This window comes from Chiloscyllium punctatum, chromosome 9, assembly GCF_047496795.1.
Source record: "Chiloscyllium punctatum isolate Juve2018m chromosome 9, sChiPun1.3, whole genome shotgun sequence".
NCBI lineage: Eukaryota > Metazoa > Chordata > Chondrichthyes > Orectolobiformes > Hemiscylliidae > Chiloscyllium > Chiloscyllium punctatum.
Window position 1 is genome coordinate 92,882,924 of NC_092747.1, and position 72,089 is coordinate 92,955,012.

At 39.6% G+C, this 72,089-nt stretch overlaps 1 long non-coding RNA gene across 1 annotated transcript; it reads left to right on the plus strand.

Annotated features, from left to right (window-relative positions):
- The first annotated feature begins 19,415 nt into the window (after positions 1-19,415).
- LOC140481020 (uncharacterized) lies at positions 19,416-37,585 on the plus strand. Its single transcript, XR_011961455.1, has 3 exons — positions 19,416-19,493; positions 28,006-28,174; positions 37,383-37,585. It is a non-coding gene; the product is annotated as an uncharacterized lncRNA (long non-coding RNA).
- The last annotated feature ends 34,504 nt before the right edge of the window (positions 37,586-72,089 follow it).

The following is a 72,089-nucleotide window of genomic DNA, read 5'->3' on the forward strand; positions in this document are numbered from 1 at the left end:
ATCTTTAGAATGTCCAGTCTGATTACAATTGAAGCATTTTTTTAACAATAGGCTCAGAATGTTTGCATGATACATTCATAAGATAGTTCTGTCCTTTAGTAACCTCTGCAATTGCTAAGATAATAGCCACTTATTTTCAACCTTACTTGCATTGAGCATTGATGTATTCATGATATGTATTATTAATTTGATAGAGGGTGAATCCCAGTGAATAGCTTTCCATTCATAACAAAGGTATATTTCATTGTTTTTCAATATAAATTATGCTTCAAAGTCACAACAACAATTTTTGAAAAGGGTAAAAATTATTTTCCCATTTTTTAGTTTTTGACCAATCAAGCAGTAATTACCTGTTAAAACACATTTCTGGTAGTGGATTTGCCTGGTAGCATGTCAATCTTGAGTGCAAAAGTGATCTTGCTTTGTTCTGACTGAGACTGTAACACTGTAAAATCTTCAGCAGTGTGATAAATTGGTGTGAAGGAATATCGACTGAAACTGATGGGATAGATGTATGAAATAACTTATAAGTTACCTTTCAGTGAATCACACAAGCAAGCTGTATTCTTTGAAGGACAAAATGCCCAGGAATAACATTGTCAACTCCTTCCTGAACAATGTAAAATTGTTGATAAAAGCCACAATCCTTAGGCACCCTTATGGCACTAGCACATTCTATAAACAAAAATCATGACCAAAGGGTCAAAGTATGCCAGAGTTCTTCAAAAGGTTTATACTGCTGTCAGAAACACACAGATAAAACATTGCTATGATATGGCTGTCATTATCTGATGCTTAGCACTTCAAAATTTGAGCACAGTCAGTCCGGTACTTCTGTGCAGTGCTGAGGGAGTGCTGCATCATTAGAGGTTGGGAAAGAATTCCTATGGAACCTTTTTTGAAAAAGAGTTTTCCCAATGTCACAGTCAAATTTCACGCATCATCAATTTCTCAAAATGTTAGTTCTTCCATTATTTTGTTCCCTGTTGGACCTTGCTTTGCATGAGTCATCTGCCATTTTTTTCCCTTATGGTAGGGAGTTCCAAAATTAGAGGGCATACATTTAAGGTGAGAGGGCAAAGAGCAATCTTTTCACGCAGAGGGTGGCGCATATTTGGAGTGTGCTGCCAGAGGAAGTGTTGGAGGTGATTACAATTACAACATTAGGAATGTTTGAGAGGTGTATGGGCCAAATGCTGGGCAAATGTGATGAGATTAATTTAGGCTATCTGGTAGGCATGGACAAGTTGGAGTGTAGGGTCTGTTTCCGTAATGTGCAACTCTATGATTCTATTTCTTTTTAGTGAAAGAGATTGCAAACTGTCAATAGGTTAGAAAAGTAGAATACATTCAAGGGTTTTGTTTTTACTATTTCAGACAAAGTGACCAATGTTAGTAAGATTCGGATTTATTGCTCATTCCTAATTGTCCTTGAGAAGCGATTGTGAGTCATCTTATTTTATCATTGCAGTCCAAGGGGAGCATGGGTGCAACCATGGCAATTTCAGAAAAGATATTTCAGAATTCAGACACAGTATTGCTGAAGGAGCAGAGATGGTTCCAAGGCAGTATGGTATGTGAGTTCCAGAATCTCTCGTGTTACCATGCAGCTGCTGCTGCTGACCTTTTGAGTGGAAGAGGACATAGGATTGGCAGGTGCTATCAAACGAGTACAAGTTTATATTTTACTACAATATGTTTTTATTAATATAAATGATGGTATTGTTTTTGTAGTGTTCTTCTAAATATAACTGATCAAATTTAGTTGGAACTGTCTGGTCCACTCCCAACCACGTCTAATGATCACAAATCCATAGAATCATTGAGTCATGCAGCACAGAAATAGACCTTTTGGTCCAACTTGTCTGCACCAACCAGTTATCCCAAACTGATCTCATCTTATTTGCCAGCATTTGACTCATATCCCGCTAAATTCTTCTTATTCATGAACCAGATGCATTTCAAAAGTTGTAGTTATACCTGGTCCCACCATCTCCTCTGGAAGCTCATTCCATACATATACTATCCTCTGCATGTCAAAGTTATCCCTCAGGTACCTTTTAAATTTTCCGTCTCATCTTAAACCTATGCCATCTACTTTTGGACTCCCATATGCTGGGGGAAAAGACCTTGGCTATTCACCTATCCATGCCCCTCATGATTTTATAAATCTCTCTAATTTCACCCCTCAGCCTCCGATGTCCCCGGGAATAAAGCCCCAGCCAATTCAGCCTTTCCTTATAGCTCAAACCCTCCAATTCCAAGAACATGCTTGTAGAGCTTTCTTACAGCCTTTCCAGCTTACAACATCTTGCTCAAAACAGGGAGACCTGAACTGAATGCGGTATTCTAAAAGTCGTCCCACCAGTGTCCTATACAGCTGCAACATGACATCCCAACTCCTATACTCAATGCACTAACATGTTGTTTCTACTCTAAGTTTCATTGATCCATAACTTGCTTGAAATTTGAAATGAAAATGGTGAATTGAGGCCAACAGGGACATTAATGAACGGTGAAACCACAGGCTGTCTCTTTTAGCAATGAGATTTAAATATTGAAGAAAGTTGAGAAATGCAAGAGAAAGAGGTGAAATAAAATGAAGCTCATATAGAGAAAGAAAAACTAGTAGAGGGGGAAATGAAACAAGAAACACAAATAAGAAAATAAAGATATATCGAAATATAAAATTTGTTATTTGAAACATAACTAATAAAAGTTTACCACCGAGGAGTGGAACTCCACAGTTCAATTTCTAATCCAAAGAGATTGGTTGCTATTTTATTGTAATGCATTTGAGTGAACAATGTTAATGACCAGACTTGACATAAATTTAAAGTGAAGGGTGGAAGGTATAAGGGAGATGTCAGGGGTAGGTTCTTTACCCAGAGAGTGGTGGGGGCATGGAATGCACTGCCTGTGGGAGTGGCAGAGTCAGAATCATTGGCGACCTTTAAGCGGCAATTGGATAGGTACATGGATGGATGCTTAAGCTAGGACAAATATTCGGCACAACATCGTGGGCTGAAGGGCCTGTTCTGTGCTGTATTGTTCTATGTCTATGTTCTCTGACCTTCTGTGGTGACTTATGGGCAATTCATATGCAGATCCATCAAGCTGTTAAAAATAAAGGAAACTAAGGGCAAGATGCATTTAGTCTAAAACAAGAGGAGTACAGTAAATTGAGGAAGCCTGGAGAATTACAAATCAAGGCACCTCTTTTATACCCATGAAAATTGTGGCTGATTTGCACATGAATAGTAGCAATGTAGACAGATTGGGTCCAATATTTTTATTTTCCTTCACTGAATTTTATTGCTCTCCAAAGCAAAGAATACCAATGTTGTAAAGTGGAAAATATGTTTAATTGTTTGTTATTTGATTGTGTGTGCATCTGTTGTCTACTCACTGTGCTGTGTGCTGTGGTTACAGTGAAACAGGAAAACAACAGTAAGCATTAAACTGGAGACATTTTAAAACAGTTGCAGTAATTGTCCTGTGTGTATACAGAATCTGATGAGAGGCATCTCTCCCTACCCGTAACGTATGAAACAATACAAACATTTTTTTCAATTCTATTATTGCCAGCTTAACTCAAGCACAACCAGGTAGAAAGGAAACTTAACTTAGTCATTTCAACAATAGGTTTTAATATTATCCTCAGAAGAACATCCCTCTCAAGAAATTGCCAACTCCGTTCCAATTTATCTGCGCCAAGGTGGTAGCGGAATTTAAGGAAATTAGTTAGCCTAGCCCAAATTAATTTCTGTAGAAACTTATTGTCAAGAGGAAGAAGTTCATCTTAGGGCCTCTGGAAAAACAGAATGCTAATCTGAAATTTAATGAAAGTGGCAGTCACATGGAGAAGGTTCAAGGCACTTTATGGGCTCCTCCTATTTCTGTGGGTTGCATTTTCCTATTGTTTAAAAAGTGTTCTTGTATTGAGTGAGATTCTCAGTGTCTGTACAACTATGACACATGGCAACTTTTCTCACAGTCTTCTACTCTTCATCTCATCAATTATGCAACTGCTTCATCAATGCTGTCTCGTTGAATTGTGCAGCAGGTGAGGAGGAAGTGCTCGCCATTACCAGGACTTTCTGTTATCACCATTAGTTCTTCCATTATTTTGTCGTCTATTGGACCTTGCTTTGTATGAGTTGTCTGCCATGTTTACCTCTACCTATGGCCACATTGAAGAAAGTAAATATTGGACCCGATCTGTTGGGATGCTATTGCAAGTTTTTATTTTATTCTTTTTTCTCCACAATGCCATATGTCAAGCTCATTTTAAAAAAGTCAAGTGGTTTATATTGTTATTGGATATTTAAGTTTGATTTATCACAACCAATAAATGAGGATACGGGTGATTTAAATGTGCCATTTCAGCTATTTCAGAGTAAATTAATTAGATTTTTGCTCATTAACTGCCAAAGAGTGATTTTACGCCAGAAAATAAGTTTGATAATGATTTATGAACTAATAACACTGAGGCACCTTTGCTAATTTTCAATTAGGCCAGTAGGCCCAATAAGGGATTTGGGGACACTGCAAGAAAATGATGTTGAACAGTCAAATCTGACCTGATCTTGTGGAGGTTCAGGTTCTTGTGGATTGGAGGTTCAAAAAGTCTAAATGGGTGACTACTTTTCCTGTTTCTTAGGTTTCTGTGTATCTGCGCAGTTATGCTTCAACTACCTCCTCTGGTGGATACAAAAATAATCCATATTTTGAAGAAGGGAGCATTCTCCCCCCCACCCCCTTTTCTTAGTTGGCTAATAGTTAACCTTAAGTGACAATTTCAAAGTAGAAGATTTGTACATTATCACTTTGCTATTTGTGGAATCTTGCTGTGCACGATTTGGCTGCTGTGGACCACGATCTGCGGCAGTTATTGCATTTCATTACCACTTCACTCCTTGGAGTCTGTGTTCAGGATGATCTATGGTTGTAGAAGACACATTAAGTTTCTTTTCTAAAATCTGGCTCAAAGTAGTTAAGTCATGAGCTACTGGCTGGCAGAAAGATGATTGTAGGCATGGAAAGTGTGTTCAGACTGCAGCCTGTTAGAGTGCTAATTAGATTGGAAATTCTTCCAATTCTTCACAATATTATCCAAGATCAATTTGCAGTGATATATGAAAACAAAACAAAATCAAACCCCAACTAATCAAACATTTTTCTGTGTTATTAGATTTGTCATTTTTCAGTATTAATAATATTAATACTAACAGCCATTTAATCCTCTTCTATTTCACACATATGCACTTTGTAAGTAATTTTCTGTCTTTGTGTCTCTCTGTGTTATCCCCATTCATCCTTTCTATAGTCTGTACTTTTCAAAATGCTGTTCATTTTTAATATCTTTTTATCCTGTTTTGATTGAGGATTCAGCAGATATGTTAAAATGCTTTGTCTCTCTGCAAGTTGTGCTAAATAGGGATGTTTCTCAAGATCGAATGGATTGGGTAAGTATAAACTGACATATTTTGAGTGAAAGAACATGCCATTGTAGTGCTTGCTTAGGCTAAGAGATGAGTGAGGTAACTGAGGAGGCACGTGTAAATCAAATCAAAGGTAAGCATTTTGAAAGTCTATATTCATTGTTAAGGCCAGGACCAGATTTGAGAAGGGCGATAAGAGGAGCACCAGTCTGAGGCATGATCACAACTGGAGAGAGAGCAATATCAGATACAAATGATGAAGATTAAAGGAAAGGTGGAGAAAATAAAGCGGGGAGAGATGACATGAGTCAGCAGTGACTGATTTGTAGATGACTATTACACAATGTTTGTCTCCCTAAGTTTGCGTGATTGAACAGGTTTGGTACTAGGTACCTGTGAAGGCAATGAAAGTGACAATAAGTTAGACAGCCATAATACACAAGGCTCTAGGATTCAGAAGTCTGCCCAAGGCAGAGAAGACCAGAATAGAAACATGATAGTGGTGGAGATAAACTACAGGAAGATAGCATCTGGTGCAACCAGAAGCAAAAAGGCCCTTACAAATTTGGCTGTTCAGGTACCTGTGTGAACGATATCTATTTTCAGCTGTGAGTAGGCTGTTAATCCAGTTGTTTTTATTTGTGTCTATAACTGTCCTATTACTGGTGCCATCTCCCATAAAAACCATGCCCTGTTTCCCATAGTAGCCCTTTTCCCAGGTGCTACGTCTCCAGTTCTGTTTACTTCTATGCCAATTTGCACATAAATCAGACATTGATATAACAAGGACAGAACGCCCCTGGTGCTCATCTTCCACCCTACCAACCTTCGCATAAACTAAATCATCCGCCGACATTTCCGCCACCTCCAAACAGACCCCACCACCAGGGATATATTTCCCTCCCACCGCTTTCCACCTTCCGCAAAGACCGTTCCCTCCGTGACTACCTGGTCAGGTCCACGTCCCCCTACAACCCACCCTCCCATCCAGGTACCTTCCCCTGCCACTGCAGGAATTGCAACACCCGCGCCCACACCTCCTCCCTCTCCTTCATCCAAGGCCCTAAAGGAGCCTTCCACATCCATCAAAGTTTTACCTGCACATCCACCAATATCATTTATTGTATCCGTTGCTCCCGATATGGTCTCCTCTATATTGGGGAGACTGGACACCTCCTAGCAGAGCGCTTTAGGGAACATCTCCTGGACACCCGCACCAATCAACCACACTGCTCTGTGGCCCAACATTTCAACTCCCCCTCCCACTCTGCCGAGGACATGAGGTCCTGGGCCTCCTTCACCGCCGCTCCATCACCACCAGACGCCTGGAGGAAGAAAGCCTCATCTTCCGCCTCGGAACACTTCAACCCCAGGGCATCAATGTGGACTTCAACAGTTTCCTCATTTCCCCTTCCCCCACCTCACCCTAGTTCCAAACTTCCAGCTCAGCACTTCCCCCATGACTTGTCCTACCTGCCTATCTTCTTTTCCACCTATCCACTCCACCCTCCCCCCGACCTATCACCTTCATCCCCTCCCCCACTCATCTATTATACTCTATGCTACTTTCTCCCCACCCCCATCCTCCTCTCACTTATCTCTCCACCCTTCAGGCTCTCTGCCTGTATTCCTGATGAAGGACTTTTGCCCGAAACGTCAATTTTACCGCTCCTCGGATGCTGCCTGAACTGCTGTGCTCTTCCAGAAATTGATATAAAAATTGTTACTTTTGTGATTCTGTATTTTACACAGCCATAGCTTATGCGCAGAATGCAGAATCTCAAAGGTAACAACATCTATATGAATGTCTGATTATGTGCAAATTGGCATAGAAGTAAACAGAACTGGAGACTTAGAACCTGGCAAAAGAGCTGCTATGGGAAATTGGGAGATGGTGCCAGTTATAGGACAGTTTGGAGTGGTACCATGTGAATGGACTCCAATGAACTGCATGAGATCTGTTCAAGCAGAACGATTGAATACAGTGGTAGTAAAGACTTTAAATTATTAAAATGAAGGCTGAATGTACAGGGCACAAAATCAGTCTAAATAGAAGTGATAAAGCGTAGAACTACATGAATTGAGCATGGATTTATGTGGCAAAAGTGAGGGCTGCAGATGCTGGAGATTAGAGTCGAGATTGTGGTGCTGGAAATGCACAGCAGGTCAGGCAGCATCCGAGGAGCAGGAAAAGTGACGTTTCAGGCAAAATGTGATCAGGGAATAATAAGAATTATAGATTGAGATTCTAAATATATGGATAAAAATAAAGTAAGAGAAATTGCAATTAAAAATTAGTTCAAATACATGTACATCACTGCACACAGTGTTCATCAGTCTGAAAATTCCTGTACAAGGAGCCACACCTAACCAGAGATTTTGAAACCTGGCTGCAGAACAATTGGTTCTGAGAATTAAACACTGCTATATAAAAATTAAGTGAAAAAGCTTTACTTAACAGGGAAAACATAGACAACAGCAGGAGAGAATGATGTTATGAATAGAAAGATAGGAATAGAATGTAGGAAACAATAAAAGACAATGAAGGATCACTCACATGAAGAGGAATAGTCTGAACAGCACTTAATAACAGATGTATGGAGTAAGATACATGCAAACAAATTAAGGAAATGAGTAATATACAAAAAAATATAATCATGGGTGATTTCTGCTACCCTGATATTAAATGGTCTGAAGAGATAGTTAGAGGGAATAAAAGAACAGATTTGAAAATAAAAATACTGGAGATCACAGCGGGTCAGGCAGCATCAATGGAGAGAGAGCAAGCTAATGTTTCAAGTCTAGATGACCTTATGACTGAAAAGTCATATAGACTTGAAATGTTCGTTTGTTTTCCTACTATGGATGATATCTGATTCACTGTGGTCTCCAGCACTTTTGTTTTCAATACAGATTCCAACATCCGCAGTAATTCACTGCAAAAGAATAGAGTTCCTGCAATGTATATAAGACTTTTCTTATCTAACAGATAAGAAGCCCAACAGGAAAATCTCAAATGTGGGAATAAACTGGAGATGACAGAAAATCAAAAATAGAGGAACTTTACATCAATAGTGATACTTTAAGGTAATCATTGAATATGTGTGACTGAAAGCAGGGTACAAGTTTGGAGTAAAGCCAGTTTTGGGGGGCTGATTGTAAAACTTGGGAAAATAAAATGGACAGAAGTGTTGGAAAAGAGTGATATAGAATAATGATGAAAATATTTGAAATGGTGTTTAACAGAGAAAAAAGGAACTTGCATTTATATAGCATTTATTATGGTCACTGGCCGTCTCAAAGCAGTTTTCAGACAATGAGCCCTGTTGTAATGTAGGAATTGTGTCACCAATTGTTAATAGTAACTTTCTACGAACAGCCATGTGGTAATGACCAGATGATCTGTTTTGAGATGCTGATTGAGTGATCGATATTACCAGCTCACTGGGGATAGCTCCACAACTCTTTCAAAACATTGCTGCTGGATCCTTTACACCCACCAAAGCAGGCAAGTGGGAGTTTGTCTGAACATCTCAACCAAAAGACAACACTCCCTCTGTACTGCATAAAAATGTTAGTCTCAATAACTGCGCCCTGGAATAAGAGTTGAGCTCAAGAACATAATGATTCAAAGGTCAGAATTCTACAAACTGAGCCATAGATTAGAGACACATTCCACTGAAACAAGACAAGAATAAGTTAAAGACTGATGACTCACTGTGGATGAAAAGGTCACAAGGTTAGACATGATGGTGAGGAAAGAGTCATTCAATAAGCCACGAACAGCACCGGCATACATGAAAAGGAGGAATATGTAGAAATCAGAAGCAAGTTTTTTTTAAAGAAGAGATCAGGCGTGCAAAGGGCAACAATGAAATTAAATTCTCAAGGAACATAAAACAAAATAGTAAAACGTTTTACAGAGTTCATAAATTTTTAAAAACACAGTCAATAAGGGAATAAGGCCACGTAATGATGCACAAAATAATATCATAGGCAATAATAGAGAAATGACAGATATCTTAAATAATCATTTCAACATTTATAGGGGAAACAGGACAGTTGGGCATGAAATTGGAGGAAAGTATTTGAAATTAGATATTTGAACTTGAAGTAAAGCAGCGTGGCATATTAATAAACCAATCTACCTTGACAAGTATAAAACCCTTGCTCTGGAAAGATTATATCTGCACATTTTAAAAGAATCAAGGAAACAGCACAGATATTGTTTCAAATTTTTAATCCATTACTGAAAGATGGAAGAAAACAGGAGGATAGCTAGTGTTATATCTCTATTTAAGGATTGAGATACCAAGCTGATTTGTCCCCAAGTATTGATAGCAGTGAAAATAATAGAATTCCAACAATTAAAACTAGAATAAAAGAAGAGATGGTCATCCAGGAACTAAAGATTAACATCTGTACAGGGAACGCACAGAACTGAGTACAAATGACATGACCTTCTCTCACTAGTATCCTTACATTCAGAGAAGGAAGGACACCACTTCGACTGGGACAGCACATCCATTCTAAGACAAGCCAAACAGAGACACATATGAGAATTCCTAGAAGCATGACATTCCAACTGGAAATTTATCAACAAACACATTGACTTGGACCCCACTTACACCCCCTGAGAAAAAGAACAGGAAATGGCATCACCATAGGAAATGACATAATTAACCCAAGGAAACCGAAACATGTAAATAGAAAGCAGGAAACACTATCAATGCTTCTAGCTGAGCCAAACTTGCTGAGTATATTAAAAATGCAATGATAATTTGGAAATTTGGTAATTCAGTCTGGATGGGATAAAGATATTGCTTTCATTTTTTGTGTTACCTCCTGTAACATTTTTTTCTTTAGTCCTGACTTTAAGACGTTGTCACACATAATTTTACTAAATCATTAATGTTTTAGTTAATCAAATAAACAAATATAGTTACTTACACATAGATGACCGGTGTCCTGCCTTATAAGCAGCCTGTGGGAATTTGTGGAGGGCATTATGTGATATATATGTCATATATGTGATAAACGTTTCAAGCTTGAATAAAGTTAACTCAGAGTTGTTGAGTTTGAGACTAAATTGTTGCATATGACTTTGAGAGATATAATTTTGGAAAACTTGATATGCAGATTGTCCAAATACCCAGGTGTCTTCATATGATCAAAGGCCAGGGTCTTTGTATTGTAGCATCCAGGGGAAAATGTTTTGAGATTATTTTCTGTACTTGCTTAACTATAAATAAAACCACCAGATATATTTGAGTAACTAGAATCTATGTATCTTATTTGAGTTACATTCAAACATACAATGCAGCTTACATTAGTGATGGTTCTCTTTTAAGTAAAAAGACAAGATAAAGAAGGTAACAATATGAGGTTGAAGACCAAGATTAAAAGAAGCAAACATGGTACAATAGCAATCCAGGAACCAGAAAACTATAAGATGTAGTGGCAAAAATTGGCCATTCAGCCTATCGAGTCTGCTTGACCATTCAATGATAGACAATAGACAATAGACAATAGATGCAGGAGTAGGCCATTCTGCCCTTCGAGCCTGCACCGCCATTCAATATGATCATGGCTGATCATTCCTAATCAGTATCCTGTTCCAGCCTTATCTCCATACCCCTTGACTCCACTATCTTTCAGAGCTCTATCCAATTCTTTCTTAAATGAATCCAGAGACTGGGCCTCCACTGCCCTCTGGGGCAGAGCATTCCACACAGCCACCACTCTCTGGGTGAAGTAGTTTCTCCTCATCTCTGTCCTAAATGGTCTACCCCGTATTTTTAAGTTGTGTCCTCTGGTTCGGCACTCCCCCATCAACGGAAATATGTTCCCTCCTGCCAGAGTGTCCAGTCCTTTCATAATCCTATACATTTCAATGATATCTTGGCTAATCTGATAATGCTCAAATCTACTTTCCAGCCTTTGTCTGCATAACCCTGTCAGTTTCCTGACTGATTAAAAATCTTTTTATCTCAGCCATGAATATATCTAACAATCCAGTCATGTCAGCCCTCTGTTGTAACGAATTTCACAGATTCACAACCTTCTATCCTGAATGGGCAACCCTTTATTTTGAGATTATGCCTTCTAGTCTGAGCCTCTCCCACAAGGAGCCCGTCAAGGCTCCTAAAAACATTATATTTCAATAAGGCTACCTCTCATTCTTCTAAATTCCAATTAGTATTGTAGTGATTGGAACAATGTCAGCTTGGTGGACCTCATAGATTGGGGCTGTTAAACTGATCCAGTCAGAGGGTCCTGGCTGACAGATACAAATAGGAGTGTCAGAGATTCTGTTCTCTCAAGGAGCCAGCTCTGTGTTAGCTTGGTCTGTGTCCTGTACCACACATATGTGAATAAGGGATGACTTGGTGATGGAATACCAGCCTTCTCAGAATTATTTCAAATAAAGGTCCAACCTGCTCAACCTCTCTTCCTAAGGAAATCCCAGAATCACCGTTGTGAACCTTGTGTGGACTATCTCTAATGCTGGTATTTCTTTTCCTCAGATAGGTAAACCAAAACTGTTCATATTATTCCAGAGTCCCAACAGCTCAGAAAATAGAATAAATTGAATACAGGAAATAGAAGCATTCAATTTGCAAACTGTCAGTATATTGAGGTGGACAGACAGCTAGCTTAAAACCACATTACCCAAGTTCTCCATTTTTTCAGCCAGAAATAGAAATGAAAGGATAAGTGCATTGCTGAAGGCACGTTAAGTACTGCACAAACTAAAATATAAAAGTAAAAGTAACATAGAGCACAGCAAAAAGAAAACTGTTGGAAGTGCATCCAAAGTTTACCTACAGTAATACAATTGCTGAAATGTTTCAGCATGTTAATCATGTCTAAAGAAGACAAAAGAATGAAAGAAAGCATAAGGACTAGGATAGCAACGCACAATCCAAACTCAAGATTTTAAAACAAAGAATGGAGCTGTATTTCATAGATCGAGTACCCATTAAACAAGCTGCAAAAGTACTGACAGAAGTTGTTAACAAGGATTACACAGGATCAGTTCCTTGAAATTTTCTGAGGATAACCAAAAAGATCCCACAAAGATATGGAAGGTACTTGAATCTCAAGTGCATTTAACAGTCATTTTTAGAATTCATCTTTTAGTGTTAACTTCTTTCAGGCAAAAGTCGTGGCAATCAATAAATCAGTTTGTTAGTATATGTTGGATCCAAGGTAATTGATGTGAACTGTCAGAGTTCGTGATTGCCTCAATCAAATACATCAAAATATTTTTTTTGTTTAGTGGAATAAGGTCTCTCAGAAGTAGACGAGAATGTGGAATTCAGAACATAAACAGATCAGCCATGATTGTATTAAATGGCGGAATGGGCTAGAGGGGCTGAATTGCCTCCTCCTGTTCCAAGTTCTTACGTTAAATAAGTTATTTAGGTAAGGTCATGGATGATCTCAACTCAGCACCAACTCCACTTTTCTGCCCATTTTCCTTAACATTTAAGCCAATCAGTTTCCTCCTTAAAACTTACTCAGTGTTCTGACATCTACCACACTCTGAGGCAATGAATTCTATAGATTTACAACATTTTGAGAAAGGTAATTTCTCCTTATCTCTGTTTTGACACTATCACGCATTCTCCTAAACTATGACCTCCCATTCTAAGTTGCCCAAATGAGGAAACATACTCTTTGATATCTGCTTTATCAATCATCTTTAGTATCTTGTATACCTCAATTAGGTCTCCGCTTATTCTTCTAAACCTCAGAAAGTATAGGCCTGAGCTGTTCAATCTTTCTTCATAAGACTGGAGGTTGGCTAACATAGTGCCACTGTTTAATAAGGGTGGTAAGGACAAGCCAAGGAAATATAGACCAGTGAGCCTGACCTCGGTGGTGGGCAAGTTGTTGGAGGGGACAGGATGTACATTTATTTGGAAAGGCAAAGACTGATTCGGGATAGTAAACATTGCCTTGTGCATGGGAAATCAGGTCTCACAAACTTGATTGAGTTTTTTTAAGAAATAACAAAGGAGATTGATGAGGCCAGAGCAATAGATGGAATCTATATGGACTTCAGTAAGGCGTTCGACAAGGTTCCCCATGGGAGACTGGTTAGCAAGGTTAGATCTCACGGAATACAGGGAGAACTCGCCATTTGGATTCAGAACTGGCTCAAAGGTAGAAGACAGAGGGTGGTGGTGGTGGTGGAGGGTTGTTTTTTAGTCTGGAGGTCTGTGCCCAGTGGAGTGTCACAAGGATTGGTGCTAGGTCCTCTACATTTTGTTAGTTACATAAATGATTTGGATGCGAGCAAAAGACGTACAGTTAGTAAGTTTACAGATGACACCAAAATTGGAGGTGTAGTGGACAGAGAAGAAGGTTACCTCAGATTAAAACAGGATCTTGATCAGATGGGCCAATGGGCTGAGAAGTGGCAGATGGAGTTTAATTCAGATAAATGCGAGGTGCTGCATTTTGGGAAAGCAAATCTTAGCAGGATTTATACACTTCATGGTAAGGTCCTAGGGAGTGTTGCTGAACAAAGAGACCTTGGAGTGCAGGTCCACAGCTCCTTGAAAGTGGAGTCTCAGGTAGATAGGATAGTGAAGAAGGCATTTGGTATGCTTTCTTTTAATTGTCAGAGTGATGAGTACAGGATTTGAGAGGTCATGTTACGGTTGTACAGGACATTGGTTCGGCCACTGTTGGAATATTGCGTGCAAATCTGGTCTTCTTCCTATCAAAAAGATGTTGTGAAACTTGAAAGGGTTCAGAAAAGATTTACAAGGATGTTGCCAGGGTTGGAGGATTTGAGCTATAGGGAGAGGCTGAACAGGCTGGGGCTGTTTTCCCTGGAGCATTGGAGGCTGAGGGGTGACCTTGTAGAGGTTTACAAAATTATGAGGGGCATGGATAGGATAAATAGACAAAGACTTTTTCCCTGGGGTCAGGGAGTCCAGAACTAGAGGGCATAGGTCTAGGGTGAAAGGTGAAAGATATAAAAGAGACCTTCAGGGCAATTTTTTCACACAGAGGGTGGTACGTGTATGGAATGAGCTGCCGGTGGACTTAGTGGAGGCTGGTACAATTGCAACATTTAAAGGCATTTGGATGGGTGTATGAGTAGGAAGGATGTGGAGGGATATGGGCCAGGTGCTGGCAGGTGGGATTAGATTGGGTTGGAATATCTGGTCGGCATGGACGGGTTGGACCAAAGGGTCTGTTTCCATGCTATCCATCTCTATGACTCTAAGTCAAACCCCTCACCTCTGTGATTAATATCATGAACCTCCTCTGAACTTCCTCCAATGCAACTGCATCCCTCTTCAAATAAGTTGACCAAATAATCCAGGTCGGCAATCTGACTAATGACTTATCTAATTACAGCGAAAAAATCCTATTTTTTTTCTAATCCTTTAGGAATAAATGCCAAAATTCAATTGGCCGTCCTTGTTACTTACTGTTCCTGCACACTAGTTTCTGTAATTCATGCACGAGGATACCCAAATCATTCTGCACTGAAGCACCCTGAAGTTCTTCTCCATTTTGATAATAAGTTGCCTTTCCATTCTTCTGAACAAAATGGATTACCTCACACTTATCTGCATCAAATCCATCTGCCAAATGTTGGCCCATTCATCTAATCTATTCCTATCCATTTGTAAATTTCCTATTTCTGTATTACTTCCCCACTTATTTCAGTGTCTTCCACAAACTTACTTTAACACCTGCTATCTCTGCATCTAATTAATTAACATAGATTGGAAATAGTAAATTATTGGAGCCCCAAGAGCCAAACCCTGTGGCTACATCTTGCCAACAAGTAAAATACCCATTTATCTTGACTTTCTGCTTTCTACTGGTTAGTCAATCCTTTATCCAAAATAATAAATTAATCCTAATCCTGTGTAATCTTACCTTGTATGTTAAAATTCTATCCAATGCCTTCTGAAACTCCAGATATACTACGTCTACAGGATCCTCATTATCCACTTGGCATGTCACACCTTTGAAGAACACAAGCAAATTAGTCAAACATGATTTATTCTTCATAAAACAATGCTGACTCTGATGGATTGTGTTTTGACTTTTCAAATGACATGTTAATACTTCCTTAATAATATATTCTAACAACTTCCCAATGACAATTGTTAAACCTGCTCGTCTGTACTTTCCTACTTTCTGCCTCCCTGTCTTTTTGAATAAGGGTCTTATTTTAGCATTTTTTCAATCCTCTGGAACCTGCCCCACATTTGAGGAATTTTGGAATATTATAAACAATGGATCCACTATCTCTGCTGCCACTTTTTTTTGAGACTCTAGGATATAGGCCATCAGCCCTTAGGGATCCATCGGCCTTCCATCACAACAGTTTGCTCAGTATTTTTGCCCTCATAATGATGATTATTCTAAGTTCCTCCATTTCAATAACCTCTGTAATACCTGTTACGATGAGGACAGAATTAATGACTTGCACTGTGAAAACTGAAGAAAATGTTGATTTAGCGTCTCTCTTATTTCTGTGTTTCCCATTATTAACGCCCCAGTCTTATCCTCCAAAGCACCAACAGTCACTTCAGCTACCTTTTTCACTTTTATCTATTTCAAGAAACTTTTGCTATCCATTTTTATACTTTGTGCTAGTTGTCTACCACCGTTTACATTTGTTCTTGTTATTACTCTTTTTTTTGTGACCCTTTGTTGATCTTTAAAAGTTTCCCAATCTTCCAGCCTGCCAGTGGGTGTTTACAATATGGCATGGCTTAGTTTGTTTCTACCTTTATGTTCTCTTTAACTTCCTTGCTTAGCCATGAATTTTTTTAACTCCTTCTTCCAATCATCTTCTATGGAATATGTTTTAGTTGGTGGAATTGAATAACTTCTTAAACATCTGCTACTGCTTATCAACTGTCTAACATTTTATTCTTCCTGTCAATCCAGAAGGGCCAAATCTGTCCTCATAGTTATGCAATTTCTGTTGTTTAACTTCAGAACACTACTGTGGGACTCCATATGTCATTCTCAAAATGAATTCAAAATTCTAGCATGCTACGAGCACACATCTCGCAAGGAGATGATTAGTGGTTTCAAATCAACCTTTTCAAAGATGTTATTATATACCTCTAGAGCAGAAAAAAAGCTTGGACCTCCTGGCTGAGAAAGATCACTACCACTTTGCCACAAGCACTCCCTAGAAGATCCTTTACAATGACGTTATTAATTAATCCTACATCATTGCACAATACCAATCTAGAACAGCCTGCTCCCTCGTTTATTTCCCAACATACTGCTTCAAGAAATAATCTCTAAGTTCATTCAATGAACTCTTCCTTGAGGTGACCCTTGCCAATTTGATTATTCCAGTCTATATAAAAATCACCCACGATTATTGACAAGCTCTTTAGGTCATTGGAACAAAACACTCACAACTGACTTTGTTAATTGATAGCCTATCGTTTGCATTGGCACTCTACTAATACAAAGGAGCAGCACCTATTTGATGTGGAAATTAGAAATATTTCATCTGGTAAATATGAGTGGACTACCAGTGTCAGGACTACTTCTGTTTATGGATCTCAACATTATGTCTATTCATGAGATCACTAAAGTAGCCATGCCTGGACCGCGGGTGCTGGTTTTCCCTTGTTTGTCATGCATGGAGCACCCAGAAGGAACAACGATGGGTAGCTTCAAACTGACAGTGCTTACCCAGATGCACAACAGGCTTTTTCAATTGGAGTGGGTGCATGTGATGCCAATGTTTCAGCAGACATCTGCTCAGTGGAGAGTTTTTCCAGAACCACAGAGTTTTTAGGTCATGTGGAAATCATACATGAGAAACACATGGGGCAGGGTAACAGTGATGTGAGATATGGTGAGAAAATGGCAAGATCTTGTGGCGAAAACACATCCAAAAAGCTCAATGCAACTCAGACTTAACTGAAACAATATGTAAGATTCTGCTTTGGGAACATTCCACGTTAATTGTTTAATATGCTGTGTAGGTTGAATTACAGCTTTTAATTATATTAACTTGTTTTATCATTCTTGAAGCAGTTTAAAATTATTCAAATTCATTTTTACAATTCTAATTAAATATTCAATTAATTAATTATTGTTTACTTAGCATTAATATTATATATACACACAAGTCCTTAATAGCAAATAATTGCCCAGCTATCTCTAAAGAGTTGTCATAGAGAATGTGGGCTAAAGTAATCGTCAGCCAGTTTTATTGCTTATTTTGAATGTAGTGCTAGTTGGAAATTATTGAAAATCCATTTCAAAGGTTTCAGATCACAATGCAATGTGATATATCTGAATTGAACCTGAAAAATTGGCATAAAATCTGTACAACATATTTTGTGTTTAAAGTATTGGAAATGCTTCCAAAAATAAATTGCTTTGGACAACATAAACAATTATATTAAATTCCAAAATGCCAGAAAAAGCATCGTAAAAGTAATATATCTTCATGGAATTGTGCTCTGCTCAAAATTCCCAAAAATAAAATGTCACTTTTCTTATTTCCTCATTTACACAATTCAATTGGTTTTCTTCCCTTGCTTATGCAAATAATAATCTTTTTGATATCCCAGTGGTTTATCTTAAATTTACATTGTGATACTCTCCTAGCCAAATAACTGATCTTGTGCTCTATGAAGTTTGAATTTAAGCTCCGACTTTCCAGGGATTTATAACTGTTTTCTTTCAACTATTTGTTGTCTTCAGCTAATTTTCTGGTTTGGAATATTTAAGTCCTAAAAGATACAGGTAATTTTGAGATGTACTGCTAATTTTGAAATGCCAATTAGCTTTACATATTTTTAATCAGATTAAGAAGTGCAATATTTCTTAGAGTCATGGAACTGAAGCAAAGATAATACAGGAGAATCAAATGGCTGAATGATCCTGTATTTCATCAAAGAGTGATGAATATTTGGAATTTTATTTACTGTAGAAGGCTGTGGACACTCATTTATTAGTTATTTACAAAACAAATGTCAACAAGTTTCTATGTATTAAAGGTATCATAGAATATTGGAGTTGTATAGGAAAATGGTGTTGATGTAGACAATTAGCCACCATTTAGTTGAACATTGGAACAGGCTTGAGAGGACAGACTGTCTACTCTTGCTGATATTTCTATATTCCTAGTACAGAAGGAAGCATAATTTGTATAATTGAACAGTATTTGCTGAGCAACTGTGAATGTGTTAAGAAATTCACAACTAATCAATTTACGATGACAAGTCAAGATCACAATAATATGCCTCATTTGTTAGATGTTACCTAGATTTATATGCAGGGGAAAGGAATGTGTATAAGCACCACACCATCTCTAAGTTAAACAAAAACCTATGAAACAATGATTCCTGAATGCATTCTCCAAAGCATTAACCAATTAGAGTCAACTTGTCAACCAATCTGCATTCTTTTCTTGTGCAATTTAAAGTGGGTCCATTTGAAATTTGCCATTTTTGAGTCTGTTCTGATGAAAAGCTTTAACAGTCTGCTTTTTATAAGCGCAGCTGTTATCTACCTTTCATTATGATTGATGAAAATATAAACTAAGGCACATATTTTTAAGGTGCAAGGAGAAATTTTGAAAGAGGACACAAGGCAAAATGTTTTTACATGAGGAGTGATTTGTGTGTGGAATGAACTGCCAGTGGTGGAAGCAGGCACAGTTACAACATTTAAAAGCCTTTAAGGTACGTACATGAATAGGAAAGGTTTGGAGGGATACAGGCCAAACTCAGGCAAGTGGGACTAGTTTAGTTTGGGAACACGGTCAGTGTGGATTAGTTGGAGTAGTCAGGCAGTATCAGGAAGAAAGAGAAAAAGCAAAGTTAGCAATTCATGTTGATTAACACTACATCAGAAACTTTGGTTGTATATAAAATAATAGATATCAAGTCTTACTTCCAGTTAGTGATTGGTCAATAATTGAATCTGAGCATCTGGTTCAGTGTGACTTAATAAACAATTGTTTAATTTTCAGCTTGGTTTTTCTCCTACTTAAGTGGACTGGTGCAAAGTGCAACTTTCCAGGTAAGAAGAATGAAAAAGGTTTCAAAATTGTTGCAATGTTAAGAAGAGCTAAAAATGTCCTTGCTCCTGTAAAAATATTTTTAACTGATGTAAAGCTTGTGAAACAGTGTCAGAAGATTAACAATGAACAGCTTTTCATAATGATAGCTGTGTACTGCAGAACATAAATAGTTCTCTGAAGAAAAGCTGTGACTGTTAACAATTCAGTGATGTACACTATAACTTTGACACTGCATTCAGGACAATCTTTTTATTGCAATGGAAACAATAACCAAAAATTAGAAATGTTAGAAATCTGTATGATTTTAAAAACACAGGTATCAATGATGTTATTGGCAATTCACTGAGAAATAGCTTAGATCAAGACACTGACAGAAAATGAAAAGTGGGAGTAGCAAATGGATCGAGTAACATATTCAACCCCTCAAAATTGTTCTGCCATTCAATTAGACATAGCTGATCTGTACCTTACTCCAACTTGATTTCCCTCAACCCTTAATAGTCTGTCTAATTAATGTTTTTCAATCTCAGATTTCTCCCTTCGTTTGACAATGTGTGTACCTTCCGTTGAATTTTATAGGGCAGGAATAAAAGAGACTGGATAATGGTTGGAGGCATATCATCTACCTGGAGGTCTTAAAACACATAAAAATAAACAAATCCCAGGACCTGGTCAAGTGTGCCCTAGGACATTGAGTGAATTAGGGAAGAAATTGCAGGGCTGCAGCAAAGATATTTGTACCATTGATATCCATGGATCAGGTGCCGGAAGACTCGAGGATGGCTAACGTAGTATCAATACTTAAGAAAGCTGAAAGGAAAAGCCAGAGAACTACAAACTGGTGAGCCTGAGATCAGTTGTTGGAGGGGATTCTGTGAAACAGGAGCTACATGCATTTAGAAAGGCAAGAACTGATTAGGGCTAGTCAGCATGGCTTTCTGTCTAGGAAACCATGTCTTACAAACTTGATTGAGTTTAATGAAGAGGTGACCAAGAAGGTGGATGAGGGAAGAATGGTAGATGTTGTCAACATGGACTTTAGCAAGGCCTTCAGTAAGGTTCTGCATGGTAGGCTGGTTAGTAGGGTTAGATTACATGGGATCCAGGGAGAGCTAGCCAATTGGATACAAAAGTTGGTTTGATAGTAGGAGACAGTGTGTGGTGGTAGAGGGTTGTTATTCAAACTGGAGGCCTGTGACCAGCAGTTTTGCAGCAAGGATCAGTGCTGGATCCACTGTTGTTTGTCATTTATATAAACAATTTAATTGAGAATATAGGAGGCATGGTTAGTAAGTTTGTAAATGACATCAAAATTGTGGTATAGTAGACAGTGAAGAAGGCTATCTAAGAGTACAACAGGATCTTGATCAACTTGGCCAGTGGGATGAGGAATGTCAAATGGAGTTTAATTTAGATAAATGTGTGGTGTTCCATTTTGGTAAGACAAACCAGCGCAGGACTCACACATTAATGGTAGGGCCATGGGAGGTGCTATTGAACAGAGAGACCTAGGAATACAGGTATATAGTTGTTTGACAATGTTGTCACAGCTTGACAGGGTTATGAAGAAGGCAGTTGACAAACTTACCTTTATCAGTTAGAGTATGAATACAGGAGTGAGATGCCATGTTATGGCTACACAAGACATTGGTAAGGCCATATTTGGAGTACTGCATACAATTCTGCTCACCTTCCTATAGGAAGAATGCTATTAAACTGGAAAGGCTACAAGAAAGATCTAAAAGAAGATTGCTGGGGCCGGGGGTGGGAGGGGGGGGGGGGGGGGGGGGGGGGGTTGAGTTATAAGGAGAGGGTGGATAGGCTGGGAATTTTTATTTGCTGAAGCATAGGAGGTTGAGGGGTTGCCTCACAGATGTTTACAAAATCATTAGGATCATAGATAAAATGAATTTTTCCCCAGAATAACTAAAGGGCATTGGTTTAAGCTGGGAGGGGAAAGATTTAAAAGGAACATGAGCAGTAAATTTTTCATACAAAGTGGTGTATATAAGATTGAGCTGCGAGAATCATGGAGTCATACAAAATGGAAACAGAACCTAGTCCACACTGACCACAGTCCCAAACTAAAGGAGTCCCACTTGTCAGAATTTGGCCATGTTCTGCCAAACCTTTCCAATTCATGTACCTATCCAAATGTCTTTTAAATGTTGTAACTGTACCTGCATCCATCACTCCCTCTGGAAATTCATTCAACACGGTCTGTGGAAAAAATGTGCCCGCATGTATTTTTTTTCAACTTTCTCATCTAACCTTTAAAATATGCCCCTAGTTTGGAAATCTCCCACCCTAGGCCTTGATATTCATCTTATTTATGTCCCTCATGATTTTGTAAATCTCTCTGAAGTCTTGTATAGTCCAGTGAAAAAAAAGTCCCAGCCTATCAAGCCTCTCCTTATAACTCAAACCCTTCATTCTTGACAACATCCTAGTATATCCTTTCTGAACCTTTTCCAATTTAATAATATCCTTCTTATAAAATCAGAACTGCGAACAATACTCCACAAGAGGCCTCACTGACATCCTACACAACCTCAACATGACCTCCCAAATCCTATACTCAAAGATCTGACCAATGAAAGCAAGTGTACTAAACACATTCTTAACCAGCCTGTGTACTTATGATGCATATTTCAAAGAACCTGAACCCTTAAGTCTCACTGTTCAACACACTACCCAGGACCCTACCTTTAATTGTATAAAGTCCTACCCTTGTGGAAGTGGTAGGGGGGAGTATAATTACAATTTTTAAAAGATACTTGGATAAATACATGAATAGGAAAGGTTCAGATGGATGTGGGCAGAATGCAGGGAAATAGTTTATGAAATCTAGTCGGCATGGATGAGTTGGGTCAAAAGGTCTGTTTCCAAGCTATATGACTCTATGATTCTGTGACTGTGTGCTGCCAGCATGCTAGTTATTCACTTCCATGATATGTTGAGAATGGTTGCATACCCACTACTCATCGAGGATTGGCAACTTTTCTGGCTTTGATATATCACTGCATTTAGTTGTGGTCTCTCCAAAGCCAAAAGTATGCAACTAATGGCAAATTTTAAGTGGGATCAGCTGTGATCTTTGAACAGGGAGAAAGTGAAGACTGAAGTTGCTGGAGAGTCAGTCAAAAAGTGTGGTGCTGGAAAAGGCACAGCATGGAACATAGAACAGTACAGCACAGTACAGACCCTTCACCCCTTGATGTTGTGCCAACCTTTTATCCTACTCTACGATTAAACTAACTACATACTCTTCATTGCACTATCTTCCATGTGCCTATCCTCCATGTGCCTATCCAAGAGCTGCTTAAATGTCCTTAATATATCTGACTCTACCACCACGGGCAATACATTCCACGCACCCACCACTGTCTGTGTAAAGAACCGACTTCTGACATCTCCCCTAAACTTTCTCTGATCACCTTAAAATTATGCCCCCTTGTGATAGCCATTTATGCTCTGGCTATCCACTATATCTGTGCCTCTCATCATCATGTACACCTCAATCAAGTCACCTCTCATCCTTCTTCGCTCCAAAGAGAAAAGCCCTAGCTCCCTCAACCTCTTTTCATAAGACATACCCTCCAGTCCAGGAAGCATTCTGGTAAACCTCCTTTCACATTCTGAAACTTTCACATCCTTTCTCCAATGACGTGACCAGAATGGAACACAATGTCAAGCTGCATCCAAGGAGCAGGAGAGTCGATATTTCGTGCATAAGCCCTTCATCAGGAATGTGGAGGGTACAAGGGGCTGAGACATAAGTAAGCAGTGGAGGTGGGGCTATGGGGAAAGGTAGATGGGATATCGATAGGTGAATACAAGTAGGAGATAATTGTGAAAGATCAGTGCGGAGCAGATGATTGTGAAGGAAGTTGGACATTTAGCACAGGCAAAAGGGGAGCATTGTGTTGGAAGGTTGGATCTGGGATGAAGTGGGAGGGGTAGGGAGATTTGGAAACTGTTGAAGTCAAGGTTGATGCCACGTTGTTGTAGAGTCCCAAGGCAGAAGATGAGGCATTCTTCCTCCAGTTGGCGGGTGGTTTTGATTTGATGGTGGAGGATGTCCAGGTCTTGCATGTCATTGGGGGATTGTGAGGGGGAATTGAAGTTGGTTGGCCACAGGGTGGTGGAGTTGTTTGGTGCGTGTGTCCTGGAGTTATTCCCTGAAGTGCTCCATAAGTTAGTGCTCCGTATCCCCAATGTAGAGGAGATCACATCGAGAGTGACAGATGCAGTAAATGAGATGGGTGGATGTGCAGGAATTCTTTGCTGGATTTGAAATAGTCTTTTAGGGCCTTGGATGGAGTTGAGGGGGGAGGTGTGGGCACAGGTTTTGTTCCTCCTGCGGTGGCAGGGGAAAGTGCCAGTTGTAGAGAATGGGTTGGTGGGGAGCGTGGATGTAAGCTAGAATGGCCTTTGCGAAATTCAGATAGGGGTGGGGAGGGAAATATATTTTTGGAGGTGGGGTCTGACTGTTGGTAATGATCCAGAGATTCTTGGGGTGGAATGTGACGACCTGGCGAGTTCTACCCTTTCTGAGGTTGGGGCAAGTGGTTTTTGGGGGCGGGGGTATGGGAAGTGAAGGAGATGTGATGGAGGTCATTTTTGATCACATGGGAGTGGAACTTGCAGTTCTTGAAATAGGAGGACATCTGGGATGTCCTGGAGTAGAATTTCTGCCCCTGGGAACAGATATGGCAGTGGCAGAGGAATTGGAATTAGGGGATCGCGTTTTTACAGGAGAGAGTGTGGGAGGAGGTGTAGTCAAGGTAGCTGTGGGAGTTAGTGGGTTTAAAATAGATGTCCATGTTGAGTTGGTCACCAGAGACAGCCATGTGGAAATTCTACTTACTTTTCTCTGCTCAGAGAGAATGTAATGTATCCCATCTACCCCATGCTTCCACCCTCCCCCTTGGCATTAAGAGCTTCACTCACATGCTTTGGATGACAATGTCTGGCAAGCTGGGATGTTGCCTGCTCCAGCCTGGAAAGATCCCTACTGTAAGAAGTTCATGAACATTGTCGCAATACACAGACATTCAATACACAGTTCTCATCCAATCCAGAGGCTGCAGCTCGGCCTGTAACAGCCAGCAGGTTTCAGTAAGCATGCCTTTCATACAACTGAAGAAGCTGCTTTCCCTATTTAAGGCAAAAGGAATCTTCCCAGAATACCTGAGGTGGCTAAAACCTCCAACTGATAGCCTTCTCCTATGTTACCTCTTCTCCATCTCCCTCTCACAGTGCAGGACAAGGTGACAGATAACTACAGCACTTGTGACTGGGAGCAAATGGCTGAACATAAACCCTTGAAGATAGAAACAAAGGCCATGCCATATGCCTGTTGATGTTAGCATCTTTAAATAATACTTGGGGAAAAAAAAAATTCATACCCTCTCTCAGAACTCAGAACCAGTGGAAAGCAAAAAGCACCTCACTAGAAATGCAATGATGGTGGGTTAAACTAGACAAGTGTTGGGATGGGGGCTTGTAGGTGAGTTGCACAGTTCCTGTTGCTGAATGTTGAATGACCAGCTTGCTTTTCATACTTCCTACACATGCTCCCATTGCCCACCTTAGCACTCTTTACTGTCTGGTGTGGGTCATCCAATGTAGACCCTGTTTTGGGATCAACTTAGTCATACAATCATACAATCCCTATACTGTAAAACAGGCCATTCAGCCCATTGAGTTCATTCTGACCCTCTGAACAGCAGCCAATCCAGATCCTCTCCCCACTTCATAACCCTGCATTTCTTCGGAAGATTCAAATGAGTAAAATTATTGCATTATTTATGAATATCATGTCTATGAAAGGCAGCAAGACTTATTTCGACTATTGCTCGCAAATTCAGTAAATGCAATTTTTGAAATAATTAGTATCGTAAAATGGGTGGAAGGAAAAGTTCAGGAGCTCCTTTTTTGATTCTAATCACCCTCATTTCACCTGGTGACAATCCAGGTCATCAAATGCTCAGAGGGGCACTGTTAAACTGCTTGAGCACTTTATAAATGAAGGCAGTGCTTTTTTTTTTGTTCCCTTAATTGAAAGTGTTCCCTCGATCTCAACATGATTCAGCCTGGGAATTGAGCTTTACGTACTTGCCTTTCCCATGGTAGAGCAGCAGTGTTTGCAGCCCTAGGCAACGTGCAGTGTAATTCTTTTACTGTCAACTATCAATGCGTCTTTAAGATAGCAGTCTAATTTCTACTTTTGGTCTCTTAGAGATACAAAGTATAACTAAGAAAATTAAAGGAGCAGACATTTGGTGATCACGATAGAGGGTGGTGTGTGTGTGTGTTGGCAGTGCTGATTTAGATAATGTAACATTCTAAGTGCTTCAGCAATTGTATACCACTTGAAAGGTATGACTCAGAGGTGACATTACAGAAAAATGGACACTTAACGGACTGGTTGAACTACACAATCTGTCATCCTGACTACTGCAGATCGTACATCAAATAGGAAGAAAAAAGGACAGTAATCAAAAATCTGCTGATAGAATTCAAGTGTTGCTCAGATGGATACAAACACTGTCATTTGCAATGCCTCTAAGGAGTTTTTATGCCTCGTAAGACACAACAAAATAGAAAAGTAATCTCCCCTTATTCTTGAATTCCTGAAAGATGCACATAAAGAGAATAGGGTTGACAAGATAAATTGTCATGTAGATTCTGACGTTCAAAACATTTTCTATATTTAAAAAAGGTCAAAAACAATTTTTAAGTGGAACTGTGTTTCAACTATGTTTTTTTTTCTCACCTATCCCCCTTTGTTATTTTTCCATCGCAGAAGATGTTACTATAGGAACCAGGAGGTGAAAATTTTAAAATAATTTTTCATCCATGAAATAGTCATAAATTCATTTCCCAGGGTCTGTTACATCACAGTTCACCATATACGATGACATTCTCCGTAATTTATATTCTTACTAGCATTTTAAGTCCACAGCATGTTCTTTCATTGTATGAGTAAACTAAACACACATAAGTAGAAAGCATTGACAAGATACCCATTTTCCTTTTGGCAGACACAAGCTGTTTACTGTCAGTCAGGGCAATCAACTGAGGATTTTAAAAATCACATCTAATTTTTAATTGATAAATACCCTCACTAAATGAGCATTAATTCATACAGAGCAGAAAACATCTCAGTTCTAATAAATAAGCACTACCACTGTTTGGCGATTGTGTGTGTCTGCGGGGGTGGGGGAAGGGGGTGGAGAGAGAGAGAAAGTGGAAACATTCCAGTTCTTTGCAAGAACAATCCAGATCGACAACACTGCTTTGTACTCCTCCCACAAACTTGCATCTTCCTTTTATTTAGAAGCTTATTTAAAATATTATTATAATTTCAAATACTTATTTAATTTTCTCATAAACAGTGAGATAGAATCCACCTAACCCCTCCCAACTCTCATAATGAGAATTTAAAATTAATGGCCCCCTTTTCCAATCACTATCAAAATCTTTATTACATCACCTAACTCCAATGGAAATAGTCTTAGTATCTGAAGCATCTTCCCGTTATGTTGGCTCCCATGTCTTATGTTCTTTCCCTGAATCAGCAATACAATCTTAATGAAATAAATGTTGTTTCTTTAAGAAAGCACCCAAAATGCTCTCAACTCACGGTTGCCTCTTCAAGATTTATATGTTGCCTTTCTTTACATTTCATGTCCCCACTTAGAAAGCCTAAAGCCCTTGACCATGTTTATCAGTGGAAGAGCAAGGCCAAATTCACAACTAAAGTATTGCATGCAGTTCTGGAATCTACATTATCATATTTTCACTCAAAGGATGGAAATCTGGAACCCACTGCCTGTAATGAGGCAGAGACACTCATAACATTTTATAAGTATTTTGATATGCACTTGTGATGCCAAGGCATGCAAGGCTATGAGCCTAGTGCTGGATGGAAAGTGGGATTAAAATAGTTATGTGGTTATTTAAGACCAGTACAGAGCCGTTTTCCGTGCTGTTGGCCTGTAGGACTCTGTAAAGTGCATCCTGTGCATAAAAGGCAGGATAAATCCAAACTAACTAATTAATGCTATATTTAGGATATTCTCTATCATCAGCCAAAATGATGGAAGGTGCCATCTTTTTTCCCTTCATTCACATTTTTTCTTCTTTCACTGCTTTTTTTTTCTTAATTTAATCTCCTATCGAGGTGAGGTTTGAGTTTGTGTGCATGCAGGAGATGGTCAAGGAGGAGATTAAACCACTACAGGGCAGGCGAGCACAATATGGCGGCGAGAGAGGACCCCATTACTAATGGCAGTCATTCCGAGTAGCGAGTTACCTTTGTACACAAGATGGCACTAGAAGTGGTAATTTGTAAACTTTCCACTTTAAATGTGAATATATTTGACAATAAACCTAATTCAATTAGACAGTGCTATCAAGGGGCACTTTCTCTTCAATAATATGATCAATAGCTTCATTTTTGGTTCCACCAGGTTCATTCAGTTCTTCTTTATGTCATTACAGCCTGGAGCAAACAAGGAACAGAGAAGCTGAAATCCTGTGGTGAGGAGAGAGTGACTGCTCTTACCATCAAGATGCCCAAATAAAGTTGTAATCAATGGGAATCATGGGGTCTCTTTCTACTCATTGGATTCATACCTAGCACAAAAGAAGGTCGTTGTGGTTGTTGAAGGTCAGTCATTCCAATCGCAGGACATTTTTGCAGGAATTCCTCAGGGTACAGTACTGGGCCTAACCATTTTCAGTTGTTTCATCAATGACAGTTCCTCCATCATATGTTCAGAATAGGGATATTCATTGATGGGTGTGCACTGTTGACCATTATTTGCCACTCCTCAGGCACTGAAGCAGCCCTTATCCAGATGTAGAAATACTGGGAATGCAGCCAGTCCTGGGTTAATAAGTAGTAAGGCACATTTACTCTACTCTAATGCGAGTCCATTGTTATCTCAAACAAGAGAGAATCTAACCATCAGGTCAGGACTGTCAATAGCATCATAATCACTAAATCCCAGAGTAATGTAGGCTCCTCATTGCATTGGGATTGTCTGTAGTTGAAGCAGTGGCTGCCACTAATGGCACTGCTGGAATTACAAAGCCTCTATCCATTCCCTTGACAATCTATTTTCTAAAGTGGGCTTTAATCTGAAAAAGTGACTTAATGAATTAAGTTATTCACACCTGGCTCAGTTCTGAAGAAGAATTAAATCAGGCTGGAACTGTTGACTCTGTTTCTCTCCTCAGATGCTGCCAGACCTGCTGACTTTCTCCAGCACTCTGTGTTTGTATCAAGTTGATCAAGTTCACTTGTTTGGGTCTCAGCAGCAATTTTGAGATCCCCTCTTCATCTCGTCACATTGGTGCTGTAGTCTTTGTAATCACCATTATGTGTTTTGACTGTACTTTAACCATCTTTCTTCTGTCAATTTGGTTCCAATTACCAAAATTTATCACCTCACACATATTAGGTCTCACCAAATCTCCTGTTTTCTTAAGACCTGACCTTTCCAAACTCCAATGACTTCTCTTGAGGATTATTGTCCTTGCAATAAATCACTCGATGATCTCATTCCACACAAATTGTTAAGTGCTTCTGAGTTTAAATCCTTACATACTCATGCAATATCAGTTTTCTTTTATCATTGTTTATGGAATCATTATGGAATCATCTTTGTTAAAAAGAAATATTGCATTTGGCTAATTTTACATTAATACGAATAAGTATAATAGCATTGCCTGTTTTGAACTATGATGAACTACAATGCATCTTCAGGTCTAATGCATTCCAATGTGTTTAATTGGATGTTTTTGTAAGGCATACAAATAGAGTCATACAGCACGGAAACAGACTCTTTGGTTCAACTGATCCATGCCAAACATAATCCCAAACTAAACTGGTCCCACCTGCCTGCTCCTGGTCCATATCCCTCCAAACGTCTCTATTCATGTACTTATCTAAGTGTCTTATAAACATTGTAAATGTGCCCACATCCACAACTTCCTCAGGAAGTTCATTCCTCACGCCAAGCGCACTTTGTGTAAAAAACAAATTGCCCCTCATGTCTTTTTTAAATCTCCCTATTCTCTCCTTAAAAATATGCCTCCTAGTCTTGAAATCCCCATCCGACTGAAAAGACACCCACCTTAACCCTATCTACAGTATATCCCTATGGTTTTATAAGCCTCTGGATTTCACCACTCAATCTCCTATGCTCCAGTGAAAAAAGTCCCAGCCTTTCTTTATAACTAAAATCTTCCACACCCAACAACATCCTGTAAAATCTTTTTTGAGCCCTATCTAATTTAATAATATACTTCCTATAACTGGACGACCAAAACTGGACACAGTACTCCAGTATTTGCCTCACTGATGTCCTGAACAACCTCAAATTGACTTCCCAATTCTTATACCCAATGCTCTGAGCAATGACGGCAAGTGTGCTGAAGGCTTTTTTAATCACCCTGTCTATATGTGACACAAACTTCAAAGAATTATGTACATGAACCTCTCGGTCCTTCTGTTCTCCAAAAACTACCCAGTTTTCAACAGTAACTTTAAAGTAAAGCTTTCTGTCAATTTTTTTAGTTTTGCTGAGCACGCAAAGGTCAAGCCTTGGTTCTTCGGGTATGATGCTAATAGCACCTTGGTTGTCGATTTATCCCAATGCAGGCAATTATTTTCTGAAGAAACTTATGCCATTTGGGGTTTCAAGAGCAGAAACACCTGGGCATGCATATTCACAAATCCTTAAAGTTAGCAGGGCAATTTACAATGGCACTTTTTAAGGAAATGCATGGGACTTTTAAGTGTGTAAATAAGGGCATTAAGTGCAAAGTTTTATTTTTGATGGGTGAAATGGTCTCTTTCTGTGATTGCTCAATGACATGGCACTTTAAATGAATCATTTTATTTGCAGCGCTTTGGAATCTATATGAAATACATGGTAAAACAATAACAAAGGCATCTTTTGATTTACTTACTTTTCTGCTCGACAATCAAAATTTATAATTTAAACCTGGAACACTCTTTGCTGTAGAATCTCTTTCAATATTTTTGCTTTCCAAACCATTTCACCTGTTAGACCTTCATCATCCCCTTCCTTGTCTATTTAAAGTGAGAATTAACTGTCAAAGGTGCTGTCATGAACATAGAGAGCTATGGTGTTTATATTATCACACCTTTTTGTTTATTAAATGCAGATGAAGAAAAACTCAATATCAGCTGTCAAGTTTGGTCATCCCTGAACTATCATTCCATTAATGTTAATGATTGCATTTTGACCCCTAAGTGTCTGATGCAATGTTACTTTTATATCGAGGATAATGATAGGGTATGAAGACCAAACATATTCAACTCACCTTTCTGCTGATTTCATTGCCATGCATGACTTTCTTTCTCGTACAATCTCCTGAGAGCAGCAAAGACAAACCACGGAGGCTTGTGTCATCAGTTCAGCAATCATGTGTCAAAAACTCCTTTGTTCCTTTAGTATGTACATTTCCCAGGCTTGGAGTCACAGCTGATGATGAACAGCATTGAACTGATGGCTTACTGTGGCTGAAAATTCCCCCGACTGGGCTTAAGGCTCTACTTCAGTATTAAGCTTTCAGCTTTTGTGGGGATCTGCATTGATGAAGTAACCCAGAGAGGAAATCTGAATGAAAATTGCCTTGAAGAAGCTATAAGTGGCTCACAGCCAAGCATTACATTTTGTTTATAAAGAGTGGTGACATAGAACAAAGAACAAAGAAAATTACAGCACAAGAACAAGCCCTATGGCCCTCCAAGCCTGCGCCAATCCAGGTCCTCTATTTAAACCTGCCTCCTATTTTCTAAGGGTCTGTATCCCTCTGCTTCCGGCCCATTCATGTATCTGTCTAGATACATCTTAAATTATGCTATTGTGCCCGTCTCAAACACCTCCGCTGGCAATGAGTTCCAGGCCCCCACGACCCTCTGCGTAAAGAACTTTCCACACAAATCTCCCTTAAACATTTCCCCTCTCGCCTTGAACTTGTGACTCCTCGTAATTGAGTCCCCCACTCTGGGAAAAAGCTTCTTGCTATCCATTCTGTCTATACCTCTCATGATTTTGAGGATGTCAATCATGTCCCCCCTCAACCTCCATCTTTCTTATGAACATAATCCTAATCTATTCAATCTCTTGTCATCACTAGCATCCTCCATACCAGGCAATGTCCTGATGAATCTCCCCTGCACCCTCTCCAAAGCATCCACATCCTTTTGGTAATGTGGTGACCAGAACTGTTTGCAGTATTCCAAATGTGGCTGAAACAAAGTCTTATACAACTGTAACATGACCTGCCAGCTCTTGTACTTAATACCCTGTCCGATGAAGGAAAGCATGGCATATGCCTTCTTTACCACTTTATTGACTTGCGTTGCCACCTCCATTGTATCTGGACACCCAGATCTCTCTGTACATCAATTTTCCCCATGACTTTTCCATTTACTGTATAGTTTACTATTGAATTGAATCTTCCAAAATGCATCACCTCGCATTTGTCCAGATTGAACTCCATCTGCCATTCCTCCAGCCAATTCTTCAATCTATCTATGTTCTGCTGCATTCTCTGACAGTCCCCTTCACTATCTGCTTAGCCACCAATCTTAGTGTCACCTGCAAACTTGCTAATCAGACCACCTATACCTTCCTCCAGATCATTTACGTATATCACAAAGAACAGTGGTCCCCCACGGATCCCTGTGGAACATCACTGGTCACAGTTCTAATTTTGAGAAACCTCCTTCAACTGCTACTCTCTGCCTCCTGTTGCCCAACCAGTTCTCTATGCATCTAGTTTGTACACCCTGGACCCCATGCAGCCTCACTTTCTCCATCAGCCTACCATGGGGACCCTTATGAAATGGCTTACTGAAGCCCATGTATATGACATCTACAGCACTCCCTCATCAATCAACGTTGTCACTTCCTCGAAGAATTTGACTAAGTTGATGAGACATGACCTTCCCTGCACAAAACCATGCTGCCTATCACTGATAATCCTATTTTCTCCCAAATGGGAATAAATCCTAGCCCTCAGTATCTTATCTAGCAGCTTTCACCACTGATATCAGGTTCACCAGTTTACAATTACCTGGATTATCCCTGCTACCCTGCTTAAACAAGGGGACAACATTAGCAATTCTCCAGTCTTAATTCCTCATTTCCTGATATTCTTCCAAAGTTTTGTCTGTTTTCAGTCACCTATACCTTATGTATGCTTCCTTTTTCCTCTTAGCTAGTCTCACAATTTCACCTGTCATCCATGGTTCCATAATCTTGTCACTTCTATCCCTCAGTTTCACAGGAATATATCTCTCCTGAATTCCAATCAACCTCTCTTTAAAAGTCTCCCACATATCAAATGTGGATTTACTCTCATGCAGCTATTCCATATCCACATTCCCTCACTCCTGCTCAATTTTGATATAGTTGGTTTTCCCCCAGTTTAGCCCTCTTCCTTTAGGACCACTCTCATCTTTATCCATGAATATTCTACAACTTACAGAATTGTGATCTTTATTCCCAAAGTGATCCCCTACTGAAACTTCAACTACCTGGCCGGGCTCATTCCCTAAACCAGGTTCAGTACAGCACCTTCCTAAGTTGAACTATTTACATACTACACCATAAAACCCTCCTGGGTGCTTCTTACAAATTCTGCTCCATCCAGACCTCTAATACTAAGTGAATCCCAGTCAATGTTGGGAAATTTAAAACCTCCTGTCACCACCAATCTGTTACTCCTACATCATTCCATAATATGTTTACATATTTGTACCTTTATCTCACATTCACTTTAGGGAGGCCTGCAGTACATCCCCAACATTGTTACCGCACCCTTCCTATTTCTGAGCTCTGCCCATATTGCCTCATTGCTCGAGTCCTCCATAGTGCCCTCCTTCAGCACAGCTGTGATATCCTCTCTGGCCAGTGATGCAACTCCTCCACCCCTTTTACCTCCCTCTCTATCCCGCCTGAAGCATCAATATCCTGGGATATTTAGTTGCCAGCCATGCCCTTCCCTCAACTAAGTCTCAGTAATAGCAATAACATCATACTCCCAGGTGCTAATCCAAGCCCTAAGGTCATCTGCCTTATCTACTACACTTCTCGCATCAACACAAATGTATTTCAGATCACCAGTCCCTTTGCGTTCATCATCTGCTCCCTACCTACTCTTCCCCTTAGTCATGCTGATTTAATTATCTATTTCCTTACAGGCTTTAGTTACTACCTCATTACTGTCCACTAACCTGCTCATTTGGTTCCTATCCCCCAGCCACATTAGTTTAAACCCTCCCCAAAGCACCCCAAGGACATTAGTTCCAGTTCAGCCCAGGTGCAGACCGTCCAATTTGTAATAGTTCCATGCCCTCCAGAACCAGTCCCAATGTCCCAAAAATCTGAAGCATTGCCTCCTCCACCATCTCTCAAGCCACTCATTCATCCTACCTATTCTTCATTTCCACTCTGACTAGCACATTGTACTGGGAGCAGTCCTGAGATTATGACCTCTGAGGTCCTACTTTTTAACTTGGCTCCTAATTCACTAACTTCTGCTTGTAGGACCTCATCCCATTTATTACCTGTGTCATTGGTGCCTATACACACCATGACAGCTGGCTGTACACCCTCCACCTTCAGAATGTTCTGCAGCCAATCTGAGACATTGCTGACCTGAGCACCTGGGAGACAACGTAACCATTTGGGAGTCTCATTTTCGACCACAGAACCATCTATCTACAATTGAATCCCCTATGGCTGTTGCCCTTCCACTCTTTATCCAGCCCTTCAGTACAGCAGAGCCAGCCACAGTGCCGTGAACCTGGCTACTACTGCCTTCCTGGGTGAGCCATCTCCCCCAACAGTATCCAAAACAGTATACCTGATATGGAGGGAGATGACCACAGGGGGACACCTGCACTGCCTTCCTGTTCTTTCTCTGCTTTTGGTCATCCATTCCCTTTCTCCCTTAGCAATCCTAATCTGCGGTGTGACAAACTCACTAAATATGCCAACCACGACCTGCTCAGCATCGCATCTGCTCCATAGTGAGTCCACCCGCAGCTCCAGAGCCACCATACAGTTTAACAAGAGCTGCAGTTGGACATAGTTCCTGCATATGAAGGAGCCAGTGACATTAACTGTGTCCTTGAGCTCCCACATTGAGCAAGAGGAGCATAACACCGGTCTGAGATCTCCTGCAGTTTTTACTCTTAAGCTTAACTTAGTCCAACTATAATATCAAATAATAGATAAATAAAAAAAGAGTTACCAATCACACGATAAAAATTAAATAGAAAACTTTATCTTACCACACCACAGAGTCTTTTTGTTTGGTTAGAGGAGGAGATGGGTGGGAGAAACTACACATGTAGCATCTCAGGTTAAGCCACTGCCCCAAATATATCCGTTCACTCACCTTCCCAGAGTGCAAGTCGACCGCTCCCACTCAGCTCCCCACTCTCACTGCTCCCACAGCTGCTGAAAATGGAGGCCGCTGACTTTCGAGGTAAATCCTTTTAGATGGAAATTTACCTTTCAGTAGTCTTTATGAAGTCTTTTCCCAGTCTTTATGAATACTAAAGCAGTTTGAATGCTTTAGTCTTCAGGGCTTGCTCTATTTGGTCTTGCTCTGGTCCCTGAGAAATTTGAGACACTGCTGAAGGATGGATCTACAGCAAGAACGTTGTCTTCAGAATCACAGAATAATTCACCTCTGATCTGTTACAATTCCTTGCCAAATGACATCCACAATTTCATAACAAATTACTTTTTCTTCATGGTGGTAAAAACAATGACTGCAGATGCTGGAAACCAGATTCTGGATTAGTGGTGCTGGAAGAGCACAGCAGTTCAGGCAGCATCCAAGTAGCTTCGAAATTTGCCCGAAACGTCGATTTCGAAGCTACTTGGATGCTGCCTGAACTGCTGTGCTCTTCCAGCACCACTAATCCAGAATACTTTTTCTTCATACCCATTTTAAAAGCCATTTTGAAACTTCCACTTGACTACTGACTTGAAGCAGAGTGGAATTTTTAATTGGCATTTGTACAATTAGAAAGAAATCTTTGAATACTAACATCGCTTGTTACAGCTGGACTTAAAAGGATGTGTAATATTTTAGTTTAGGTTAATCAGAAGTGAGAAAAAAGCTTCTAGCTATTATAGCATGTCAGAATATTATGTAACAGAATTAAGCTACACACAGTGTAGAAAAGAAGCAATGAGATTTGATTTCAGTAACAGGAACGGTAAATGTGTGACACTTGGAAGTTAAAGCTACTGTAATTATTTTACATTGCTGTTTGCAAAGAATTTAGAAGAAATGTGCTCTATCTCTTAAATTCTGCCATTTACAGTATGAAAATAGTTCTGTTTTAAATATTTTTGTTACATTTGTGTTTTGAACTGAAGGGGACCATTCTTCTGGTGGAAGCATATTTTTACTTTCAATGAACAGATATAATTAATGATGAAAATAACATAGATGCTCCTGAGTGCTGACATAGGAACATAAAAACAGGAGTAAATCAGTCAGCCCATCAAATCTGTACTGCCATTCTAAATCATGGCTGATCATTTCCTCAATGACATATTCCCATCTTATTTCCTTACTCCTTTTGTCAATTGTCTCCATAAAACCATTGATTCTTGCCTTGAACCTGCTCAATGATTGAGCATCCTCAGCTCTCTGGGCTGGAGAATTCTAAGGAGTCACCATCATCGGAATGAAGACATTCCTCTTGATCTCAGTCTTAAATAACTTGCCTCTTGTCCTGAGAATGTAAACATGCTCTGTACAAATTATGTAAAAAGTAAGAGGAATCATGGCGTAGAACCTGGTACAAAGAACAGTTAGTAGTGGTGAAAGAGAAAATGACATGTTAAATAGATGTAAATGAAGGCACGGAAGTAAGATAATGGGTCTTCTCTATTAAGAACAAAGAAAAATAAGTTACAAACAAGACAAAGCTGTTCTGAGTTTTGAGGGTGAGGGTGGAGGAAAGGAGAGAATGCAAGAAAAATGAAGATAGACATAATGTAGTCAATTTCTGAAATTATGAAGTCAATATTAAGACCATTTGGGATATAAGTAAAGTCCATAAGGGGAATATAGAGTCTTGCTCTTCAAGCTTGCATTGTGCTTCGTTGGAGCATTGCGGCAAGTCTAGAACAGAAATGTGAGCATGACAGCAAGATGGTTTATTAAAATGGCACACGACTGGGAGGTCAGGATTTTTGCTGTGGATGGAGTGGAAGTGTTGTTCAGTGTGATCACTCAGTCTGCATTTGGTCTTATCAATGTAAAGGAGATTGTACCATTATCAACTCCATTGATTTTGTACTCGGCCTCTGCACCATCTGTCCTTCTCCTCTGCCCCTGTGAAAAGGCTAAAGTAAATATTTTCCAGCACCTTTCAGTTCTGTTGAAGAGTCATACTAGATTTGCAACATTAACTCTGTTTCTTTCTCCACATGATGTGGAGGTGCCAGTGTTGCACTGGGGTGGGCAAAGTTAAAAACCACACAACACAGGTGATAGTCCAACAGGTTTATTTGAAAGTATAAACTTTCAGAGTGTTGCTCCTTCATCAGGTAGCTAGTGGGGCAGAATCATAAGACACAGAACCTATAGCACTACACTACTACATAATTTATACTACTATAACTTCCAGATCCAATGTTTCTGCCCCCCACTAGCTACCTGATGAAGGAGCAGTGCTCAGAAAGCTTGTTCTTCCAAATAAACCTGTTGGACTGTAACCTGGTGTTGTGTGATTTTTCAATTTCTCCACAGATAGTGCTAAACCTGTTGACTTCCTCTGCCATTCTCTCTATTTGTTTCAGGTTTCCAGCATTGCAGTATTTTGCTTTTGTCAGAGGCAAGGAATCCTGCAGCAATTTGCTCACGTCTTGACTGTCTCAAGCCTGTCCACCATTCACAACATGCAAGTCAGGAATGTGGAGCAATGCCCCATGTTTGTAGGAATAAGTGCACTTCCAACAACACTCTCAAGGAGTTTAGCACTGTTCAGGACAAAACAGACCACTTAACTGGCATCACATCTGCAAGTATTCACTTTCTCCACCATCAGTGAACAGTACTAGCAATGTGTACATGATAGACTGCAAAAATTCTGCAAGCGTCCTTAGATTGCCCCTTCTAAACCAATGACTACTTTCATCTAGAAAAGCAATGGCAGCTGACAGATGAGAGCACCTGCAAGTTCCCCTTCAAGGCATTCACCATCTTGGCTTGGAAAAGTACCACCATTCCTTCAGTTAAAATCCTGCAACTCCCTCCTTACCTTTGTGAGTCTATGTACACCAAATGGATTGCAGCAGTTCAAGAAGTTAATTCTCCCCCACCTTCTCAATGGCATTTATTATGGGCAATAAATGCCCAATGGAGCCCACATCCCATAAAAATAAATGCCCAGCCAGTGAATCTGCCAAATAAATAATTTCTTTAAAAGATTGAAAATTGCATTCTTAAAAGCCCTTCATTTAATATCTTAGATGACCTCCTATTTCAAGGTCATAATTTACCCACCCATGTGATCAACAATGCCCCCCCACCCCACGCATCTTCTCCACTACCAGTCACCTTCACCCTTGAACCCCACACCTCCAACAGCAATAAGGATATAACCCACTGGTCCTCACTTTCCACCACACTAATCTCCAGATATAGCGCATTATCCTCCACCATTTCTGCCACCTATAATCTGACCCCGCCACCAGAGATATATTTCTCTCCCCACCCTTATATGCATTCCGCAGAGACAATTCCCTCAGTGACTCCCTTGTGAGGTCCACATGCCCACCACCCCCTCACCTCCGTCCAAGGCCCTAAAGGATCTTATCACATCCAGCAGAGATTTTCCGGCACGTCCACCCACCTCATCTACTGGGTCTGTTGCTCTCGATGTGGTCTCCTCTACAGCGGGGAGACAGGATACCGACTCGTGGAGAGTTTAGGGGAACAGCCCTGGGACATACGCACCAAAAAATCCCACAGCCCTATGGCCAACCACTTCAACTCCCATTCCCACTCTGCCAAGGTCATGCAAGCCCTGGACCTCCTCTATCACTAAATCCAAGTACCCAACAACTGGAGGAAGAACCCATCATCTTCCACTTTGGAACCCTTCAAGTGGAAACTGAGTTATGAGCTAGATCATTTTTGGGAACTCGTGTACCTCTTGTTTGGTTTGTCTGGACTGCCTGGCAATCCCCCAGTCCTTGTATGCCTGCATATTTTTAATTTGGACTTGGTTGGACAAAGTTAAACATCAAACAACACCATGTTAAAGTCCAAATAAACTTGTTAGGACTATAACCTGGTGTCATTTGAATTTTAACATTTAATTTGCAGTATGACCACATCCCAAAATGCACCATCTCTGCATCTCTCTACCTTGCGGATGCAGAACAATGACTACAACTGTCACTCATTTTCCAAAACTCAAGAGTTCAAGCTTGTGTATACAGTATCACATCGCGCAGATTTTGTTCCCCTCAGAACATGGTGCGTCTACAAGCTCCCACATTCCACAGGCTGTACATTCCACTCAGCTGAGCTATCCTTTCACATTTTAACTGTGCTGACTGTTGATTAAATGTAGAATATCTTACCAGTTACTTCTGCTGCATTAAAATAGGAGCCCAGTACTAGACAGTGGAGAATATAAATTAAGAAAAGGGAGATAAGAAAGCACCTCCTCCCCACCTCACCTAACTCACCATTCACCAACCTAACTCTATTTGGAATCTGCACTTCGCTTGCAAGCTGCACAGAGACCCCTATATTTGTAATCTTAATATGTACAATGCAAGACTGAACCAGTTTACCTAATTAACTAATTATCCACACTCCAGAAGTGCTTGTTTACTTTGTCTACGGCTGGAAGAAATTTCTTGTCTTACTTTAATTCTTAGCCCAGTAAAGATCTGAAAAAATCTAAAAATGTAGATCACATTTTCAGGAATATATTGTAATTTCATAACTCAGCACTCAGCAATGAATATGGAATAAATGACACAGAATTTGATGATGCGTTATATACACATGCTGTCTTTCCCTTTTATCAACCTGTTGAATGTGTTATTACTCAACTCTATTACTATCACATCGTGAGGTGGAACTTAAACCTGTGTGTCAAACATTGTTGGGTGTTCACAGCCATCTAAAATCAAACTTGGTACAGAGAATTGGGATAGTATCCTATTATAACTCTCTTAATGACCAGATTTCTGTTCTTGCAGTACCACTCAATATTAGAAGTTCAGAAAGCAAACAAGTGAAACAGCATAATCTCATTCCTGTAAACATTATATTCTTCAGAAGTTTCAAAGGTTTAAGTTTCACTTTTTTTAAATTGATTTTCCTTATCGTGTCTTTCGTTTCTCTCCATTAATCAAATATTTATTTTCCTCAAACCCCATCAAACTGCAGCAATCCATATCCAATTCACTGTTGTTGGCTCTGTGTGCTTCTTTTTTTTAATGAAATCTCACAAGTTGAGGAGATGTCAGGGTTGCCCCAACTTTTGCCAAGCTCTTACATGTCCTGTCTCTTGCACTGTGCTGATGTCAGCTCTCACTGCCAATGATACACAGCCAAAGATAATCTTTTTTTATATATAGAATCCATACAGTGTGAAAGCAGGCTGTTTAGCTCATTAAGTCCACATACCACCTCATTTACCCTATGCAGGATTGAGCAAAAATCCCCACCATTGAAAATACTGAACTAAACCCTGGATTTTTCAAACTTTTGAAAGAAAGGGGTTGCAGCTGAGCTGAGCTCTTGGAAAAATACCCAGGCATAGAGGTGGCTATTTGGAACCATTGTTCAGACCGAAAATCCAATTCACACCTCAAATCCAAGAGAACAATCAACCAGACACCACACTCTCAACTGAAACTAAGTTTTACACCTCGGGTTACCTAACACAGATATTATGGAACCTAAACAGATATCAGACATTCAACTTCAAACAATATTAATTCACAGAGATATCAGGCATTCAACTTCAATCAAAATACATTCGCACAAACTCCTAACTGTCAGGAAGCTAATTGACCTCCAAGTGCACACCGACGGTAATCACCAATTTTGCGTGAAGAGGCGGCAATTAGTGTATTTGCAGGCCCAGAATTCACCTGAAGGAACTACCGCTCTGAGAGCTATCCTCATGGCTATCTCTAGAAGAGGGATTCCAAGCAGCTATCTCTCCAAGAGCTGATTCACCAGCAGTTATTCCCACACGGCATTCCAAACAACGATCCCCAGAAGAAGAGTTCCAAAAGTTAATTATTTCCAAGAGCTATCTCCAGAAGGGGTATCTCAACAGCAATTCAGAAACTTACAATCCCAGGCCTGCTCCGGACCAGGGGAACCAACAGCAACTAACTGATCTAAGGGCCGCCAACCTCTGAAAACCACAACCCAACCGACACCACAAGGCCTCAGACACATCCTAAGGTGAAGATAAGCTTGCAAAACCTCCAGAGACTAATGAAAACAAAGTACTTACTCGATAAATCCAATACGTGTCCTATGTCATCAGTGGACTCAACCCAGACTGAAGGCCTACACCATCTGAAGTCTTCATTGAGGCATTGGGTATGGCAAGCGGGAATGGCCAACTGTACTTCAAAATCACGATTTCATTATCCCTCCCAGTGGTGAGCTTAAACTTCCGAGACTCCAAGATTTCCAACCGAGCTAGCAAGTAGGGGAAGGTGGGTGGTGACAGTACAGGGAACCCCAAAGTAGGAAGCTTGATTGAAGAGTCTGTGATTAAAATTGTTGTTTAGGTCCAAATAGTGTTTAATCTGTACTTAATTTAATAGCGTATTCAATTACTGTCCTCTGTATAATTGTATTAAGTTCACTGTTTATTACATTTGCTTTTATTTCTTGTATCGTATTTACCTTTTGTGTTTAATAAATGCAAAGATTCTTTTACCTTAAAACACCTATCTACAGACTTCTTCATTTCACATTCCTAAATAAATGCAGTGTCAGGACCAGAGGTCTGGAAGTGATTTGAACCACCTAAAAATCAACAAATTACTGATTGCAAACCAGAACCCTACATTTATCCCAGCATTTCCCAGGGCTAGCCTATCTAGCCTGCACACTGGGCAATTTATCATGGCCAATCCATCTAACCCACATATATTTGGATTGTGAGAGGAAACCCACGATCACACAGGAAGAATGTGAAAACTCCACATAGACAGTTGCCCAAGGGTGGACTTAAACCGAGGTCCACTGAATCAAAATCACATTGCAGCATGTGGAACTTCAACAGTGCTCACTTGTGCACATAAAGAAGTGACATGATAAATTCCCAATGCATGTGGCATTTAAACCCATGACTCCATAGAGACTGGAGCCTAAATCCAAGCTCTTAGACCACTACTATTGCAGCTGAAGACTGATAAATAGGTCCATAAATAGGGCCAGCCTTTCGATGCTACTCTCCAACACATTCTGGGCTACCTGCTATTTCCACCCATAATAACGTTTGAAGAGATTGGGCATTAAATATAATATTTAATAAATGGTTCTGAAATGTACTATGAATGCATGAAGAAAAACAAATTTGGCTTAATTATTACATGCTTACTTTTTAAAGCACAACATAGAATTTGGTTGCATAAATGAGTTGATTTCATCATAAATTTCTTTACGAGTGCTCCGCTGGATTTAGACTTGGTACAATACCATATAGCATTGAAGACCTAAGCTTTAAATAGTATCATCATCCTGACCTGACTATCTTGTCACACAGTCTTTCCTTAAACACTCCTGATTAATATCATGGCTGTAATCCACTGTTGTAATAGTATGTTTTGATTAATGAAATAATTCTTTGGCCAGCTCTTTATGCACAATGATTAATGCTAAGATTCCTTTACCGTGCCCTCAGATTGAGTATTACACATTCAATATGTTTGCCATATGGTACACTTGCATTTATTGACTTACCTTCTCCAGGCACACTGACTGCACTTATTTCTGATTCAGTCACTGCCATTTCACGGAATTAGCTTTAGTCCTGCCTGAATTCCATTTGCAGTTTTGCTGCATCATTCATGTTAGCAACAACACAGAAATTCTTTGATTAGCCACTATGCGACTGAGGCACTGACTAATCAGTCACTCAGATAGTCCCTGCGAAAGGAAAAGAAAATGAATAAAAAGGGAAACTGTTAATTAGTTAATGCCTCCAATGAGACAATGACTGAACCTTGTTTGATGGAAAGCCATTTCTTCTGTCTTTGTTTGTTAGACATTGTCTTTTGTTTATTCATCGCATGGATTTGACACATTTTATTGTCAGGCTCCTAATCTGTAGATTTGATATACTTTGTGTCCAATGTAACTGCTTTTCAAACTCATTTACTATCCTCACTCAAAAGAAGTCCTGTGTATACAATGCCTTTGGCATAAAGCAAAACACTTCTCTGTAATCTATGCCCTTGGAAATCCAGTTGGCACAAATAGTGATGCTGACAGAAATTGAGTGAGGGGCAGTAGTGTTGCTTGGGTTGTGTACATATCCAAATCTGGTTGTTGCCAGGGTCTGAAAATCAAAAGTTACGTTGGCAGAATTGTGATATCTGTTAAGAGTTCAGATCAAGTATTTACATATACCATTGATTCTACATAATCACCACTCAGATTTTGTGTCAAAGCCTCAAAGGTGAGTGAAATTTTTATTAAAGGTATTTGAACTTCCAACTGTTGTTGGTGCTTTCTTCAAACCATATCAGAGAAGAGTCATATTGGATGCAAAATGTTAACTCTGTTTCTCTCTGCACTGTTGCTGCCAGATCTTATGACTTTCTCCAGCTCTTTCTGTTTATATATCAGGTCTCCAGCATTCACAGTACTTTGTTTTGTTACCTCGATTACAGAGTTGAGCAGGAAAAGAAACACAGGCACAGCATTTTCCATAAGTATAGCACGGCCACCTGTAATCAAAATCAGTATGATACCAATTTTTAAGTAACGGGCACTTCTTTCTCACAGGACAACGTCAGTGTTAGACAATTTGGTCATCAAGGTCATAGATACTTTCAGCAGTATGACCAATGAATTCATTTTATGATCAGTTGCAAGGTGAGAACAGAGCACAACTCTCTTTAACTACTGTGTGTTTCTGAATCTGAAGTACAATTGTCCTCGTGTTTGCATTTAAGCTATCAGATATCATGGAGCGATAAAAGCTATCTTTATCTGAATGCTGACATTGAATCCACCAATGGAAAATCATGCAGGATAATTAATGCTTGCTTCCTCAAAAATACACACAACATCTTTTAAGGCTACCCAGCCGAGATTCTTACTTGAGACAGGAATAAAGATGACAAGAATGACACAAAGGTTACCTTTTAAATTTGTACTTCGTGTACATCCATCAACCACAGACAGAAACATACAGCAGATGAAATAATGCCTCTGTCATACCAGAATCTGCAGACATGCTTTTGATATTGTGAGGTAGATTTATATGTTTCAGCTGATAGCAGATAACCTTACAATATATACTCTACTCAACCCACAAAGTAGTGCCCTATCCTCCACCCCAATGCCCAGCATCCTGCCACTGAAGATTCCGGAATGACTGCTAGCTGCTACATGGTTCTGAAATGGACCCATCTTTTTATTTAAATTATGGCCTGTATGTCAAAGTTATGACACAGATAAGAAAAATGCCACTAAAGAATTAGTAGAAACATCAATAGCAAGGAAGACACTATAACTACTTCCCTTCTGCAAAAAACAATGCTATACCATGTCTTAAATAAGCAGACTCTGTGATAACAGTGTCAGAACCATGCTCTACTTATGTATATATTCACATCTTTCTGAACATTAAACCAAGATCTTGCCTATCTTCCCAAGTGAATGTATAAGAAACCATTGTTGTACTTCAAAGAGCAGTGCCACGCCCTAATGTTTTGGTCAAATATTTATTCCTCATCCACGTAATATATTATCTGATCATTATCTCATTCCTATGTATATGATCTCGTTCTGTGCGCATTGCCTTTTAACAACGGTGACTACATTTCAAAAATGCAACTTCATAAAATTTTTTGGCATACCCTGAGGTTGTAAAATAAACTATACGCTGCCCTTTTCAAATTTCCGTACACCTTCTGCTCCCCGTATGGCAAATCTAGCCATCTTATGCTAACTTGATGATGGGCAGGATGTTTATTTCTTTTGGATGTGAATGTGTTGATAGTTCAAGTGCATTCAATCCTGATGTGTTTATACTTTGCTTCTGCAATGTCAATGTGAATTATGTGTGGATATATTAAGTTTTCCGACCTGTTACAGGATTTACTGGCACCCTGTTCGAATTCCAGTGGCAGTAGATTTCTTCCTGATCAAAACAGAATTTCTTTTTCTTACTCACAAGTTACATCCAAGCCAGAGCAATTTGATACATAATTACATAACTCCCTTGTGCTACAACAGATATTTATCTGCTCCTACAGTTCTCCTGGATCTAAGTGATCATGCTGCATCTCAGCAGTTGACAACAGGTATCCCTAAAGTGACATTGGATCTGACTGTCTGCCCATGGACGGCAATATACGAAAAGCAGTGGCTCTGAAGACAACTGAGAAATTCCATACACTGTGTACCAAACAAAAAACTGAAGGCTCCAAAAACTAATTTTTGCATCAAATAATTCTTGACTATATCTACAACTTTCTATCACATTATAGTGGCATGTATGTCTCTTGCAACAAATTTGTGATGAGAACTTCAGGTGTAAGCATTTGTTGTTGTACAAGACAGCCAAGACCTGAAATGATTAGCTGAGATCACACAATATGCCTATAAAGACATAAGGGGCTGTTGCTGGGAGGAAAGAACTAGTGTCTTAGAATTGCAGTTTTATTGCCAGAGTTTTCAGTGTTTGTTTACAGCAAGTAGATAAAGTAGTAATATATTCTTAATCTTAAATTGAATTTAAGAGTAATGTATGTTTCTTCTTCAGTTGAACTTAATGTCTAATAAGAAACAGTCATGTGTCATAAATGTAGTGTAACTAGCTATTAAGTACCATATAACAAATATATTTATTATTCATCAAGATTGAGCCTATCTCCTGTCAAAATCCTTCACCAAATTGGTATTAATAGATTAGACTATTGCCACTCAGAAGGTTTGGTGGCAGTGAATCTACCATAATATGTTGTTTTTGCTGGTAACCGACATTATAAGTGATGACAGTGGTGAAGGTTATGCCCAGTTATAAGACAGACTTCTCCATTTACATAGTAAGATAAACTGAAGCCTTACTTACCCTCCCAGGTGAACAATAAAGGTCTTGTGGTACTACTTGAAGGAAGAACAGGAAATGCTAATGACAATGCCCTGACAAAAGTTGATCCCCTGATCATCAAACTAAAATAGACTCCCTATTATTATCATATTGTTGTTTCTAGGACTACATTACACACAAATTGGCCGTAATGTTTCCTAAGTTGCAACAGCAACTATGTATTTTAAAAAAAATACACCGACTGTCAAGTGTTTAGAGACATCCCGAGGATGTGAAAACTGGGAGATAAATGCAAGTGTTTTTGTTTCACACTGGTAAAAGTTGGATGGGAAACAGGGTCTGTTTGGCTGTGTGGCAGAAAGCGTGAATGTTGTGAATGAAATGGGAAAAGGTCAACTTCAGCTTCCAGCTGAGGGCGGGATTAGTGCTGCTCAGTTTTCACTTGCTGGCTTATTCTGTGGGAGAAAATTCCCTAAAGTTGTGTTCACAGACTGAAAAATGCAATCGTAATTAAACCAAGGAATAATGCTCCCAGAAATGTATAGCTGTGTTTACAGCTGAATAACACACTGACAATTATTTCAATGGTTGGTATAGAGGGTTTCAGTCCAAACAAGTGCAAACGTTGAAATAAGACATTCACAATTCAACTTGCATGTCTAATTAAAATTATTGCTGGCATCCCTCCATCTGCTGCTTTGCTGCCTCCTACTTTGGAAATGTCCATTTTTTGAACCTTGTTGATCTGCATGAGTATTGCTATTCTACGTCTCCAAGGCAACAAGTAACTTCCCTGGACTGATCACCTTCCTAGTGCTTCAAGCGATGACACCTTCCCAAGGCAACAGCCCCTATTAATTAAGCAATCTGTTCATTACTTAAAAAAAACTGTCTAAAAGCTTCAGTTTAGCAATTCATGAGATGCCTTCCTTAGTAATCTACTTCAGTAAGAATGCCTTATTAGTACACATCATGCATGCACTGTCAATTATTGTGGCATCTGAGAGAGCATTTGTATTTTCACTGTGAATGAAGGAAACACCAAAAAATAAAGGATTCCTTATGGAAATTAAATCGACTGGACACAGTAATTGGATGTATTGATGCAAGATGTGTACTGTGGAATGTGCCTTTTGAAAATATATCCACCTACACATTTTCAATGGTTTGACACCTCTGTTAAATAATAGAGGAATTTCATTAAAATGTATTGATGCACCCATTCCCATTGCACAGCACAATGTCAACCCCATTTGCAAGTTCATTTGTACATTCACATGAGCCATATTTTGCAGTAAATCCCTGAGGATCTTGGTCAGACTGGATCATCTTCTCTGAATCCATATTGACGATGTTTGATATTCATGTTTTATAGAAAATTTCACAACTGTGTGTGTGTGCGACAATTAGTATTGTTACTGGACAAAGATTTGAACTAAGGCTGATCTGTCTGTTGTTTTACAATTGCACATGGGTATTTTGTTGTCTAATTCCAATCTATACCATTATTTATCTTGGGATTCTCCTGATAGTGATTGACATGGATTCTAAAAACTTATCTCTGTTTACTTTTGTTTCAGTAAAGCTTACCTCAGCTTAGTAAGTTATTAATGATCAGAATCAGTTGTAGCTGAGATGAGACTGTAATCAATGCAAGGCTGAGCATGATGTGAGTTCTTGGATTTAAGATGTATGTTGCTGTTTTAAGAAAAGGTAAAAAGGGCAAAGGTTTCAACCCCGGAATGAGCACCACAATTCCTCACGGTAGTTCGAAAACAGGTATTAAAACCTTCAATAAAGTTTAGGTCTCTTGTGGTGTAGTGGTACTCTCCTTATCTTTGAACCATAAGGTCCTGGTTTATGTCCCACGTTCTCCGGACTGTGTCATAACACATTCGAACTGGTTGATTTGAAAACATCTATGCAGAGGGCCTACTGCCTTTTGTTGGTGGATGTTCTAGATGCCTGCTAATATTGATCAGTCAAGGTTAATATAGTTTTCTCTGGGTGCAAGGCATATGCCCCTACTTTCCATCAGAAAAACAGATTCACCAATTAGCAACTTATACATCAAACATTAGAAATGCTGAAAATACTGAAAATCTCATAAAGGATAGAAAATGTTGGCAATACCCAAAGCTTCAGGCAACCTCTGTGGAGAAAAAGACAAGTCAACATGTTCCATGTAACGTTTCTACCCCTCTCACTATTGATACCTGTCTTATGTCAACAATATTACCATTGCCATTCATCAATTATAAGCTTTCTTAAGATTTAATATTATTAATATGAATATTAAGGAAAAGGAGCTTTAAAATGCTTAAGTGCAGTTCTTTGAGCTTGCACTGAGTTTCATTAGAGCAGTGTAAGAGACAGACAGAACATGAGAATGGGATAAGGTGGAAAGAGAGCTTTGATGTTGCATATGCAGACAGAACATTTGCCAATTAAAGCAAATACAAATTCTGCACCTTTTCAGTGGGTTGAATTGGGAGCTGTGGGTGCAAAGATCTAGCAATCTTTGGTTCCATTAAAAATGATACTTGGATTGAAATGCCCAACTTATTTTGTGATCCATTTAGCTTATTCTAACCATGCAATTAAATAAACTTCACACCCTACGGTGCATTTTCAATGGGTTCAGTGGTGATATACCATTTTTGTGAAGTTAAAAGTGAAGTGGGCTGTCTCTGTGGGCAAATTCCTGATACACAGGATGAATCACACAGCTACTCCTTGCCTGAAGTTGCAAAAGGGTTAGCATAAATTGCAAAAATACCAGTGATGGTGACTAGCCTTGTTGTTTATATAACTAGTTATTCTGAAAAAAAAGTCCCCAAAATATTTGAAAACATTTGTTGCTTGTAAAAGCCCAAATGTGCTATTTGAAGAAAACTTCACTTCTTAATGGGGAAAAGCAAAAGATCTGTCAGCATCTGTGTCAAGAAAGACAGACAAAATTGATGATATTTCAAATGTTTTGCACCATAGATATTGTCAGGTCAGCTGATAATTTGCAGCAACTCTTAAATGGGCGGTACCTCACGTTTTGTCTCCTGCCATCTGTATCTTCTAAGTGTATGGGCTCTTTTGGAACTAACCTGGGGTATGTATAAGGGTAGCCACCTTCTGGTCTAACAAGATGAGTCTTGTTGAGCGAACAAGATACAGTTCATTGCATGTCTACAAATAACCCACAGGTTATGAGACTAGGATCGATATTATTGCAAAAAATGTTTGGAGGCCCTGGACTTATATCTAACTCCCACAGGTCCCTACCGTACTCTCATTGTGTGTGTGTGTGTAGATTCCAGGCTCTAATTAGTTGCTATGTTATTAGGGACTTATCTTGTTGGCAGCTTTTGACATGTTATAGCTGATGCAAAGATTCCTGCAGCATGCTGGAATTGTGATTGCTGTTGCTACCAAGATGTTGGGCATTCACCTACATGATGCATTGATGGTAATCCCACATTAATGGTACTATGAAAATTAAAATGAAAATTAACTGATTTGAGTTCATGTGAGGTAATGTCAATTGAACCATGACACTACACCAGGGTGAAATCTGCAATCAACGCAAACCCTGATTTTCGCTCTACTTGTCTATCAGAGCAAAAATGAAACTAAGAATGTTTTCTGTGTTTAGAAAATCTCAGCAGCAATCTTTGTGGATCAGTGCAATTCAGATTATGAGACATTGCTTATATCCTCACCAAGCTTTCAAAAGGAAGGCAGGTGGACAAAAATGAAGAGCCACTATCTCATTCACAGTCTCATCCAATGCTATTCTCGAGTCAAAGAGTCATACAGCACAGAAACAGATCCTTCAGACCCAACTCATCCATGCCAACCAATTTTCCCAAACTAAATTAGACCCACGTGCTTGCACTTGGTTCATATCCTGCTATTCTTTTCCTATTTATGTACATATCCAAATGTATTTCAATTGTTGTAAATGTATCTGCATCTATTACTTCTTCATGAAGTTCATTCTACTTATGAACCACCCACTGTCTGTAAAAGCTGGACCTCAGGTTCCTTTTAAATCTTTTTTGCCTCACCTTAAAAAATGACAGGTTTTGAACTCACCCATCCTCATGAAAAGACCTTTGCTATTTACCTTATCAATGCCCCTCATGATTTTATAAACCTTTCTAAGGTCATCCCTCAACTTCCTATGCTCCAGTGAAATAAGTCCCATCCTATCCAGCCTCTACTTATAACTCAAACCCTCCTGAACAGGCAACATCCTTGCAAATCCCTTCTGAACCTTGTCCAACTGAATAAGTTCCTTCCGATAACAGGGCGACCAGAACTGCACACAGTCCTTCAAATGTTGCCTCAGAAATGTCCTGTACAATCACAACATGACATCCCAACTCATTTACTCAATGGTCTGAGCCATGAAGTCAAGATTGCTAAACACCTTCTTAACCAACCTGCCTACCTGTGATGGAACTTCCAAGGAACTATATACCTGCACCCTTGGGTCTCTCTGTTCTACAACACTATTGAGGGTCCTGCCATTAACTGTATAAGTCCTGCCCTTGTTTGTTTGACCAAAGTGCAATATCTCACATTTATTCAAATTTCATCTATCACTCCTCAGCCTATTGACCCTACTGATCAAGATCCCTTGGATAGCTTTCTTTTCAGTTGACTATAACACTAATTTTTGTGTCATCCACAAATTTACTAACCATGTCTCTGAAATTCTCATCCAGATTGTTTATATGAATGACAAACAAAAGTGGACCCAGCATCAATCCCTGTGGAACAGCACTGGTCACAGATCTCCAAACACAGTTGTGACTGAAGATAAATGAAGTCAATTGTTTCCTGAATAGTTTGTGCAGATATAGTCTCTTATTGAGAGGTCTTCATTCCCTACTTCTTCCCCCTCTTCCAACATCTTGTCTTATTCATTGTAATCTGTCTTTATCCTTCAGGTCATGCTCAACTTCAAGTGAAAGTAAAAGAACATAAGAGCCAGGAACTGTACTAAGCAATTCAGCCCCTCAAGCCTGCTCCCAGAATATGATGATAGCTGATTTTATCTCAGCCTCAACTCCATCTCCCTGTATGGTCTCCATAATCTTTCAATCATTACTAATTTTAGAAACCTCCTTGTTAAATTTATTCAATGCCATGGCATCCACCAAACAATGGGGTGTTCCATTGATTCATGACCCTCAGAGAGAAGTAATTTCACCTCATCTCTGTTTTAAAACTGCTCTTCTTTACTCTAAAGCTCTGACCTCTCGCACTCTAGATTATCCTACATGAAGAAACATCTCCAAAATCCCCATTATCTATTTGACTTGTTACATCTTTGAAGAAATCTAGTAAATTAGTCAAACATGATTTACCCTTCATAAACCAATATTGACTCTGATGGATTGTGGTTTGACTTTCCCAATGTCCTGTTATTACTTCCTTAATAATGGATTTTAACAGTTTCCTAATGATGGGTGTTAAACTTACTGGTCAATAGTTTCCTGCTTCCTTCCTCCCTGCCTTTTTGAATCAGGGTGTTGCATTGGCATGTTTCCAATCCATTGGAATCTTTCCTGCATTCAGGGAATTTTGGTATACTATAACCAATTGATCCATTATCTCTAATGCCACTTCCTTTGAGATTCTGGGATGTAGGCCATCAAGCCATGTGGATTTGTCTGCCTTCCATCACATTTGTTTGCTCAGTACTTTTGCCCTCATGATGATGATTGTTCTAAGTTCCTACTTTTCTCTAACCTCTGTATTTCCTGTTACTATTGCGATGATACTAATGGCCTTCAGCATGAAAACTGAGATAAAATATCGATTTAGTATCTCTGCTATTTCTGTATTTCCTACTATTAACTCCCCATCTTGTCCTCCAAAGAACCAGCATTCAGCTACTCTCTTCCCTTTTTATAAACTTATGGAAGTTGTTGCAATCGTTTTTTTTAAGTTTTCTTTCATTTGTTACTTTTTCACTTTTTAATCCTTTGTTCACCGTTAAAAGTTTCCCAATCTTCCAGCCTGCCACAGCCTTTGCAATTAGTTTACTGTCTTTGCATTCTTTTTAAAGTCCTTGCTTAGCCATATTTTTTAACCCCTTCTTCCGAACTTTCTTCCTCTCTGTAATGCATTTTACTTGAGAGTTATTGAATATCACCTGAAACATTTACCACATCAACTGTCCAACCTTTTAGACATCCTGCCCAGTCCACTGGGGTCAAATCTGTAATCATGCCTAATTAATTACCTTTGTTTACCTTCAGAGCACTAGTGTGGAACTTCAGCTTCTCGTCTTCAAACCAAATTTGAAATTTTAGAATGCAATGATCACCCTTCCCAAGAGGATCATTTGCTATGAGAAACTCTACCAGCCAACATGGCACGTAAAATGGCCGCTTATCAAAACCATTAATTACACAAAAGATGTGCTAAGAAATCAGGTCAGCATGATCAACCACAGTGTTTAAACATATTTATCCAAGCATTCCTTTTTTCATAAAAAAACCAAATTGCATACCCTATCATTTGCAAGTTACTTGGCATGTATAACCCATACTTCAAATTATAACCTGCATGAAAACATGCTGGTCCTCTGTAGACTGTTCCAATTTTGTCTCTCTTTGCATATGCATTCTACACAAAATCCTGAGGTCTTTTATAAATGAGGAGTTGTCTGCTTATCCAGTTTCATCTGGTTTCTAGTTTGATGTTACTTTTCTGAGGAGCATCATTGCCAAGGTGATTTGCTGTTGTGGTATTTGTTGCTGCTGATCTGTTGTATTTGCTGGGAAGCAATAAACTTCTGGAATTAATGGTTATTCAGCTCCTTATCCTGTTGGCAAAGACAAGTTTGCCCAATCAGCTATATAGTGTGAAGAAGCAGTTTCTTCAGTTAAACACCGAGGCATGCAATCGTAACAATAGACCTGTTTGAATATTTATACTGTGGATGATCAAAGTGACAGGCAGAAGTTCAAAATTGCCGAGTGAACTAACATTTGTGTGCAGTGAGTGTTTGCACACGTGTTGGTTTGCCAACTCAGCTCTGACAGCCATTTGGCAGCATTATCAAAGTCGAATTCCACTTTCTGTTATTTAATTATGTTCTTGTCAGTCACTCCTTCAGGCTTCAGTAGCTTTTATCCATTGCACCATTAGTTTGGGTGCAGTGTGACATTAGTTCCTGGAGTGCACTATTTTGCAAGCCTTTAGTCAATACATTTTCCCATTGTTTTCACACAAGCATGATGGATCCAATTGATTTTTTGATTTTTCCTTTGGCAGTCTTCACCAGTGTCTCAGTCTTTCCTTTGATTGGGGATAGTGTAAATAAGATGCGTAAGATTATTTTTCATTCTTTCTTGAGATAGGGATTGACTGCTTGGCCAGTACTTATTAGACATTTACAGTTGTCCTGGAAAAGATGATAGTGAACTGTCTTCTTTAACCGTAATGGGCCATTTGATGTAGGTAGACTCATAATATATTCAGAGAGGGAGCTCCAGGATTTTGACGCAGGAACAGTGATCTATTTTGAAGTCTCATGGTGATTGTGTTGGAGGGGAGTTTGCAAGTGGTAGCTCCCTCATATTCAGAAGTGAAAGGGATTTTCATTAGATTTTCATGGGGTTAAAGCCTGACAAATTCTCAGAGTCTGATAATCTACATCCCAGAGTACTAAAGGGAGTGGATCTGGAAATATCAGGTGCATGGTGATCACCTACCAACATCTATAGATTTCAAAACAGTTCCTACAGAGTGGAGAGTTGCAAATGTAACCCTACTATTTAAAATAAAAGGACAGGAGAAAATTGTGATTGGCACTCTAGGTAGTATACCATCAGTGGTGGGGAAAATGATTACCTATTATAAAAGATGTGATAACTGAACAGTTAGAAGGCACTAATGGAATTAAATAAAATCAGCATTGGTGTATTAAAGGGCATGCTTTACTAATCTTCTGGAATCCTTTTTTTATTTTGACAAAGTAATTAATAGAATAGATAAGGAAGAATTAATGGATGTGATGTATTTGGCTTTTCAGAAGTCTTTTGAAAAAGTCCTTCATAAGCAGTTAATAGGTAAAATTAAAGGGTTAGGATTAGAGATAATATGCCAACAAGGACTGGAAATTGGTTGACAGACCAGAAACAAGGAGTGGAAATAAATGGTTATTTTTCTGGGTGCAGACTAATGGCATGCCACAGGGTCTTAATATATACTTCTGAATGACTTGGATGAGGGAAGCAAATGCAGTAATTCAAAGCTTGCTGTTGATAAGTGGAATTGTGAGTTGTGAGGTAAGGAGGGTTCAGGATAATTGAGTCAAGTTGACTGTGTAGGTGGCACATGGCAGATTAAGTATAACACAGATGAATGTGAAGGTATACACTTCTGTGTGAAAAAAAAGAAAGAATATTATTTAAATGGAAATTTTGAATATATAAAGTAATCTAAGCGTCCTGTACACCAGTTAATGAACGTAGACAGAAAGGTGCAGTAAACAATTAGGAAGGCAAATGGTATTTTGGTTCTGATTACAAGAGGATTTGAGTTCTTAAGTAGGGATGTCTTACTGCAGTTATACAGAGCCTTTGTAAGCCTACATCTGGAGTACTCTGTGCAGTTTGAGTCTCCCTTCATTCTGGGATGGCAGGATTTTTGTTTAAGGACAGGTTTGTTCCACTGGCTTTGTATTCACTACAGTTTAGAAGAATGAAAAGGGATCTGATAAGAATGTGTACATTTCTAACAGGCTGGATAGTTTAGATGCAGGGAATGTGTTTTCCCTGGTTGGGGATTCTAGAACCAGGCACACAGTCTTAGAAAAGAGTAGGCCATTTAGGTCTGAGATGGGGAAACAGTTATTATTTCAGAAGAAGGTCAATCTGTGGCGTTCTGTACCATAAAAGGCTGTACAGACCAGGTCACTAAGTTTATTTAAGAGATAGATAAAAGTTTAGATATGAAAGACATCAAGGACTATTGAGAAAAATATAGTGTTGAGACAGAGGACCTGCCATGATCACATTGAATGGTGGAGCAGATTCAAAAGACTGAATGGTCTACTCCCACTTCTGGTTTCTATGCTTCTGTGTCAAAACTTGTGCTGAACCATCAAAGATCCACATTTCTAACCTTAGGATTATCATTGACAAAGCAGATGAAAATGATTGAGCAGAGGACACTATCCTGAGGAACTCCTACAGAGTTGTCCTGCAGCTGAAATGACTTGAACTCCAATCACCACAACTATCTTTCAATGTGCAGAATATGACTTTAACCAGTGGAGATATTTCCTCTGATTCCCATTCATTCCAGTTTTGATGGGGCTTCTGGGTAACAGCACTTGGTCAATTGCAACCTTATCATAGGCAGTCACTCTCACCTCAGTCTGGAATAAAGCTCTTACTTATTCCATGTTTGATCCATGGCTGTAAAGAGGGCAGGAGCTGAGTGGCCTTGACAGTAATCAAACTGGGAATCTGTAAGCAGGTTATTGCTGAGAATGTGCTGCTTGATAGTACTGTTGATGACACCTTTACTGATGATCATGAGTAAATTTTTGAGACAGTAATTGACCAAGTTGGATTTTTCCTGCTTTTTGTATACAGGACATACCTGGCAATTTGTGACATTGTTGGGTATATGCTAGTTTTGTAGTTGTACTGGAACAACTTGGCTAGGGGCATGACAAGTTCTTGAGCATATGTCTTCAGTACTACTGCCAGCATGTTGCCAGGGTCAATAGTCTTTGCAATCTCAAGTGCCTTCAAACATTTCTAGACATCACGTGGAGTTAATTGAATTGGCTGAAGATCTGTGATGGTGGTGGCCTCTAGAGGAGGCTGATATGAATCAAAATATTAATTTATATTGTCTGTTATTTTCCAGTTCCCTGTTATTGATCCAAGGTCCCAAAGGATCCTTTCACATCCAGCAGAGATTTTCCTGATCATCTACTGTGTCTGTTGCTCTCGATGTGGTCTCCTCTACATCGGAGAGAAAGGACGCCAACTCGCGGAAGATTTTAGAGAACATTTCCGGGACATATGTACCAAACAAGCTTACTACCCTGTGGCTGACCACTTCAACTCCCCCTCACACTCTGCCAAGGAGATGCAAGTCCTGGGCCTCTTTCACCACCAAATCTTAGCCGTCTTATACCTGGAGGCCAAATGTCTAATCTTCCGTCTTGGGATCCTCCAACCACATGGCATCAACGTCAATTTCACCAGTTTCATCATTTCCCCTCCCCCACCACAACCCAGATAGAACCCTCCAACTCTGCACTGTCCTCTTGAACTATCCTACCTGTCCATCTTCCTTTTCACCTATCCGTTCCATCCTCCTCTCCGATCTATCACCATCACCCACCTTCATCTACCTATCACCTGCCCAGCTACCTTCCCTCCACCCCCACAGCCCCTTCTATTTATCTCTCACCGTCTTCCCCAAAGCCACATTCCTGATGGAGGACTTATGCTCAAAATGTCAATTCTCCTGCTCCTCGGATGCTGTCTGACCTGCTGTGCTTTTCCAGCACCATACTTTCCCACTGTGGTCTCCAGCATCTGCAGTCCTCACTTTCTCCCTGTTATCAATTCCCCAGTTACATCCCTCAAAGGTCCCACATTTTCTTTAGCTACTCTCATTTTTTATATATGCCAGCGAAGCACTTGCTGTTTATTTTTATACAGAGAACCAATGGATGTGGTGTGTTGGGGTTCTCAGAATGCTTTTGATATGGTCCCCCATCAGAGATTTGTAGTCAAAATCAAAGCAAATGCATTTGGGAGTAACATACTGGCATAGATAGAGAACTGGTTGACAGACTGGAAAGAGAGAGCTGGAATAAATGAGTGTTTTACTAGGTGTCTGGTGGTAACCAGAAGTAAATGGCATGGATTGTGCTTGGGTCCCAGTTATTCATGATATATATATATATATACATATAAATGACATGGAAATGAGAATCATGTACTATATTTCCAAGTTAGCTGATGGCAGAAAACTGGGTGGGATTATGAGTTCTGAGGAGGACTCAAGTTGCTTTTAACAGCCTGGGTGAGTGGGCAAACAGGTGGCAGATTCAGTACAAAGCTGGGAAATGTGACATTATGAACTTTGATAAACAGAAGCAAGAGTATTATTTAAATGTGATCTATTGGAAAGTGTGGATCTACAAAGGAACCTCAATGTCTTTATACAGCAATCAATAAAAGTTGCAATTCGGAAGAAAAATCGTATATTGGGCTTCAATGTAAGAGGTTTTGAGTTCAGAAGTAGGACTTCTTCCGAAAGTTATACAGGGCCTTATTGAGGCCACATCTAGAATATGGTTTGTCGTTTTGGTCTTCATCCCTGAGACAGGATGCACTTGTCACAGGCTGTAGTGAAGATTCATTAGACTGAAATCGGGAATTTTAAGGTTGTTGAATGAGGAGAGCTTTGTTTGACTTGGCCTATATTCACTAAGGTTCAGAACAATGATTGAAATATTAACTTTCTAACAGGGCTGGACAGACTAGTTGCAGGTAGGATGCTTTTCCTGTTTGGGAAGTTTAGAACCAAGGATCACAGCCTCAGGATATCAGGGAGACCATTTTTGATTAAGGTAAGGAAACATGTCTTCACTTAAAATATACTGAAGTCTGCCACAGAAAGTTATGGAGGCCAAATAACTGAATATAAGGCATCAAAGGGTATGATGTTAATGCGGGAATATAGTATTAATATACTATCATCCACAATCATAATGAATGACAGAGCAGGGACAACAGGCCTAATGGCTTTCTCCTTCTTCTCATTTTTATGTTCATATATTTCTATATTGTTGTGTAGCATAAGAAATCACATATTTTACATTTCTTTGAAACTTTAAACTGAAGTGAAAGTTGCACTGGTAAGATAGGAACACTCCGAAGATTTTGCAACATGAATTTCAAGTGCTGCATATGTTGTTGAGTTGTGCAATAAAATAGTTTTTATTTAGGATGCACCAGGAGGGAGACTCCAAGACGAACTTGATTTGTACATCTTTTGAGTTTAGGATATTTGTTGAGTGGGAATGTGTTAAATAGTTGTAAGTGCAAAGAGCAGAAGAATGGAAGAGACATCTGGGGCCTGAAGGCAGAAAGCGATTATCTCTTTCCTCTCTCTGCAGACAATTCAAAAGGAATGTGAGTAAAACAACATTTCACGCAGTAGTCTGTACTTTTGATCTTCAAATGTTGCTTTTCTGTGTATATTATTTTCCCAACCATAATTTCTGTGTTTTACGATTTTTGTTTTGCTTGTCTTAATCATGATTGTATATGCATGTGTTTGGGGTCTTGTCGTGTTTTGAGCATAGTTTAAGTTATATAATTCTCTTTGTATTTACTGCTCTTGTTAAAAGTAAAGTTAGTGTGTTTTCAAAAATAAAGATTGTTTTTATTTTACTGATGAAACCAGATGTGACTTGCTTTTGTCCTTAGCTGTAGTCAGTATGGCAAATTGGTCTCATTGGGATTTTATACATTGATATCTTTTGTAATGGCTTGTGGACAATGGAGCACGATTATCAGTGAACTTTTCTGATTTGAATATTGACATTAATTGACTTGATTTTTGCTTGTCTGTCAAAGTTAGTCTCTGTGCTGATTTGTTGACTCCCAGAGCACATCACCTGTTTTTGAATCTCGGACACTTCAGACTTTGTAGAACGTCATTAAGTTTATTCAAAGAGACGGTATCTTTAGACAGCACATCAGGGTTGCTTTATTTTCTATTGTGTCTTCACAAACGTAGACCAGCAGTTCATCCATGATCATTTCCACTCCCGGTAGACAACCGATCATCTCAAGTTGTCCAAAGCAGTGAAAATGACAAGCAGTGTGTACAAAAAAAACCCTTCCAAATGACACACAGAGCACAATCACAACTTCACCAGTATCCAGCCTTTACAGTGAGGCTAGTAAAGACTATGCCTTGGTAAAATGTCTTCAGTGATTAGCATGGAATAATCATAGATCTATGAATCTTCATTGAGGCCCTTTGGATGTAAGTATATTCTCAGCTTTCCAGGTTTTTGTTTTCAATCTTATCATTCTGCTACAACAGTCTATATGTTTGACCACTTTTTTGCTTACCCCTATTAGTTCAAGCTCTTTCAGCTTGTCATTTTGATTTAACTTTCAGCTGGTACTCTCCTTGGAAACGGCTGAGTTGGCCTCATGCTCTCACTGGCTTCAAGATGATGCTCATTAGGGGGATATCCAAGACTTGTGAAAACATCCTCACAATTTGTCAGTTAGCTAAGTATCAGACAGGTCCAAAATCAAAAGCAGAGTTTCATGATCCATAAAGCTTGGGGAATTGTTCTGTACATTTTAAAATATCAAAGTTATATATTACAAAAGTCAATTCACAAATATTATTCTCAAACACATTTTCTGAAATGATAGGTGTAGAAACTCCCCAGTTATCACAAAACGCACATCACTAACACACCATGATCATTAGCACTCTTTCTGGCGACTCAGTGTGGCATCACTGTGGTCAAGTCACACCTCCTGTTGTCGCACTAAAGTTTCTGGATACTTATATTTGATCAACATTACACTTCCAAGGATGTGCACATCACTGGTAAGGCCAGCATTTGTTGCCCATTGCTAATTATCCTTTAGCTGAGAGGCACGTGCTGTAGTACTGCATTAATGACATGAACAAGAGAGTTAAGTGATGGCATCAATGTGACACGATATCATGTGATATTCTTGTGTGAATGAAAGCTCCATCCCGAATTGCTACTGTTGTATTTTTTTCATCATCAGGAAAGTCATATAAACTATCAACATTAACCCAGATTGTATCACTATTAGTGATAGAATGGTAATGTATTTAGCTGAAAAATGTGTTGCTGGAAAAGCGCAGCAGATCAGACAACATCCAAGGAGCAGGAGAATCGACGTTTCGGGCATAAGCCCTTCTTCTTATGCCCGAAACTTTGATTCTCCTGCTCCTTGGATGCTGCCTGACCAGCTGCGCTTTTCCAGCAATACATTTTTCAGCTCCGATCTCGAGCATCTGCAGTCCTCACTTTCTCCCAATGTATTTAGCTGCCCAAAAAGTAAATCTTATGATACTTGTTCGTGGTAAGTACCCAATCTCAGTGTTACTGGAGTTAGCATCATCTGGAAAATGGAGCAGCTTGATAGGTCATTTCAGACAGTAGTTAACAGCCAACCACATTACTAGGGTCTAGATTCATATATAGACCATATTAGGGAGGAATGGCAGATTTTCTTCATTGCAGGACATTGGTGAACCAAAAGACTTTTAAATGACACTGAATCATATTTGTTATGGTTACTATCAGTGTGACTGGATTCGTTTTACAGATGTATTGATTAGATTTCAAATTTTCTGACATGGTTGAATTTGAACCTATATGTTTGGAACATGAACCTGAGCCCCTGGATTATCATTTTAGCACCATCTCTCAATGCCACCCCCACCCATACTCCATCCAGAACAGTTTATACAATCTTCTCAACAAAATGTTTGCTCCAATTTGAATCCATGTATACAATTCAAGTTGAAGTTTGGTTAACCAGATAATTCCTAGATAGCTTTTGCATAACTATAGCAGACAAATAAAGTTTAGTCTGTTTAATGAATAGCAAATGTGAAGAGATACTATAATCTGAAACCAGTTTGATTTCGACACAATTTTTGATTTGTACAGGTTTCAATTAAAACAGAGAATGTGACAATCAAGTAGAGAATGTGTTGCATTGTCATCATGAGAATTGGAAAGATAAACACCTTGCATTAAATTTATTATCCAAGTGAATTATTAATGTAATGAAAGATACATAATCAATGCTCAATAATCAAATTTGCATTTACCTTGTGGGTAAGTGTTATTTTGTGCAAGTTTGAATAAAAAGGCATTTTCAAACCTACATTTCCACTAGCAACCAGGTGAAATAACACTGCAATTAAACACTTATTAGTTCATGCTTCTTATATCCTGCATGAGGTTAAGGCAGGTAACTGGCTGAAATAAAAACAGAATGCTGGAAAATCTCACCAGGTCTGGCAACATCTGTGGCAAGAGAAACAGAGTTGAGATTTATTTTTATTCACTCATGGGATTTGGACACTTCTGCCTTGACCAGCATTTATTTTCCATCCCTAATTGCCCAGAGGACTGTTAAGCGTCAACTACATTGCTGTGGGTTTGGAATCACATGCAGGCCAGACCAGGTAAGGATGACAGATTTCCTTCCCTAAAGGGCTTTAGTGAACCAGAAAGATTTTTCCAATAATGACATGGTCACCATTACACTCTTAATTCTAGATTTTTTAGTGAATTCAAATTCTATCATCTGTCACTGGGGGACTTGAAACTAGGTCCCAGAACATTAGCTGAGCTTTTGGATTGTTATTCTCATGATAATACCACTAGGCCATTGTCTCCCTAAAGCAATTACATGGCCAGCATGATACTACTCTGGTTCTTATTTCAGATTTCAGGCATCTGCAGTATTTTGCTTTTATTTGAGGGAACAAACTGAAGTGTGCCATGGAAACCTCAAGCACTAGTGTTAAATTAGCATTGTACATTTTCTTGGGATATGAGTTTGATGATCCTGTGTATTGCCTGTCGTGTGCACACCTTTCAAACCCATGTTCAAACATTGGGTGGCTGCCCAGTACATACAAAATGGCTGTTATACAACCCTATTTAATCTGCATAGTGTTTCCAGTGTCAGATCACACTTGCTGAAAACAATTCCCTCTAATGCTGCAGCTGTGTTTTAATCAACATGATTACTGATCCAACTTTCCAAATTTTTCTCCCTTAGGTTAAGATGCAAACCTGGAATCTATAGCTCCCAGTCAGACCCATATTTAGCCAGGCTGCTGCAATGGCTGCTACACCATACCTGCAAGAGAATGGAAGGCCTGTGTGCACAGGATGGGAGTAGAGGAATAAACTCTGATACATCCAGTTGAACCATAAAGTTAATTGCCATCTCATTCTAACCTCAACCAGCCACCAATCTGATCAGTGACGCTTGTCAGGCTGAATAGTGAGAATGTCCCTCTCCCTCCGTGGAAAGAAGCACTTCCTTCCCAATGCTTCCTCGCTGGTGGTAAGTTTTTGGCAAGGTGCAGAGATGGATAGACAAAGAGTGGAATGGTGCCCATAGTATGCTTCTCAATTTGATGGGAATCCCCAAACCTCTGCTTGTTAAGTTGTTCCTTAAGGGGAATAAACTCCAGCCCACTATGTGAATATTTCATTTCCATTCCTCTATCTTATTTGAATCTTTCCCACTTCACTATTTACCCTTTCAATAAATATGTAATTGCCATTCTCTCGTTTGGGTGAATTTGATTGCATTAAGAAAGCTGCTCTTGGCATCATAGGTGGTCGAATGTTCCTGAACCTGAAATCTTCTCAGTTACATCTTCTTTGTAGCCACATTAGCTTTCCGGGTCTTTATTTCCTGTTTGGTCTAATGCTTTGTACTGGCAATAATTCATAGATTAGTACACAGAAGGTTCTTTATATCCCTTCAGAGAACCTGGAATTTATACCTATTTATATAATTAATTCTCACATGAACCATGATATCTGGCTACTGGAAATCCTATTCCAGAATATTTTGCTTTCACTCCATGGTATCCTGCATGAAATGGCCTGCAGTTTAGAAGAATGACCCTCATGGAAACATTCAAGATTCTGAAAGGAATTGACAGAAGCATAAAGGCTGCTTTCCCTGGTTGGGAATTAGGACACTGTGAACAGTCTCAGGGTAACAGGTTGATCATTTATGCTGAGGTGATGAGACATTTCTTCACTCAAAATTTGTGAATCTTTGAAATTCTCTATTCTAGAGCATTATGAATATGTAAGCTTTTGCTTTGAATATGTGAGTGGACTTAAGTCAATTTTTGTTATATAACGCTGCTGAAATTTCTTTAAATTTTGCATGCATAGGTATACAATGCTATGTACCCGCAACATAGGGACTGTTTTCAGATGTAAAGGTTGCAAAAGTTGGGAGGTGACAACAGTTTGAAAAAGTAGCTAAGTACAATTGGAAAATGAACAAACAGAAACTTCATAAAGAGGATTGTTGAAGTGATAAAGTGATCATTGAACCAGCAGAGTGTGATAAGGAAGCTCAGAAAACCAGATCCTGTGACTGGAAATGGTGAAGGTGATGAACCTTAAATGATTAAATCAAGCAGATTTGAAGGGAATAAAGAAATCATAAGAGGTTTGATCCTTGATTACTGAAGCCTAGAAACATGGTTTTGTCGATCATTCAGTGTAGAAACGTGGTGACGGCCACTGTAGAGGAGTGGCATAGTGTTGACTATATCATATAAAATAATGACACCTTGAAGACATGTACAAGCTGACCTGTTAGATCATGAACTACCTGTACTGGGCAAGGGGAGGCTTAATAGCCCGTTCCGGCTCCTTATTCAAGTATTTCTATACTTACTGTATCTTGAGGCAAAATGTATGAGAGAGTGTGCCTGAAGATAACAGGCATTGCAGTTGGGGAAACAGGAGACTTGGTCTGTCATGGAGGAAAGAATCATCAGTGGACAAACCACCTTCGGCAATTTCTCTCACAGACTGAGTAAAAATTTTCCCACTAAGTACATTTTTGCCTAAGTTTTTTTTTGCCTCAGTGAACTTTCAATTAAGTTACTGTATGGAGCAGGAAGAAAAAAGAGACTTAGACATTGTGTCACTTCTCTCATCATCAAGAATAAGTGTTCAGTCCAAAGGTTCATATGAGCTCCAGAATAAATCTTGCAGATGATCCACAGTTTATTATAACCAAGGCTGAGATAGACAAAGTTTTGGATTCCTTTTCTTCTTTTTTTTTTATTTTCTATAACCAAAGTGTTTTCAGGCACAATTCAATGCTTTTCTCCTTAGAATCAAATCATCTGTGAAATTTTTCACTTGTTATCCATCCCCTGTGTTTCTAAATATTAACTAATTTACATGCAGAACCCGTGAAGGGCAGTGCAATGAGTTTTAGTCTCTTAAAGAATTCAGTGAATGGAGAACAGCTGGGAAGTGGAGTTGAAGTCCAAGAAAAGCATAATCATTGAGAAAGACAATGCAGTCTCAATGGACTGAATGGATTAATCATTTTCTGTGGTCTATGTTGCTATATATTATCCTGGCAGGTATTTACCCCCAACGGTTAGGGAGATTCTTGTGCTATAATGGTAGTGCCCTTATCTTTGAATGTGGAGGCTTGTGTTCAAGTCCTACCTGCTCCAGAACAATAATATCTATGAACAGGTTGATTACAAAACATCTATCCCTAAACATTATTGTTGTGGTAGTACTGTCAATGTGGATTCATTTGTCTAAGTTCATTCATTTTATCATCCTTCTTTTTGTGTAGTCAACAAATTTATTCTCCACAGACATGTTTCCTCTGCTGAACACTTCCAGAGTGCTTTATTTGACCAGTCATGATAGTTTCTCACTTATTGCAGGTCATATCTCCTGACACTCTTTGAAGAAATGTGAGAGAATTATTTCACTAACCTGACAGTATTTCTCCCCAATATAACATCAGCAATAGAAAGAAAAACATTTTTTTTCATTTATTTTGTTACCATTTTTGGGATTCTACTGTGTGAAAATTGGCTTCACATTATCCCAAGGTTACAGTAATGAATGCACATTAAAAAATGTAATTACTGTCCTGAGATTGTGAAATATGCGACATAAATTAATGTTCTTTTGTTCTTTCATGTGACATTAGTGCCAATGGCTTCTCCTTTAAAATAGTCAAACATAGTGAATTTCCAAGATCTATCCTTCTCCTCCACCTTTCCCATACTATATCTTAGTGAATTGACCCATCATTTCAGTGTGTGGTTACAAAGCTCAGGTCTCCCTTGCTGCCACATGCACTGGCCCAATGTTGTTATCATAAATTTGAAGTCAAAATTTGCATCTGGTATCAAAATATGAATAAAACAAAACTTCTTCCAAATGATTGTTGGCAATGCTAAAGTTTTGCTCTTTGCCTTCTGTCAGTAATTCAAAGCCTTTTATATTGAGTATTATTAACCTCCTAGCTATCAAGCTAGAAAAGGTCTTTATTTTTTGGGATTTACCCAGAGCTCAGCTGTTATTATTAATTTCCATTCCACTACCAAAGCAGTTTACTGCCACCTTTTACAATATTATGTAGCATGAATTAAGAATTGGCTAACAGACAGGAAATAGAAAGAATAAATGGCTCATTCACACACTGGCAGCTGTGATGAGTGGGATACTGCAAGGATTCAGTACTTGGGCCCCAGCTGTTTACAATATATATCAATGATTAGGATATGTGGAGCAAACATAACATTTCCAAATTAGCAGTGGAAACTGAGCAAAGCAGGAATATGTTTTATGAAGAAGTTATAAAACATTTTCAGAAGAATTTGGATGGCCTCAATGATTTCCCATCATCTCCAAGATCTGTAAGCACGTGTTCCAAATTTCCACCAGATATTCAAATATCTCCAGAGGCCTCATCCCATCCAACATAAGTGATTTCCTTGTGGTTTATGCAGGTGGACACTCTTTCCACTGTTTTAACACTGGATTTTTCTTTGCTCCTCTCTCTATGCCTCTCGTAATTTTATACAACACAATAATGTCCCCTCTCAATCTCCTCTGCTATAAGGAAAATAGCTCCAGTCTATCCAATCTTTCTTCATAACTGAAATTCTCCAGCCCAGGAAACATTCTGCTTCAGTGGCAAGAGCACTGTTATAAGTATATGTGAGATTTCAGTATAGCCAGTGTTGCAGGAAAGGTTTGTTTGCCACCCCTTCTTTGTGCTAACTGCTGCCTACAGTTCTTAAATGGATAGCAGTGGCATTGACATTTATAGCAAGCCATTGTGGTAATGTCAGAGCTTAACATTTCCTGGCAGACTCTCCTTGTATATATCGTGGCCTTTTAATGGAACAACATGGCAAAAGCCATGGTTTCATCATTCATACCTGCCAGCTTAGTGCATAAGAACTTTACTGTCTTCGCTTGCAAAGTAGCTAACTGGAGACAAAAGCGACAGAGGGAACAATTTCACCCTTGGTGCCAGCTGTGATCTGATAAATGTGCTGACAAATGATGACTTGTGAAAATATTGAAGGTTAAAAGGATATTTGGAGCTTGCACGGAAAGCGTCTGAAGCTGAAAGTGACATTGGACAAAACCAGTTGTGACAGCCTGATAACTAGCTTTAAAGCTAATTTAGCCCAAGTCATGAAAGAATTCATTTTCCTTGTAACTTACTAAGAAATGCATGGAAGGAAGTGTTAAAATGTGTCAGATTTTCAAGTTCTTTTTTGTTTACCTTAACAAGGTCATTCTTTGTCTCCCCACTTCAGTCCCAGCTGAATACATGGAAAGTACACAGCTGCTACTAAATTACAAAATCACTGGAAAGATCTTCACCATGAACCGTGACCAAAAAGGATGCTGACTTAATGGAGTTACTCACGGATGTAACCTATTAATTGATGTCAGTTGAGTGACTCTTCTGACCCAATTGTTCGATCTGAAGGAAACCAAGAGGAGGGTGTTAAAAGATTAATTTACCTCAACAAATAGAGGAGTTCTGCTGGAATAAAGAAGTACATTGCACGTTGAATGAACATTCCTTTGCAGCAATGCTTTGATTTTGTTCATTGAAACATATTTCACAGTTTCCCACTCTGTTCATCACCTTTGTCCTTGCTGACCTGTATTATCTTCCAGTTCCCTCACGTCAAACTAAAAATTCTTATCCTTGTGCTTAAGTCCTTCCATACCTTCCTATATATTTTACCTTTAAAAGTCTGACGAACTAATCCCTTGTCTCTATTGTACCAAATACTCAATTAATCTCTCTCTTTAGGCTCTTGCACATTCCCCTTCCTTCACCTCACTACAATTCCTGTTCCTTCTTTAAGAGCTTTTTTTCATTCATCTCTTCAACTAAGGATTCAGTTACTCCTCTTAATAGCCCCCTCGTAATAACTTTTGACTCTTTATTTATTATTTTCCTCAAGTCCATGAAAAGCATATTTTCACTTTAAAATTGTTTTAAATGTTTTTGTCAAAGCTGACCAGATTAGGAATATTGGTTCAGGATTCTACTCCTTTATGGATGGAATTGGACTTTGTTGAGCAATTTTCTGTATTATATGCCATAGATTCTCATACTTGTATATCTTGTCTTGTGAGTGAAAATAGAACTATTTTTTAGAAATTGTAAAAGTGATAGCCCCCTAGAAAACATTTGCACCAGTTTCTTATATATCCTCCAGATATTTCACTTGTTTTTGTAGATAAACCATGAGATAGTAGCCTCTTGACTTTCTATTCTGACTGTTTCCACCGATCACAGAGAACGAAGGGTGTGTTTAGCCGTATAACATAGAACATAGAACAGTACAGCACAGTGCAAGCCCTTCAGCCCTCGATGTTGTACTGGCCTTTTATCCTACTTGCAGATCAGACTAACCTACATACCATTCATTGTACTATCGTCCATGTGCCTATCCAGGAGCTGCTTAAACATCCCTATTGTATCTGACTCCACGGCCACTGCTGGCAGAGTATTTCACGCACTCACCACTCTCTGTGTAAGGAACCTACCTCTGACATCTCCCTTAAAACCTCCTCCAATTACCTTGAAATTATTGCCCCTCATGATAGCCATTTCCGCCACAGGAAAAGGTCTTTGACTATCCGCTCTATTTATGACTCTCAACATCTCTATCAAGTCACATGTCATCCTTTGCTCCAATGAGAAAATCCCTAGCTCCCTCAACCTTTCTTCATAAGACATGCCCTCCAGTCCAGTCAGCATCCTGGTAAATTTCCTTTGCATTCTCTCTAAAGCTTCCACATCTTTCCTACAATGAAGCGATCAAAATTGAACATAATATTCCGAGTGTGGTTTATCCGGGGCTTTATAGAGCTGCAACATAACCTCACAGTTTCTAAACTCAATCCCCCTGCTAATAAAAGCCAACACACCACATACCTTCTTAACAACCCTTTCAACATGGATGGCAACTTTGAGGGATCTATGGACATGGATCCCAAGATCCCTCTGTTCCTCTACACTGCCGAGAATCCTACCTTTAATCCTGTATTCTGCATTCAAATTCAACCTTCCAAAGTGAATCATTTCAACTTTTCCAGGTTGAACTCCAACTGCTGCTAATTAGCCACGTTCTGCAACCAACACCAGCCCTCCATACTATCCACAACTCCATCAACCTTTGTGTCATTGACAAACTTACTAATCCACCCTTCCATTTCCTCATCCAAGTTATTTTTAAAAATCACGTAGAGCGGAGGTCCCTGAACTGACCCCTGTGGAACACCACTGGTCACCGAGCTCTAGGCTGAATACTTTCTATCTACCACCATCCTCTGTCTTCCATGGGCCAGCTAATTCTCTATCCAGAGAGATAGATTTCCCTGTATCCCATGCCTCCTTATTTTCTGAATGAACCTGCCATGGGGAACCTTACCAAACGTCTTGCTAAAATCCATGTACACCACATCCACTACTCTACCTTCATCAATGTGTTTTATCACATCTTCAAATAATGCCCCTCACAAAGCCATGCTGACTATCTCTAATCAAACTATGGTTTTTCAAGTAATCATAAAACCTGTCTCTCAAATTTGTCTCCAATCTTTCTCTGACACTTTCTGCACTGTGTTGCCCACAAGCTTCTGCAAGCCAAAAAGGGAACATTTTCGGCTTAAACATTAGTTACAGAATGTGTCCCTCGTCACCAAATAAGACAGCTATTTGCAGAAAACATGACAGGTGGAGAAGTGCTTCTGGTTTTTGTTGAAGGTGCCATAGGTGAAATAGTGGGAGACAGAGATGGAACCAAATAAGCTGCACTGATTGTAGCAGTGATGGAAAATGGGAAGTGCAGCATTCAGAATAATGCAGCTGCAAGTGTAATGGAAGATGAAAGCTAGGATGCAATCATATAGGGGCCGGAAGGATGTGGGCTATGGTGAGGAAAGTGACAGATTTATGTAATAAGTCAAGTGAGGCTTATCTTGGATTTGGAAACAATTCACTACATCTTTTAACTAGGCATGATGCTTGCTAGGCAACAGCAAGATGCCTATTAAGGGGGATTATTACTTGTTAACAAGCTTATTAACTCACCTCATTACCATGCAGCTCCCCATCCTTCCACTCACTGTGAGCTAACAAAATGCTGACAATTCTCGACAGGGAAGTTAGAGCAGGTGTCTGGCAAATTCAGTTCTGCTGGCTGCACAGAGCATCCATGTTGGTCATCACGCAACAGCATCTCAAGGCACGATCCAAGCGCAACAGCCATGAGCACCACCTCATTCCCAGACAATAGCATCCGATATTTTGCAAACCCCCCTCAGAATCTTCATGGCACATCTCCAAATCACTTAGGACTTGCATTGTAGGGTGCACCAGCAACTAACATTGAAAGGCTGCTGCAAGGACATTTTGAATGCAAGGACAGGCATGCAGCCTATGGAATAGCCCAGGCTGCATCTAAGGGTTGCTTGCTTGCTGTCTTAGCTCTTGGTCACTTAACACTTCCCAGGCAACTTGCTTTGCTGTTCAGTGGTCCTCAGTATCGGGAGCTTACATCTTACTGCACAGCAATGTGCTATGTCAAACTCATACCTCCACTATGTGTCAGTAGCTTATGTGGCAAATGCACTGCATGTACAGCAATCAGCCATCGGGTTCTAAAGACTTAGGGGAATAGCCCTCAGCAAAGTCTACAGAGATACCCATCAGACAGCAGGTCCAGACACAATAAGTCAAGGGCATTCTCCAATAACAGTTCGGGATTGGCGATGATTAGGTACCTGGTTATGCAGGCTCGATCAGGAGGTCTGTGCCTCTGCAATTCAAAGAGTGAATCACATTCAGTCCTGAGGCTTCAAATCAGCCAGTTCAGAGAGGGCCGACACAATCAGATAATTGGATGGACATTCATCAGGCATCTTTGCACTTTTCAGCTGCGGCTTTCCAGTTAAGTCAGAGAAGGAGGTAGGCCAACTTGGCTGTCCAAGGGGGCACCTATTCATGGGGTTTGGGGGCTGCAGACATGGGGAGATAACAATTATAGTGGGATGAAACTGAGTACAGCAGGATGAACATCAATCAACAGTTAGGAGCGGAATTGCTTCAAGGCGGGTTGGGCAGGGTATGATCTCACCTAACATGGTCAGCTTGTATGCTAGGATCTTGTGGGGCAGGAGTTGGTAAGGTGGGCAGGCTCATCTAAAAGGGTTGGATAAGCATCTGGGATGTATGAAGCTGTTGAGGTTCACGGAAAAGGCTCTCTGGAAGGAGATCTGAATTTTCACGGTCTGACAGCCATGTGAAGTCAGAACTGGAAACCACTCCCCTAAGAATTCTCGCTATTGATTTCCATTGTTTTGAAATCAAAAATATCCAGTGGGGAAGTAAATTGTCTGCAACCCCAACTAAAGTGAGTGGGTTAATTTGCTTGATCTATGAGAGAGGGAGCTCTAGAACTCACAATTGTGAAGACTTTTAAAGGGTAACATTATACACAGACTTCCAGGCCAAAGATCTGCTGACTTCCAAACTCCTGGTGAGTCTAATGCTGCCTGTGTGTCATAAACCTCTCTGCTGCAGACATGACTGACCACCTCATTCACATCGACACTTTTGCACAGACAAGCCAGGGAAAGAATAGGAAAGTTTGACCATAAGGGGCAATAGTGTCAACAGAATCCATTGCCCTTTAAATGCCCTGTTCAATTTGCTTCCAAATGCTTGCAACATAGACATGGATCTATGATTCACTGTGTGTGACCATAAAGTTAGGCATGCTGAAACATTCAGTACTATACAGATTCAAACAGGTGCCAAGCAAAACCAACAAAATGTATTCAAACGTGAGTTTTACATGCAGTGCACTGGACAAGCCAGACATGCTGAGGTAAGTGGAGTCTCCTCAGCTTGAACTTCCTGGCGTAAGAGGTGGGCAAGTAGGGTTAACATGGAGGGCTTGGCCTGACCTCCTTTGTGGTGTCCTGAGCAGACACTCCCGAGAGGTCTATGTGTGATTCCTCCTCTTGTGAAGAAGGGACAATGGGAATGCTTCAGATTCCTAGTTCCCCTGTTGTCATGCCTTCATTCCTGAGGACCAACAGCTGGGGCAATGGAGTGCAAGTGGATGTTCCTCTCCAACTGTCTGTAGTGTTCCATGGGGGCAGTTGCCAAACTATCCATGGTGGCCGAAAGATAATCACTTGCTTGAGGCAGTTGGCTTTCCACCAATTAGCTGTAGAACTGCAGCCTCTATTCTATGAAAGCTATTGTATCCCATGTACTTGTCTATCATCCTGTTCCTCCCTTTGCATAGGGATGAAGTTCCTGATTGCTGATTCCAGAGTCCTCTCTGGCCTGGGTCTCCAGTAGTATTCAGAATGACAGAAACCTGGACCATTTCTACATTGGCCAGCTGGGGAGCTGGTACTGGATTGTACTCCCAACCTTTTTATGACTATAGTTTCCACCAAAATATCAGTATCTGTGTTAGTGAAGAGTATAGGAGGCAGCCTTGCTGATGCTTCTTCTGAATTCTCTGAACCCTCTTCCTTAGACATTGAGAAGCAGGCTCTTTCTCTGTTCTGCTGGTTCTTGCAAGACACAGGGAGATGAAGCTTCATAACCAGTGGTTAGAAGTGATGTGCAATGTGCCAGTCCACACTGGCAGTGGATTAATGTGAGCACTGCAGTAGAAGGAGGAATGATATTTGGTGGCAGGACATAGCTGACTTGGCTTCTCCGCAGAACCAGTTCCAGTCTTGAGCAAGGAATTAAAATTTCCTCTCATAGTAGAAAAGAAACCAAATGTCAGTCTCTGCTCTGTTCATTTAGGTTTTTGCTGCACTATTGTGGGTTGCTTTCTCATACAGTGACAGAAAAGAAGGGATCTGTTGGGCTGAAAGTGAGTAATATGACTCTTCTGGCTGGTGCAGGTGATCGAAAGGTAGGGGGTGAGTAAGCTACACAAAGATCATATAGGGTTAGTGGTGTGGGAATCTGGGAGAAAATGAGAGCCAGTGAGTAAAGATATTTCAGGCATTACTGAGAGTGTTGAAACATGAGTGTAGATGGGAGTT